Here is a 59,639-nt window from a genome sequence, read left to right as displayed (position 1 = left end):
AGGGCTGATTTCCTTCAGAATGGAGAGGTTTGATCTTCTTGCAGTCCATGGGACTCTCAAGAGTCTCCTCCAGCACCATAATTCAAAAGCATCAATTCTTCGGCGCTCAGCTTTCTTTATGGTCCAGCTCTCACTTCCATACATCAGTACTGGGAAGCAGCTACTACAGCCTAGCCAAAGTTCCAGCATGCAAACCCTCTGCAGTACCAATGGGTCACAGCCTGACCCAAAGTGGGTCACAACAGGAGCACTACCTTCATGCAATTATATGGTAACATTTAAGAAATGGGTTCCCAAATGCATGTTTGGGTTAAGCATGAGACTCTCCATCTCAAGGTCATGGGTTCGAGCCCCACTTTGGGCAGAAAGATTCCTGCATTGCAGAGGGTTGGGCTAGATGACCCTTGTGGTCCCTTCAAACTCTCAAATTCTATGGCTCTAAATGTGGTTCCTGGGACTGAAAAGGCTGAAGATCCCTGCTCTACACCACCCTGCGGCAGCTCACTTTTCTATAACGGTTAGATGATCCCAACACCTTGGGCATTATCCTATATACTGTTGGCAGTGATGTGTGTAAAATATGTAACGTGTTTCTGAATTCTCCTGGACGGTGGCTGTCATGATGTGGTCCTATATGTCAAAATTACCATTACACTTAGGTTCTGGATTCAGGTAGGTAACAGTGTTGGTCTGATGCAGTCGAAATATATATATAAATAAAAAAATTGTCCAGTAGCACCTAGGAGACCAACTAAGTTTGTTCTTGGTATAAGCTTTCATGTGCATGCACACTTCTTCAGATACCTGAAGAAGTGTGCATGCACACGAAAGCTTATACCAAAAACATTACACTTTGGGTTATTCACAGTGATAGTATATTAATGACAGTATATTAATGATAAACCCTGCAAAATACCAATGCATAGGCATGTAAGTGCACACAAATTGCTTGGGCTGCAATGATTACAGTCAAATTGACTTAACAAATGTCTTTAGCCTGAATCAATCAGGTGCTGATATCTATCTATATCAGATTTAAAAATTCAAGAACTGTTGTTCACAGGTACTGTCTTGAGAGGTGCATCATCTAAAAATTAGTGAGGTGTTTTCTTCAAAAGCATCTTTATTCATACACAGATGGCATGCAGATTTAAATCAATTAAAAACCCATGTGATTCAATTGTACAATAGTGAAATCTCATGCAAGTGTGCTCAGTGGTCAAGTCCCACTGGGTTCAATGGGGCTTACACCCAGGAAATTGTGTTGAGGATTGCAGAATAGAATTTCCTAACTGTATGACAGCCCTAACATTCACAGTTCTCACAAGTTTCCATCTCCCTATATTCCATGTATTTGTGCACTGAGCAACTGGGGGTAGGAGGAAGTTGCCCAGGTAAGAAGAGAGGTAGTATATTCAAGTTTATGGCACTGGGAAGGGAGAAGAGAAAGAAGGAAACAATGTAATAGAAAGTGATCTTTAATATATAATTTATATATACACACACAAAAAGAAAAAAAGTACCAAATAAGTGCCATATTGCCCACTCTGCTCATACACCTTGTCCAAGGAACACAACTGAGCCATTTTCGCAGTAGCCCTAGAGGGAGTGGGGAGATCTGGGTTAGTTTTGTCTTTTTTTAAAGCTCACTCACTCCTACTACATAGTCTTCCCCATGGTGAGCATCAATAACTCATAGGCTATGCACAATGACAGTTGTCCATTAAAAATAATCTTTTCTTTTTTAAAAAATTAAGGAATATTAGAGCTTTTTAAACCATAAAGTAAACTAAAAAAGAATAATCTTCAACTTCTTTCCCTCCTTCTTTAAAAGACTCATTTTTTTCAATTAAAAATAGTTGTTTTCTGCTTTATCTAACCTCTTCAATGGAATAGAGATTTCACAAAGCTCCCTTGCTTCCCCATGGCTTAGATGTTCCCCAATTTAGGTGTCACTTGTGACAAAGAGTTGAGCAAAATAAACCTTGTTTCCAAGGAATCTGGTTCAGTACTGGAATCCTATGTAACAAAAGGTGGAAAGGGGGGCTGTAACTTGCCAACCTCAGATTTGAGAGGGACAAGACCCAAACTATGGTAGTGGGTGGGACATACCCATACACATGCTTGCAACCAATTCAGTCCACAGCTGCAGATTAAAGACTCCTTGGAACAGGGTCAAGTGAAATAGGCCAAAGGTGGTTCCTCCAAAGGGGGAATTGCACCCACTGCATAAAATGGGAAAATTATAGAGGAAACAGGTAGAATGTAAGCAGGCTGCATGCCTGCACTATCCAAGGTGCCCCTACAGGGGCTAGAGAAGTAGATGGAGCATTTCAAAATGGCAGCCACAACCCCATCGATCTGGGAAATAGCAAGTGCTCAATATCTGTGCCATTGGCCAGCCGCGCCAGCTACTGACCACATGGACCTGCCCTTCTACACCAAACAGACACACACTTCTTTTCAGCACACTTTCACCACTCAGCAGTGAGCTCTCTTTCAAATCTTTTTTTACACATTACAGGAAAAAAAAGGCGGACATTCAGCCCTTGCATATCAATGGGGAACGGGTGGAGAGGGTGGCGGAATTCAGGTTTTTGGGAGTAACTATCGATCAGGGCATGACTTGGAGCGCAAATACCACTGCTCTGGTGAAGAAGGCCCAGCAGAGAATTTATTTCCTCAGACTTTTAAAGAAGAACAATCTGAGTGAGAGACTGCTGGTGTCCTTCTACCGAGGCTCCATAGAGAGCATTCTTACATACTGTATTTGTGCTTGGTTCTCCAGTTGTACAGCTAGGGAGAGGAAGGTGCTCCAGAAGGTCATAACCACAGCACAAAGGATTATTGGTCAACCTCTCCCATCTTTGGAAGAATTGTACGGTTCCCGTTGTCTTAGGAAAGCAAACAACATCCTGCAGGATTCATCTCACCCGGGATACAGTCTGTTTGCACTACTGCCTTCTGGCAGGAGATATAGAAACATCAAGTCAAGGACAAATAGACTGAAAAACAGTTTTTACCCGAGAGCTGTGGCCCTTTTGAATGCTGTAACTCGATAGTGTGACCTGGGAGATTGATGGGTGTGGGTGTGGCTGGAATGTGGTTTGTTGGTTGTTGTTGTTGTTTTGCTTTTGTTGTTTTTAAGGGATGGCATCCAATTTCGTTGCACTTGTGCAATGTTGCACGTGTGTAATGACAATAAAGAATCTATCTATCTATCTATCTATCTATCTATCTATCACATGGTTTCTGAAGTTCCTATGACCAGTTAGTACTTTGGTGCAAATAGATCCCCCTTCCCACCCACCTAGGCTAATAAAAATAAAAGGAGCCAAGGGTCTTCTCCTCTTCCACCTCAGTGCCATGTTCTCGCCAACTTAAATCTGGCAATTAACACAGAGCTCTCACTTAGCTGATTTTGTCATCTACCGTGTTTCCTGCCAGTCAGGAGGGTCAGAGCAAACATTCACTAGGGCAGCCAGACCCCAAATTTGTGGAAGTCCACTTTGCTTAGGATAAGCACACCCACCCTCAAGCCTTCCAACATCTGAAATAAAGAGCAGAAGGGGGGCGGGAACGTTATTATTTTTTCTGGAGCTACATATATAATATGTATGAGAAAGACGGGGAAATACCCTCACAACCCCCAGAATCAAGGTCAGTAGAACCAACTTGACCAAACCTAAAAGATGGATAAAACAGGGGGCGGGGTGAGTGGAGAAGAGGCATGGCACTTAATAGCAAAAGATCCATGAGAGTGGGCTAGAAGGAAGGAGCTTGCTCTGTCTGCCAATTCCAGCTCCTGTTAAATAATTTCTACTTCTTTATTTTGGGGTCCCAAGTGAGTAGGGAAGAAGCTCCCGTCTGCAGAAAGGTGGAAGAGGAGGGCTGCCGACAAAGCAATCCGTCCCCTTTACTTCAGGCACCTAAGGCAGGTTTGCATCTCCACAGGGCAGCAAAACCTCGTTCTCTGGCTATTACAGGAGATGGAGTGGCGGGGGAGGCAGGGGAAAGAAGGCCTGTTTCCTTCCCATCTCTTTGGCATCAAAACCACAACCCCCAGCCACCGTCCCATTTCCCCCCTCTCAAAGCACCCCAAGTGCTTGTCATCACTCCCCTTCATTCCAACCAGACATAGCAATTTGGCAACTGAGAACTGTACCCCAAATGACAATCCCTCAGAGAGACAGACAGACAGAGAGAGAGAGAGAGAGAGAGAGAGAGAGAGAGAGATTCCCAAACATCACAGTGAGTTTGTGAGAGCGTGTTATGTGTGTGAGAGAAAGGCACACACACACACACAGGAACAAAAAGACAGAGTGGGTGTTTGCTGAGAGATGTGACCAACAAAACACACTGGGGGAAAGTCACCTCCCCCAAGAGAAAAGTGCCGTCGCTGCGCTTCTGGAAAGTCTCAGCAAAATGGCGCCATGAGAAAAATGGAGCCCCGCTCAAAAAACATCCGAGCAATGCTTCAGGTTGGAGGCGGGGCAGAAAGAAAAGGGTATAGCCTCCCTTCAACAATAAAATCAAAATGTCAGCTTTCTGGATCCACAGATAGACAAGGGTGGGGTCTTCTAACCCCTACTGCAACCTCCCTTCACCAGGTCCTTTGGTCGATCCCAAGAGCGGCAGAAGGTTCACAACAAACTTTACCCCAAAATAGCACCCACACGGGCCCAAAAGGAGGCACTCCAAGTTAGGCTTTGCTCCAAATAAATAAAAAATAAGTCTTGTATGGGGTAAAGCGACCCCCCTGACATCTCTTCTGTTTCCAAGACTATCAAGGATCCCATTTCAGAAGCTATAGGGGTTTTTCCCTTTTTAGGAGGGTGTGTTCCAAAATCCAGAGCAAAGAGAGAAAGACAGAGAGCCAATCAACCCCATGGTGCCTGACTGAGCCCAGCTTAATAGGTCCCTTTGTTAAGCAAAGGCTCTTTTCTTGCTAACTGGTGGGGCCTCCATTCAGGAAATAGGTGGTCATCTCGCCTTTGCCCTTGACCTTGATGACCCCACGGCACTCCAGCTGATAACCTTTGGCTGCCAATACCTGATATAGGTCAGTTGTCACCTAGAGAAGGGGAACAACAAGTGTTAGGAGGAAAGGGAACACGCAGTTCTGGGCAGGTGGAATTATGAGTTTAAAATTTTGTCCCTCTGCTCACAGAAAGCCTGTTGCTCTAGAAGAGATTCTGTACATGGGAGTGGGAGGCACTTTCCACAAATTCTCCCCTTTATCTTGCGGTCATATCTCCCTGTCCCCCAGCACTGTTCCAAAGGGTCACCAAATTTGGATGGTAAAAGGAGCCTGCAGAGGGAAGTTGCGATCAGCAAAATTGCCTTCTTGCCCTGCCTTGGTGAGAGGGGGAAAGCCAGACTGCTGAATAAAGCCAAACAGGTGATGTGAATCCTGCTGTTTTTGACAGCAAGCAGTTTGTGACTGAGGACAGCAAGGAAGCCAATGCAGCCCCCACCCTGCCAAAGCCTGGCATAATTAGAGCACATTTAAGCAATGCAATGATCCAGCAAATACACTGGAACTGACACAGAGATAATATAGAAACAAATCTTTTGCCACATCATCCAGGGTTTAAATCACCCAGAAAAACCATAGCAGCCCATCTGAAATACCTGTCGTGGAATACCTCAGGTTGGGCTAATAAGTCATGTAGGGTTGCCATACATCAAGAATTCCCTGGACATTGCTGGGATTCGGCCATCGGAAAATGGCCTGAAAAGAGCAACAACTTTTGTGTCCGGATGTTCACTTTTTGAAATATGGCAACCCTAAGTCATGGGATTTGGGTTTTTTTTGAGCATTTGTCTCCATTTCAGTTATTTGGCTTACAAGAAACCTAGTCCCAAAGTATTGAGGTTCAGGGCTTTAGTAGGCTTTCTGTGTCCCCGGGGAAGGACCATAAGAAAGGAAAATGGTCTTGCTTTTGGTGTAGCCACTAGGTCTACAAGCAAGGGCTCAGCCAATTGATACTAACTCACCCTGTCTTCAGACTATTTCCCTTGGTGAATACAACCCCATGAATTCATTATCTCAAGATTCTGTGACGGCCACCCACTTGGATGGCTGTAAAAATAGACTAGGTAGCTTCATGGAGGATGGATCTACCCGTGACTATTAGTGGCAACAAGCGGAACATCCTGAGGCAATATACACCCAGATGCCACAAGGGGGTGCTGCTGCTTTTAGGTGCTGCACATGGAATCTCTGAAAGCGTCTCGTAGACCATGCTGCAAACGGGATGCTGGCCTAGGCGGGACTTTTGGCTTGGTCTGGCAAATGAGTTCTTACTCTCATATAGTAACCAGAACTATTCAGAAGTGGTCAGCAGAGGGAGCCTTACTGACACAATGCTCCCGTAATATTATTTAATAGAAATGTGGATATTCCGCCCCTCCCACTTCCATGGTCTCTGAGGCAGCTCACAGCAAAGCCTGAATTGCTCCTCTTCTCACTGAAGTCTCCTCTGGACAGGATTTCTAGCTTTCCCCACCAGCCCCAATAGTGCCACCCCCCCAAAAAAAAAATTTGCCAGGAAAAACTGGCAGCAAGTAACAATTTTAAAGTGGTGGATGGAAAGCTTTTCCTCCACCAGAAATGACTCCCAACAATTGGCAAAAAAATAAAAATAAATAAATGGTGATGGTGGCCCAGGAATGAGTCAGCAACAATTCTCACTCCAATCCAGGTGTTCCAGCTGCTGGGTCTTAAAAATATCCCACCATCTCCTTGTGGGCTGTGTTACAGCTGCCCCCACCTTGAGAAAATGCTAGCTATCAACAGCAGGGCTGCCATGCCTGACGAAAAATAACTCCTTTTTTTTCTTAAATTGCTACCAATCTTTTTAGTGGGGCTTTTAGATACAGAAACGATGGGTGCTAGTGTGGAGTGAATCTTGCTGTTCAATGTTGCTGCTTGTTTTGTAAGGTTTGCTGTTTTGTTGATTTTTAACTGTTTTAACTTTGCATGGGATATATACTTTTTTTGTTAGAACTCCTGTGACTAAGGCGCTCAGCATAGATTATATTATTACAGACCTATTGAACCTCTCCTAAGGAAGTAGACTTCCAAGGTTAAATCCTGGCAACCATGAGGTCTTGTTCTTCGCATGACAGTGTAAGTCAGGCAGCCCCCCTGGTGGGGTCCCCGGCCGGCTTATCGCTCCAAGGCTGGGGGCAAGCGTACCAGGCTGCACCCTCGACCTCTGCATGGGCCTGCCAGCAACCTTAACCACAGTCAAAACAGGTCACGCCATCGACGCTCTCACCTGAATACGGTCAGGGACACCAGTGCTGTCCATACGGCTAGAGACATTCACCGTGTTGCCCCAAATGTCATACTGCGGCTTTCGGGCGCCAATCACCCCAGCCACTACTGGCCCAATATTTAGCCCTGTGGAAGAAATGGGAAGGGAAGAAAGGATGCAAAAAGGAAAATCAGTCAAAACTGAGCAGCCAACCCACTTGCCTTAAGGACACCCAATCTCTCCCCCCAATGTGGAACACCCACCCACCCTTCCCAGGCTCCACTGACCAATTTTCATTTGGAAGTTATTGAATGAGTGTTCGTTGATATATTTCATCTGCTCCATGAGCCGCATCGCGTAGTCTGCCAGCGCTGTAATATGGGAGCGCCCCTCGCGGTCATACGTGCTGTCATTCAGCCCTGAAGCCGCCATGTAGGTACTGCCAATCGTCTTTATCTTCTCCAGCTGCCTGAATGGCTCATCACTGATAATCTACAGAAAGAAGCAATGGAAGGTAATTTCTACGAATGCTGAGAGAGTCTCCTTTCATCAAAATCGCACATCTGTTTTAAAACACATACAGCTCCCAAGTTAAAACAGTTCAACGCATCGTCAGAGAGTTACGACCTCTCCTAGACAACGACAGTTCTCTTTCCCAACCTCTGGGAGGAAGACTTTTCATTGCCTACAAACAGCCGCCCAATCTTAAACAACTCCTCACCCACAATAATACAGCAAGCAGACTTAACATGGACACTGGTACCAGAGCCTGCAATAAACCCAGATGCCAACTTTGCTGCCACATACACCCAGACAATACCATCACTGGACCCAACAACATCAAACATACCATCTCAGGACTATTTAATTGCTCATCTTCTAACATTGTGTATGCTATCAAATGCCAACAGTGCCCTTCAGCTCTCTATATTGGACAAACAGGCCAAACCCTACGCCAAAGGATAAATGGACATAAATCTGACATCAGGAATCACAAGACAGAGAAACCAGTAGGAGAACACTTCAATCTCCCAGGACATTCTATACAAGATCTCAAAGTAGCTGTCATATTACAAAAGAATTTAAGAAATAGACTGGAAAGAGAAGTTGGTGAATTACAACTTATTACCAAACTTAAAACCATGGAGAGACCTGGTCTGAATAGAGACATTGGATTCTTATCTCATTATACATGATAAAGCTATTTTTGGCCATCTCATCCCTTGCTTTTTCCTGCAAGACCAATTGCAGTCGTTAGCAGTCGTCAACAGGTTTACCACACCTATCAGCCAATCACCCATTCCCACCACCCTTCTGAGTAATACCCCTCCCCACCCTCTCACTGTATATAAAGGTCTGGTGACTTCTCTTTCAGTGTCACAGCTGTCAACGTTTTCCTTTTTTTAAGGGAAATTCCCTTATTCCGAATAGGATTCCTCGCAGGAAAAGGGCAAAGTTGACAGCTATGTTCAGTGTATCTGAAGAAGTGTGCATTCACATGAAAGCTCATACCAAGAACAAACTTAGTTGGTCTCTAAGGTGTTACTGGACAATTTTTAAAATTTTTAAAATATATTTCTACTGTTTTAAAACCTTCCATGGCCACTGCCGCACTTCTCCTGAACGGCAGAGATTTTGCCTTGGTTCTCAAAAGTTTCTCCTATTTCTGCTCTGTACTCGTGCAAATGCCTGGCACTAGGTGAGAGCCTTTCTCAGAAGAATGCCACGCAGAGAGCACCAACCTCACCCTGGCACAGGGCCCCCTAGTGGGCACAGACCCAGATGCGGATTAAGACCCCTAGAGACCCTATGCACAGACAAGATTATGGTGATGCCCCCTGTGTAATTCACAATAAAAACAATACTAAACCACAAAACAGTAAGGAAGACTAACAAATATCAAATATTCATTCATGTGGCACTTTCAAAACTGAAGTCAAAAACAATAAACATGTCCTCCTTCAGCATCTATTTTTGGGGGGAGGGGGACCCTACTCATCTTTCAACCTCTTCGGTACCTCCCTTTTCCCAACCCAATGCAGACAAAAGACACGCAGTTACCTCATCGAAGTCGGCAATTATCTCATTAAGCAGCCGCAGACATTCAACCCCTTCATTGTTGGCTTCCAGCTCCACGTAGAACTCTGAGAAGTTACTGATCGAGGCAAACATGACCGCGACACATTCACACGACTGGTGGTACAACTCGTCGTTGAGGCGCTCGCGGGCCAGGAAGTGAGCGGCCACATCTTTGGGCAAGATGTTGTGCAACAGCCGACGGTTGTAGGCCTGGAGCTCCTCCATCTCCTCTTTCTCACCTGTAGCCTGGGAGAGTCGCAAAGGGAGGAAAGGAGGAGGATACCAGTTATCCAAGACGTGCGATTTCATTAAGCCTTTTGAACTTCCGCTGTTGAAGGTACCGGCCCTCCAGATGTTCTTGGGATTCCAACTCCCAGCAGCCTCAGCAAACAAGGCCGGTGGTCAGGGATGGCAGGAGTTGGGAGTCCCAACATCTGGAGAGCCACAGTTTTGCCCAGCCTGCACCACACACACCAGACACAAATTCTGCAACCTGAAGAAGTTCTGTACATCCAGCAGGACTGCACATATCCACATAATTTATTCTTTCCTGCTAGTCACAGAGAGGGGGAAAGAGCAATGTTTGGGACTAAAACTCACCACTACTAACAAAAGATCTTGCTCAATCCACTCTTCAGCTTCAGGTTTCATCACTTGTTGCCCTGTCAGTAGCCATAATCTTAAAACACAGAAGCTTACACCCCTAGTCAAGAGACGCCGTACCAGTCACTCTCCTTCCTACCATTTATTTATTAAACTTGTATATGCTTTATGTTTCGATGAATCTCAGAGACATTTACATCATCATTCAACACAAAAATGCAACAAAGTACACAACTAAATGCAACATAATGTGTGTGTGTGTGCGCGCACGTGCATTTTTATATAATCACATTAATATTACATAAAAGGATCCTCACACGAAATAATACAATTCAGGAATTCAAGAACCATGCTGTCATTACACTCTCCTTCTACCCATCACATCACTCCATCCTCTCAGTTCTCACTCCAGTGAAACCCTCAAAAACCCATAATCACGTATGAATCCAACAGGTGAAAGCCAACCCTCCCCCAATCATTTCATCTCCATCTCTCACCTTTGGGGCTATACAAACACCTTCTCCCTCTATCTCCCCTGGGGAGATCAAGCTTTTCCTCTCACTCTGGGGCAGAAGGGTCTCTGGACACAGCCACCCATAGGCTTGACTCTCACACCCTCAGAGGGAGCATCCCAGTCAATCAAACAAAAATAAAGCAAATGTCCCTTAAAATAACTTTGAATTTATAAAAGCACCAAACTAAGTAGTTCAGAGCCAATTAAAGAAGGCATGCCAAAGAGCTGAGTAAACAGCAAGAACTAACAGCATCCTTTGGAATTCCCTGGCACCAGGAGATCTCCAGAGTCATCCCAGCCTTGGCAGAAACATCACACCCTCAACTACCTGTTGTTTCCAGAGAAAGTCCAGCCGGGCCGTAGACTCCACCTGCTGGGCATGCAGGTAGAGTGCCAAAGCAAAGAGCAGCAAGATGACAGGTGTCATGTACTGTAGGGCCACTTTCCCCTCGGCAGAACTAGGAGAAAAGAGAGTAAAGGCAAGCTGTTATCTTTCTGCGCTCCTGTGCCCAATACAGCCTTGACACAACCCCTGTGCTCTGCCTGCTCCCCCAGCCTAGGGATGCCCCCTGCTCTTTAAAAACCAACCTCAGCCCATTCTCCCCCTCTGTCCCTTATGCTTGGAGTACCTTCCTGCCATGACACCAAGGGAACTACCCGAATGCACTGTCATTACATGGTTGTTATCTGGCTTGGGTGCTACATGCAGAAGGTGGAATATAAATCGAAATGGGGAAAAATTCAAACACCGTTGTTACTCCATAAAGTCCATCACTTCCACAAAGCATTTGGCATTTCTCTTTAGCTGCCATCCCAAGCTGAAATAAAAGCTGTTATTTGTGATTCCAGTTTTTTATTTTTTTTTATTTGTGGTATGCAGTTACATGTTTTTATTTAGCTTTCCTTAGGAAGCTTTGGGTTGTAGCCAAGTTATTCCTACTCAGAGCAGACTTGACTACCTTGGGTCCATTACTTTCAACAGGTCTACTCCAAGTAAAACCATTCATTGAATAATGCATGTTTATTCAAATCACTCAGAGATTGTTATATTAAGTGGTACACAAATTCCATATATAATTTGCTTAAATTTCATTTCATCTCAACGATTTATGTGTATATATACCACTTAAGCCTAACTACATATACAGTGGTACCTCGGGTTACATACGCTTCAGGTTACAGACTCCCCTAACCCAGAAATAGTACCTCGGGTTAAGAACTTTGCTTCAGGATGAGAACAGAAACCGCACGGCAGCAGCGCAGTGGCAGTGGGAGGCCCCATTAGCTAAAGTGGTGCTTCAGGTTAAGAACAGTTTCAGGTTAAGAACGAACCTCCGGAATGAATTAAGTACATAACCAGAGGTACCACTGTAACTGCATTTGCTTACCGGTATATTTGTCCCTTGCTATCATTGCTTCACCATTGCTAGGTTCTCTCCCCTCCCCTCACGTCTAAACCTGGACAGTAAGTTCCTCAGGGCAGGCACCTATATAGTGCTTCTGTCACATTGTTACTGATATAGCATCACAATATATAAACGAAACAGCACAATCTGATGCTTGCAAATCCAAAAGACTTCTACCACTCTCCCAAACCCTAAAAAACAGCCTTGGGACAGTTCCTCCCAAACTAGTACCCTCCTGATATTGTTGGACTGCAACTCCCATCAGTATGGCTTATTGTCAGGAAAGGTGGGAGTTGTAGTCCAACAACATCTGGAGATGATGTCACCTGTGCCCCCTTGCTGTACACTTAACTTTCCCAAAGCTTTGGTAACACCTTCACCAAACCTCTAGGTAGCCTTTATAACCACAACCATTCCCCACAACCACACCAAAATTGGCTCCCTTTCTGGTTCCAACTCACCAATCTTGACTACTGTGGGTCTCATTGAAGGCTGGCCTGTTGTGAGAAGGGGCAGAGAAGAATTTTTATAGAGAGAGGCCCAAGTCACCCAAGACCAACACCCCAAGCCACCTCCCACAATGAAAGGCAAATGAGATTGAAGGCGAGTTAGAAGTGGGGAAATGGGCTGGGGGACAATGAAGATTCTGGTAGTAGATGATGCACTTGAATTCTGCCCCAAGTATCTTGCAATGGGAAGAGACTGAGTAGCCTCCTCCTTAGTTTAACACCCATGTCCAGATAGAATGGATCAAAATTAGAGGTTTCTGCAGCTTTATAGAACACCCCAAGCTCAGCACAGTTTCCTTTTTCTCTGCTCCCCAAATTTAGTTGCCTACAAATCATGTTTGCCTATGCCTGGTTTATTTTTTGTAAACCACTTCAAAGTTTTATTTCAATCCAGAGGTATATAAATTTTGTTTAATAAAAATATGCAACATTAAGCTACAGTTGTTTCCTTTCTTTCACTTCTTAGCTAATAGAGCTGCTTCCGTATATAATTTGAAGCAAATTATTTTCTCAGAGGAAGGGATGTTCTTACTCCTTTCACTCAGAAATAGATTTTTCTGCTTTAAAACTCCCCCCTCCTGAGGAAGCTGCTCTCTCCTCTCCCTGGGTGGGGAAAAAGATTTGGGCACTCAAGGTGGGCACAGAAAATACAGAAGCAGTTTGCCCAGTGATGGCTTAATTTTCCACACATGGTATAAATATGAACAAGTCAAGAAATATTCAGGAAGAATGGGTTCAAGTTCATTCCGAAAGAATTTTTGGATACAAAGTCCCACTGCATCCGGTCATATTCTTGCTGGATTATTCAGAAGGGTCAGTGAAGGAAGAACACAAGGATATGATTTATTACTTGCTAGCAGCTGCTACGATCTTACATGCAGCTAAAAGGAGAATGGTTACAGCTCCCGACGATTAAAGAACTGCATAATAAGATACGGGATTATGCAGTAGCGGCAAAATGAACTTATTATATAACATCTTTAATTGTAGATGACATATGTTAAAATGGAGTAAGTCTGTCAATTATTGTAGGGCATATTGTTTTATCTTCTAGTGCCAATTATGGATTTTCTATGTTGTGAGCTGGCTGGGTTTTTGTTTTTAAGTGGGAAAAGTGCCAAAGGAATAAGAATTATCTCATGAGATAATGCATGAATGAGAACCTTTGGGAATCCACGATTCAGCTGATATCTGAAGGGCCACAAAACCACCACCACGGTGCTATATTATATTTGTTTCTGATGTTATTTGCTATTGCGGTGGTTTGTAGCTGGGCCCATTTTCTCTCGGTTACTCATGGCTGTTTGGAAAAGTTATATTTGAGGGCAACATGGAAGAAAACAAGTGCAGGGTGAAAGCTGGAAGACCCTCCCCACTTTAAATCACCCAGACAACTTCAGGGCCCAGGGTTGAAGGTTTGAGATTTTTCCAGTCCCAGAGGGGAGGGGGTATTCTTACAGGGCATTAGCAGCCACCAGCAGGTCGTAGTTGTTGAACAACACCCCCTGGGGGCCCTCGGCCACAGCCAGGTACACCACCTCCATCCCTATCAGCAACGCCAGCTTCCCAAGGCTATTGATGTGCAGGAAAACAGAGGAAGCCAGTAGACTCAGCAACACCGAGTAAGTGAAGTACTGCAGGGAGGAAAGGATAGAGATGTCAGAACGCCCCTTACAACAGCTAGATGTGCTCCCCAAAGCCCACACTCATTCCCTTGAGACAAGCGTCACCTCTCCTTCTCCCCCCTCTTAAATTTAGACAGTGTTTGCTGCCACAATATTTTTTAAAAGGAGAGATTAGATAAGTTCAAGGAGGATGGTTCTACCAACAGCCACTATCCACTGAGAAGCAACCGGGGTAGATCATCGTCCTCGTGCCTTGCTTGTGGAGTTCCCACAGGCACCTGGGTTGTGTGAAACAGGATACTCAGTTGACCTTTGGTCTGATCCAGCAGGATCCTTTTGTGTTACATTCTCCTCCTGTCTTCACAGATATGCCACCCGCCTCAGATTTCACACCTGAGCAACCTTCAAGGCCCAGTCAGGGCCACAAACCCACAAGATATCAAGGCACTCTGTGGGAGCAAGGATGTAAAGGAAGGGAGGAGAGACCATCCTTGGACTTAGAGCTAAATGCTGACCCCAGGCCCAGTCACTGAACCCTCAAGTCCCACCCACAACTCTTCACACCTCATGCAACCCCCCCCCCGATCTTTCTGAAATACACGTACCTCAGGGAAGCTGCAGCTAGAAGCACCATTTCCCTGGCAGGGCAGAGTGTCTGATGCCAACGAGTAGTTGAGGGCATGTAGGTGGCAGGGCCCCACGGCAGCTGGAGTAATGTTGAGAAACCCGGCAGCGCAGTCTTGGAGGCGGAGCCGGCTGCAAGCAAACTGGGTTGAGGGGGGAAAAATGGCCGACTATGTAGGGCTGACAGGGAACTCAATGCTGCTCTGTTTGCTCTGCCCGATCCCACCCAATGCCAGAGACTTATGGCAACCAGGATAATGGAGAGCCAATGCCTGGGCTCTGGGGCCGGAGACAGACAAAGGGTTCTTCGGAGAGTTGAAGGTTCGGAGAGGGTTGGAAGTGGGAATGCTGCTCATAATGTATACTTTCTTCCCACTTTTGCCCACTGGTAAATAGAAATTTGTACTGTTCCAAACACCTGCTTGATCTGGGGAAACAGCAGGACAAGAGAAGTGTGTGCATAACTCCCTCAAACCACTTTAGAGTCCCTCTCTCTCTCTCTCTCTCTCGTGTTTATCTCCAGCCTAGAGCAACCTTTGTGCTCTTTCCTGACTCCCATATTGCCTTGGTTCTCAATTGTCCCCACACCAGTCAAGGCCTCACTGCAAGACCTGCCCACCTCTCCCAACCCTCATACCATGTTGACAAAAGCAGAGATGAAGACCAGCAGGATGGCAGCAACACCAGTAATCGTGCTGTTCATTCGGGACTGGATAATCTTGCGGGAGACACGCTGCAAGGCGGCTGGAAAAGGCTGTGGGGAGTCACGAGAGGTCGTATGAGATGGGGGGGCCACCACCACACACCCCGTTATGCCCAAGAGGCTAGAACAAGCCTTGACTGCCCCTTCATCCACACCAGCCTGGCTACACCAGAATCAGGTGTTAGAATTCAAACCCACAGCAGGTTCTGAACCCAGGCGAAAACAGGTGGGGATTTAGCTTGCGCACTTAGGGGCAGAGCTCCTGCTTGGTATGTAGAAGGTCCCAGGCCTACTCCCTGGCAAGACCAGTTGAACAGACCAGGTTTGAGAGACCCTAGAGAGCAGTTGCCAGCCAGGGCAGCACCAGGAGAACAAATAGTCTGGCTTGGTACATAAGTTAGCTTCCTGTGTTCTGACTGGTCTGAGGAGGAAACTGCAGGGAGATTAGCCAGAAAGCCTCTTAGCTACAGTAGGCCAGAGGTGGTCAGAAGATACTCTCAGATCCATGTAAAACCTTCCAGACCCAACCTGTTCATTGGCCTGAACAATTAAGGGACCCTCCTCCTCCTGGCTGCTGACTTGCTTTGCCTTTCCTCACCCTTAAATGGACAGGAGCCTGACACCAGGGCAGCAGGCCTGTCTGCTCAGCCCAGCACATCAGGGGGGTGACGCTGTGGCAAAAACCCAGGAGCTGCACAGACTGAACCCACACACCTCACGCTCAAAAGGCATAAGGGGTGTTCCCAGGTGGAGTCCAAGGGCTGGCAGAGGGAAGGTCAGGAAGTCTTTGGGATAGTCATGAGTCACAAAGACATGGGATCCCAATGAAGAGAAAATCACTCACGCCAAGGCAGGAGTAGATGGCACAGACAAAAAGGATGGTGGCCAGGATGACAAAGATGCTGATATAGGCGCCAAGCATCAGAGGGGAGCTGCGGGGAGACAAGGCAGAATCAGCCCCACCAGTCAGGAGAACACCATAACGCGTGTAGCTTTCCACCACTCATCAAATGTTGGTGGACTCCAACTCCCACCAGTCCCTGTCAGTGTGGCCAATGGTCAGGGATGGCAGAATTGTGGTCCCAACAAGATCCAGGCCCCAGGTGCGGGGAAGGCAGAAGTACTACGTAAGTTAACAATATTGTGCATATTGTTGGAAGACAGAATGTTAAATTTAAAAAATTTAAAATAGTGTATTGTGTGGGTTTTCCACTAGTGGTGATCCCTGACTCCCAAGACCAGTTTGGCTGTGTTGGTAAGTCACTTCTCCTCCTCTTTTTGCTTAAGAATCAGCCTGAAAGCAAAAACCTCCACAACAACAGCCTGTGCTCTCCCCACTTCCCCATTTACCCCTCCTTCGCTCAGTGATATCCCCAAATTAGCCATTTAATCAGTCTAGCATATCGCCTTTTCTCACAATGTTGTCACATGGCATCTGCCAACCGCTTCTGCATCAGGTGTGTAACACGGGCGAGAGGGGGAACTTGGGTGTCGTGGTTCAAAGTGTAAATATACTCACAGGTAGACAGCACATCTATGCTCCCTAATAACTGCAACTGAAATCCTTCCCTCCTCTTCCCCTAAAACATTTGTGGCAGCAAATAATTTTACTGACTGGAATCCTGGCAGAGTTGGCTAAATATATGAGGGATATCTTGGGTTATCCAATTGAAAACTGAAACCCATTGGTTCAAGCAGCCTTCCTCCACACTTGTGGACAAGGAGATGGAGTTGAGAGGACTGTGGTTCAGTGGTACGACACCTGCTTTGCATGCAGGATGTCCCGGACTCAATCCCTGGTGTCTCCAGGCAGGGATCGGAAAGACTCCCGTCTGAAATCTTGGAGAGCTTCCACCAGCTGGAGCTGAGAATAATGACCAAGAAGGGGCCAATAGTTGGAATTGGGAGAAAGCAGCTTCCTATGACTTTGAGGTTCCCCCGGCCCAATTTCTTCCACAGTGTCAGGGTGTGCCTTGATGGGGAATCAGTGGCTTGAGGGTCCTGTGCATCTGTTGGTGGCACATGATGGCAAGTAGTGCATAATAAGCCTTTATGAGAACTAGGTGTGCTTAGGACCAGTACGTTTCTGAGCACAATTCAAAGTGTTGGTGTTGACCTTTAAAGCCCTAAATGGCCTCGGCCCAGTATACCTGAAGGAGCGTCTCCACCCCCATCGTTCTGCCCAGATGCTGAGGTCCAGCGCCGAGGGCCTTCTGGCGGTTCCCTCATTGCGAGAAGCAAAGCTACAGGGAACCAGGCAGAGGGCCTTCTCAGTAGTGGCACCCGCCCTGGGGATCGCCCTCCCATCAGATGTCAAAGAGACAAACAACTACCTGACATTCAGAAGACATCTTAAGGCAGCCTTGCTCAGGGAAGTTTTTAATGTGTGACATCTTAGTCTTATTTTTGGTCTTTGTGGAAGCTGCCCAGAGTGGCTGGGGAAACCCAGCCAGATGGGTGGGGTACAAATAATAAATTATTATTATTATGCATCTGTACATGCCACCTTACCTCGCCTATGGCTACCATATGCAGCAATGGAGAAGTGTGGGATGCAGACCCACTGCACATACTGGGATCCTGTGAAGCATGTGCCTTCACTGTGTGTGCACATGAACGCACACACATGGGCATGAATGCATATGTACCACGTTTGCAGAAAGAGTACATGACGAACGTACTCTTGCATATGTGTCACTCACTGCGGGAAGATGACAATCTGGATGCAGCAAATGAAGCAGAAGACGAGCACGGTGCAAGCCACGTAGCCACCAAAGCGGGTATCCACCTTTTTCGAATACTGCAGGGTGGAAGGAGAAGAGAAAGGGAAGTTACCAGCGGGGAAAAGGGGTGGTTCTGCCTGAACTGGAACAAAGAGGTGTGGGATTTCCATGCCCAGATTGAAAACTGAAGACTCCAGAAGCAAATGGGAAGGTACCTTCTTCTCCAACTCTGGCTTCTGGAAAGTGAGCAGGAAGCGTTTGACATGGTCCTTGCGCAGCTGGTCAATGCTTCGAGCATCAATGGCTCTGCCCAGAAACTCATCAACTTCATCTTCAGGGTTCAGGGCCTCCTGCGTGCTTCGGCTGCAAGAGGCAGATGTCCCAGTTTTATGACTAGTCGTGGGGGTATCAAGTGGCAGTAAAGCAAGCCTTGCCAGTGAAGTCCCTCCCCCCACATTCATCTCGCCACTCATTTCAGAATCAGCTCCCAGACTGTCCCAACACAGGCAAGGGGCTCTAACTGGCACAACCTCCCTGCCCGCTGCTAGGGTCCCAAGAGCGAGGCAAGATACTCACTTGTCTTTGCTGGAATCATCAATACCCTGAGAAAGGAGAGGGAGACAGAGAGAGGAAACAGATATTTATATTTATTCATAAAAGTATTTTTGTACCACCTTATCTTAAAATACTAGGGTGGTTTGCAACAACAAAATATTAAGAGCCATTAAAAACAATTCAAAAAATCATCCAAGTATCTGGCTAATTAAACAGCTGCAAAAGCCTGTTGGCCTAAAAACAGTATTCAAGAGACACCAGAAAGTCAAAAGCATGGAGGCCCATCAGATCTTTGCTAGAAGACTTCTCCACAGTGTGGATATCATTCAAGTGTTCAAGTGTTCACAGCGGATTTTAAGAAAATTGTATACACATGCACAATGTAGAACTTGTGATATTTTTAGAATATTAATATATAACCATGCAATCTTTACTGTGAATGTCTAAAGTGCAGAAATGGCTAACAACTGTGAGGGAATGCTATGAGTCTTAAAATACAGTGGTACCTCGGGTTAAGTACTTAATTCGTTCCGGAGGTCCGTTCTTAACCTGAAACTGTTCTTAAGCTGAAGCACCACTTTAGCTAATGGGGCCTCCTGCTGCCACCGCGCCACTGGAGCACAATTTCTATTCTCATCCTGAAGCAAAGTTCTTAACCCGAGGTACTATCTCTGGGTTAGCGGAGTCTGTAACCTGAAGGGCATGTAACCTGAAGCGTATGTAACCTGAGGTACCACTGTACCTGCAATATTTATTTATTTATTTATTTATTTATTTATTTATTTATTTATTTATGAGAGCGGTGGGGAATCTCCAGTGCATTGGTCCATTAGGGGGTCCAATTAGGGCTCTGGGGTCATATCCCCCAAATCACACACCTGCCAATCAGCTGGTGGGTTGGGAGGAGAATTGTTTAAAATCCTGCTATGTATTGCTTCACCAAAATACTGCTAATGTGGTATAGGGGTTAGAGTGCCTGGGAGACCAAATCCCCACTCAGCCATGAAACCCACCTCCCAACCTAAACTGGGATAAAATGGGGAGGGGGAGAACCATCAATACCAACTTGAGTTCCTTGGAGAAAAGGTGGATAAAAAATAAAATATGAATAATAGTAATAATAATAATAGAGAAATATCTACGTAAAATATTAAAACAGCAGAGCATAGCATACAGTTATTAAAACCACATAAGATCAGGACACAAGAGTAGCAAAAAGACCTGGGGGGAGGGAATGGTATTCACCTGGTGCTGAGAAGATAAACCAAGTCAGTGCAAGGCAAATCTCTCTTGGGGAACACATTTCAAAGGCAGGGTGCAAACAGAAAGAAAGTTCCATCTTGGCTCCCTTCCCACCTCTCCTTAGATGGAGGGAGCACTTGAAAATGGGCTTCCAAAGTCACCCAAGTCATTTAGAGATCTGAAGGTCAAAACCAGAACTTTGACTCATGCCTACAAGCAGATAGGAAGCCAGCACAGTTGTTTTCAAAACTGGTGAGAGACAATCAAAACCCCAAATTCCCAGCCGCAATCTTCAGTATTTTAAACCACCTGAAGCTTCTAAGGGGGCTCCTCATATAGCACACTAAATACAATAATCAAAATGGGATGTTATCAGTGCATACTAAACTGCAGTTTGGAATCTCGGCCAAGGGGAAATCACATCTGGTGTACCACCCAAGGTGGTAAAAAGGATCTAGAAGCTGAGAAGGCCACTGGGTTCTCCACCAAAAGATAACGTCAGTCCAAATAGCATACCAAGACTACAGATCTAATCCTTAACCGCAGCCAGAACAGGCTGAACCACACTTTCTTGGTCAGATAAGCCATGCATAGTAGCTCCATCCTGTCTGGACTGAGTTTCAGTTCAAGAACCTTGCCCCAAAATGGAATGTTTGTAATGTCGGGGGGCGGAGGAGGGAATCTTTGAGTGCCCTTTATCAAGAATGGTCATAGAATTGTAAAGTTGGAAGGAACCCAAGGGTTATCTATTCCAACCCTCTGAAATGCAGGAAAATGGTTATACCTTGATTTTCTTTAAAAGGTAGTCTTATCTCAGAAAGAGACATTTTTAGCCCCTAGACCCAGCAGATGAAACTACCCCAGGCAGATGTAATGAGCCAGGAAGGGCAAGGATGGAGCACCCAGCCAGCAGGTTGCCCCCATCCCTCAGAGCAGCCTGTCGATGGCTTCAGGCCTCAGTGACAAAATGTGACTCAGTGGTGTTCTGAACATGATCACAGAGACGGCAGTAAAGGAGGCATTCCAGTCCGTGCAGATATGAGCAATTCTGCCTTTGAAATGATTAGCAAATAAGTCGCAGCTGGCCTCTGGGGAGTCTTTAACACCTGGATATGGGCTCAGATGGAGAAAGTCACATACCCTCCAGTGGATGGTATTGTGAGGTTACAACGGTGAGGGGGAAGTGTTGTTCCTTCACTGAATCTACTGGGTCAATAATGGCAGTCATGAACAGTTACCTGCGTTTGGTTGGATTCGCTACTGCCAACACCATGCTAGCCAGTGCAGCAAACCAAGGAGCAAACCGACTCTTTCTAGCGGGAGTGATGATTTCACCTGTCTGAGTCACCTCCATGTTCCACAGAGCAAAGCATTGACAGAAACACTAGCCCCAAACTGCCCAAGGCCTTTCAGGAATCCAACAGCCTCTGAAAGCAGGCCATCTTAACAGGTTCCTCTTCAACAGGATAGCCGTAAATCTAAAGTCCTGTTCAGGCACTTGAGTCAAACTCATAAGGGCCCAGACTGTGTATGGGTGGAAGAAACTGTTAAGTTGTGGGTGAACATATCAGACGACACAGCGATTCTTCAAACAGCTCTTGTTTATTCACAGGCCAGGACAGAACTGAACTGAAGGGTTCAGTCAGCCTGCTTATATAGAGTTCCACTACAACGTTACTGTAACAACTTTCTAAAACTATCCAATCACTGAACGTCACTTTCGATCCCTTATTTGCATAACTATCTACAGTATCCCCCTGCTGGCCCAGGGTGAGAACTTCAGTACATAACAGAAACATTGGCCCCACCTTGTGACACCCCCAACATGCAGAGTTCCTGGTCATCATCCAGCTGAATACACTTTTTTAATCTCTTTCCAGACCTGAATGTGAGACCTGGGAGCAGATATGTGGGGCATTGGGGGAAAGGGTCTTGCTGGTGCCCACAACACAGTTTTTTGCCCTCATGCCTTTGGCCAAGTAGGGCTTAATCTGAGCAGGAAGTGATCCAACCATAATTAGAGGAAAAGGTAAGTAACTCAGAAATTCATGTAGGGCTGAAGTGACCCCAAAATGCTTCACTCCTAGGCCCCAAGCAAGCACAAGTCAAAGCCTGAGCCCAGAGACTTTCCTGAGGCACCAGAACCACCACCAAACCATTCCACTGTATTGAATTAGCTAAACCACAACAACAGGTGCTGGGAGCAAAGGGCACTGCCAGATCATGCAACAGCCACCAGTATCGTGGCAACCAATCAGCCACTACCAAACCATGTCAGACAATGGGCTGCCACCACTGGCAGAGTTGCTCCTCCTACCATGCTAATGAAGCTCCTCCTAAGATGCAAAGAATGCCATGGCAACAGATGCCACACCACAAAACCCCCTGAGCAACCAGTGCCATAGCAACAACCTGCAATCGACCAATCAACAAAGTAACAGCAACCCTTCACAGTGAATGACACAAGACTACGGGTCGTCCCTTAGCAACCAGCAAACAGTGACTATATGATGAAGAAGAGCACATTAAGTGGTAGTGGTGGTTTTTTTTAAACTCTGGAATTATGCAAATTGGTGTAAAATCTTGCTCAATTCACACTTTACACTGTTGAAATCAGGGTAGCGGCTACAAGGTTCTGTATACAAGTTTTCTATTGCCAGAAATTGAGATAGAGTCTCTATGACCTATCATTTCTTAGACTAAGAAGTCTGGAGAGATATTGCATTAAAAAACCAACTTCCATGCGGAGCTGACAACCTAGACAACCATGTTTTATTTATGCAGGGCAAATGGGATTTTTCCAACACAGAAAAACTTAGGTGCAGTGAGAACAAACAACTGTTGCAATGCACAAAGTCTCACTTTAAAAACCCCCAACACTCTTTGGGTTTGAAACCAGGGAAAGGCCGCTTCAGTATCAGGGGATCTGCCATCTATTCTCAAGAAACGTGTCTGTGGGCTGGGAGTATATTTTGTGGCACAATCGGATCCCTTCAGATGCGGTCAGGCTCTGTGATAAAGTTATCAACATCTAACAATAAGGGCCCTCATAGCCGTGGAACAAGTGTGTAGAGGCACAGCCAAGGTCATTCTGCAGAAACTCAGAATTAAAATGTCACACAGTTTGCTTAAGCATTGGTGATCCGCTAAAAGGGTCTTGTGGGTCACACCCTGGCCATGAGAGCTGAAAACTTAGCCATCTGTATTTTCTCATTCACACATCAGCTGTGGGGGCTACAAACTTGCTTTCGTTTTGTTTAAAATAAAAGCCAAGGCTCTCAGGATTCTGCAGAAGCTGGTAGATTTCATGCTAAGGCCTCACTCAGTTCATAGACTCATAGAACTGTAGAGTTGGAAGGGACAACAAGGGTCATCTAGTCTAACCCCCTGCAAAGCAGAAATATTTTGCCCAACATGACTTGAACCCACAACCCTGAGATTAAGTCTCTTATGCTCTACCGACTGAGGTATCCCAGCTATTTAAATAGGTTGTCACCTTGGCTTTTTGTGAGAATCTCACAAAGCAAACAACATGTAGTAACTTATTTTTTTATATATTAAAAAATGCTTCCAAAGTCTTAAAGCTAGCCAGCACATCAAGATAATGGTCATAGCCATGTTAGTTTCGAAATCTCCCCCTCCTTGTCACACACAAATTGGGAACAACAGCTGCCCCAATGTGCAACAACTGTTGCTATAACAATGCTCCATGCAATTTATGAAGCAAAATAGGGCTGGGAGGAGGGAGACTTAGAAAAGCAGGGCATTGTGCCGAGGTCACAGGAAGGAAGCAGGAAAGACTCAGGGGAAGCAAGATTCCAGTTCTCCTAGAAAGACCAAGGGTGAGGCGTGCCGGCGGGTGGGAAGAAAAGGGTGAGAGAGAGATAGCTGGTGGCTGTGGCGGCTGATAGCAGGAGAAGGAAACTGGGTCCAGAAGGGGACCTTCCTCCAAGACTCTCTTTGAGATGTGCTCAACACCTGCAGCAGAACGGAGGCAGCAGAGCAGACCGACTCTAAGCAAGAGGGGAAGGAACGTTTTTGAAAGCTTTCCACAGAAGAGCACTCCATGCACAGAGAAAGTAGGGGAGAAGCTGGTCTTAAAATGGATCTCTTCTCAGCTATGCTTCTTTTATTACATGGGCAGCATACAGAAGTGACCTTGCGTAGTCAAAATAGCACCATTCACACATAAACATACAGAAGAACCCCAGAGTTTGCCAGTATAATTTTATTTTTTTTGGAGAAAAAAACCTCACAGCAGCCCAAATATGTTCAGCGGGCAGAGAATGCTGGCCAGTTGCATGTGAAGTGGGAACAGAAGAGGTCAAAAGTGGTTGAGATCCTGAACAGGAACACTCAATCCTACTACAGCCGTACCTCGGGTTACATACACTTCAGGTTACAGACCCCGCTAACCCAGAAATAGTGCTTCAGGTTAAGAACTTTGCTTCAGGATGAGAACAGAAATCGGGCTCCGGTGGCGCGGCAGCAGCAGGAGGCCCCATTAGCTAAAGTGGTGCTTCAGGTTAAGAACAGTTTCAGGTTAAGAATGGACCTCCGGAACGAATTAAGTACTTAACCTGAGGTGCCACTGTATATTTTGTTGCAAGCCTCACATGTACCAGGTCTCAAGACCTCATTCTGCTCCATAGGCAGACCCAGCCTAAACTTCATATACTGGGAGGTGGGGTGGTGGGGGGAATGTGGATGATTAACAGGGAGGGGAAGAATTTCTCCTTCCAATGCTAGATCAGTAAATCCTAAACTGTGTGCCATGAAATAAATTTAACAATTTATGTAATTTGAGCCGCACCGTACTTGGCAACGAAGGAAATGCATCCACTGCAACTCTGCACAATTTCACTGGGTGGTATTCAACACTTGTCCGACTCAAAGTAGGAGACCCACTGAAGTTAACAGCCATGACTAACAAAGGTTGGTTAATTTCAGTTGGTCTACACTGAGTAGGACCTAGCTGAATAAAACTCATAGACCTTGCCTTGCCCCTTTGCAGCAGCCTCTAGTAGGAGCAATTAATTCTGCTATATCACTCCGCTGGGTGCAACTGGAGCATGTAAATACACTCCATGTATAGATAGACATGGCAGAATTACTCGCCCACTAGGAGGCCAACAGTTACATCTCTGTCTGAGTAGCAAAACCAGGTTTGCACACTGGCGCTGGGGTCTTGCACAGAAATCTAGGGGGCGACCTCCTTTGAGAAGTAAGAGACCTCCTCTTACTTTTGCACATTTTCTCAACATAAAATCTGTTCAGATGAAATGGAGGCAGGAAAAGGTGTGCCCTACTTATCAGAAGATAACTTGGGGAAACACCGGATTAAGGGCAGAAAGGGCTCGGGCTTTTGCTGCATGAATGCCCAGAAAACCTTGGGAGGTTCCCCTACCCACCGAATAAGCACACAAGCAACTCTCATTCTTGCCACCCAAGCAAGATAGTCCAGAGTAATTCAGGCACGAAATTCTTCCTAGTTAGCCACTCACCTCACCTCTCGCTCGGGTGAGTGCCTGATTGGAAACAACCTGCACTGAAACTGCCCCAGGCAAAATCCACCAGCTCAGAATGGCTGCTAGCAACACACCCACCCAACCAACAAGCCATAAAAAGAGAATCTGGACATTCTCCCGCTCCCCACAGAAGCTACCACTTCAAAAACCCTTTACACACAGAAGACTTTCCTCTAATGTGGAGAAGAACTGTTCTACTTGTTTTCACATGAAGGAACAACTCCCCACAACTCTGCTCCTGCCTTCTGTGGTAAAACGATCCAGAGGGCTGTAATAAATGCTCTTTCACATGTGAATGTGTCCCTCAGCCCTAATGCTTCAAGATAATCCTCCTAGTTCCTGAAGCAAGCACCTTCTGTCCTGATAGCTGTTGTATTTCTTAATCAGCCTAAGAAACCCAAATGCTTCGGATTTATCTGGCAAAGCTCAGAAGGCCATGTACTCCCAACGCCTTCAAAACCGTATTGTAACTAGACATTTCTTCACCAGGGGCCAGACTTTTAAGAATCCACACTCTGCCCCCACCCATTCAGTTTTCAGATAAAACGGTCAATTGTGATTCTCCAGTTGTAGAACGCTTCACTTTTTAGCTCTGCCCCACATCTGGGTCTCCAGACATTTTGAAAATCGTCCTGTTTCAGCCAACATGGAGCCAGGGTGGGTGGGTTGGGGTGACATGGGCATGGTACCCAATTCCTGCTTACACAGTCCATCGGAAGCATGAAAGAGTTTCCTTCCCTCAGCCCCTTGCTGTGCCTCCCCCGAGAGAGCTGGGCCCCAGGTATTCAGGAGCCGAGAAAGCCAATTTACTTCCTGGCATTTCTATCCATCCTGTGCTCTGAGGAGCTCTCGGTTGTGTGCAGAGTTCTCCCCCTATCCCACTGTATCCTCACAACAACCATGTGAGGTAGGTTAGGCTGAGAGAAGGTGACTGAGCCAAGGTCACCCCATGAACTTCCTGGCCGAGTGGGGATTTGAACCCTGGTCTCTCAGTCCCTAGTCCGACACTCTTAACTGCTACTCCATACTTGCTCTTTAGTCCCTTTATACACCTAGCCTGGCACTATCAACTCTAGTCTCTTTCCAAGGTCTCGGGCAAATAGAAGAAGGAGGAGGAGGAGGAGGAGGAGTTTGGGTTTGATATCCCGCTTTATCACTACCCTAAGGAGTCTCAAAGCGGCTAACAATCTCCTTTCCCTTCCTCTCCTACGACAAACACTCTGTGAGGTGAGTGGGGCTGAGAGACTTCAGAGAAGTGTGACTAGCCCAAGGTCACCCAGCAGCTGCATGTGGAGGAGCGGAGACGCGAACCCAGTTCCCCAGATTACGAGACTACCGCTCTTAACCACTACACCACATTGGTGTAGAGGTTTTTCTACTTGATCTGTTTAACTGGAGACACCAGGGACTGGTGCCAGGAACCATCTGCATGCAGCATATGTGCTCTACCAATGCTGTCCTACTTTAACCCCAATTCCTTCTATAACTTTTTTTTCCAAAAAAAAGAAGGCACAAAAGTAATTTTGTTCTCTTGTTTGTAGGATATTTGACACCTCCTTTGTCCAATTAGCTGGTCTCTCAGGATGATTATCTCAAGGGAAAATATGATGTGCTGACATAACACATCAGATCTTCCCTATCTGCATGGTATCAATAGATTTCCTTTTAACATTGGTCAGCTAGCCTCCAAAAGGTTGACAGGATAAATAGCTGGATTTGTGCTGGTGGTGTAGTCTACTTATCTGCCCTTCTGCTGTCCTCACGGAGGGTACTCCTAGACAGAAAGACAGCAGGCTTCATTCCACACACATATTCAAAAACACACATTGAGGAGATTCCCTATGCTTCTTCGCGTCTGCTGCAACACCCAAGCAGACTCTTGGACATCTGGTGTGCTGACATCTCATTTCAAAAGCCAGTTCCTCTCCAAAGTTAAAAAGCGGTGCTACTCAATATCTCCATATGGATCTAGGCTTTTATTTATTAGAAAATTTCTATCCTGCCTTTTTGAGCCAAAGCATCTACACAATGGTTAACAATAAGAACCCAAATAAATATAATTTGAGGGGAGACAATGTTTTTTTTTAAAAAAAATAATAATCAAGAACTAATCGATCAATCAAGTTAGCAGCAATAAACAATGACCAAAAGCTAGCAGAAGGTGGGAGATTCTCTTTCAACTTTGAGGGCAGCCTGAGATGGCACAGCCTAGATCAATAACAGCAGCAAAAATTAACAGAGATCAGGGAAAGTGTGAATATCCCTTGGGAGGGAGGGACTTCCAGAGTCTGGATTCCACCACCAAGGAGGTCGTACCCCAAGTAACTCTGCCCTCAATTTACTTCAAATGGCAAAAGGGTTCAGGAAGAACAGAGTCTCCAAGGAAGTTCTTGTAACGTGGGTAGATTCCAGCTGAGCTGGGAGGGAGGTAGAGGAGGACCTTCCACATTATATATATATATATATATATATATATATATATATATATATATATATGCCATCCTCGTGATCTTAGAAAAATTACATGAGCAGATTCAGCCCAAAGCCTCCAACTGGCCCATGCCACAAGGAAAAGAGAAAAACAGCCTGCTTGTTGAGCATCAAATATATTATCTGCACATCACATAAAGGGTGGGGACATTATTTGCTTTCTCAGCTGCTAGGATCAGTAACAGCCTGGTTCTCATGGATGCAATTTGCTGCAAGTGGGGTAAAACTGTAACTCTGGCATGTGACACGTTCGGTTTTATGGCTGGTAATCCAACTGCACTGGAAGCAACTTTATGGTTATGGCCTATGGCCTTAAACAGCTACTCCCACCCTATCCCCATCCCCCCTCATTCTGGGCCAACTCCTTTGGCACAGGGCTCACTATTGTCTCCTTGGCACAAGTCAAGGTGCTGCTCTGACCTATAAACAGCCTTAATGCACAGAAGCCTCAGAGAAATCCTCTCCCTTAATTCCACAGGCTTTCTCCTTTGCTCCACCGCAAGTCGCAGAATCAAGCAAGACAGATTTCTTCACTGCGCCACCCATGCCACCAAAGAGGGAAGTTACCGTATTTTTCGCTCTATAGGACGCACTTTTTCCCCTTCAAAAATGGAGCAAAGAAGCCATAGCCCCGCGACCCTCTCCCAGCTGGAGAGGTGACGCGCGACTATGGCAGCAGCCTCTCCGCTGCCCGCCTTTCCGCTGCTCCCCGACCTGCTCTTTGGGGCTGGTGGTGGGCTTCCCCCCGCCAGCCCCAAAGAGCAGGTCGAAAGGAACTTGAAGCCTGGAGAGCGAGAGGGGTCCGTGCACACCGACTCCTCTCACTCTCCAGGCTTCCAAGGTAGCCGCCTGAAGGCGACTGAACGCACCTTAAACGGCACCTTGTTTTAGAGGGGGAAAACAAGAGGGGGGAAATTCTACCCCTCTCTGCGCAGCGCCTCCTGCCGCTTCACTGAAGGGGCGCTGGGCAGAGAGGGGGAGAATTTTTTTTCCTTGTTCTCCCGTCTTTAAAACAAGGTGCGTCCTATTGTCCGGTGCGTCCTATAGAGCGAAAAATACGGTATTGGTGGCTCCCTTCTCAAGCACTCTGAGGATGTTTTAAGGCTTTTCCCATTTGGGCTGGCATTCAAGAGCCTGTGTGAAGCAACCCAAATGGCAGTGGAGACAGGCTCTGGATGCGTAGATTTCACCAAGCTCATTCCCCAGCCGCTCCTGTAAAAGGAGCTCACATAAGCAGCCCTTGGAAAGATCCCCACCCAAAGTCCTTTTGCCAATCAATCTGGGCAAAGTAGATTAATACTGGACTCAATAAGAGAAATCAGCTTCATCTGCGCCAATAATAAGAAGCAAAGAGACCAGATCCTGCACATGCTGCCATGTGACCAGCTTGCCACACAGTCAGAAAAGCCAACACAGGCAAGGCTTTTGCCATGGGCACTATGGGTTGTAGCCAATGCTAGCCTGGCTCAGAGCAGACTCATTGAAATTAAGACATGGCTTAACTTAGGTCCATAAAGAGTAACGGGTCTACTCTTAAGCTGGCTACGACCCTCTGTGCTCAAACATTCGTGAGAGCAGGCCCTTGTGGGGGCTTCCATCTCTTTCTCTAAGGATAATAAATAGTGTAAAATGTACACAACAGACCATTACCCACCCGGGACCTGCAAGCAGGTGTGTAACGTGATCAAAGCCCGGTTGCCTTTTTGCTCCCACCCTCTTGGCTGGATGTGCGCCCAAAGCAAGCCCTCTCTCTGTCCCTCGCTGGCACTCACCATCTGTCGGAACGCCTTCGAGTCCTTCGTCCGGGGGAAGGAGCGCTCAGGCACCCAGCGAGGCACCAGTCCTTCGGTAGAATTGGCCTGGGCCCTCTGCAGCTTGGCTAAGATGGCCTTCTCCTCTTTCTGTCGGAGAGAAAAACAGGCCATGGAGGTGCAAACATAGAAGCTGGGGGGGGGGCCATGGGGAGAGGGGGGAGGCCCTTTCCAATACCCTCCCCTGGAATAAGGCTGCTCCTCTTGGCCGGCCAGAGTTGCAGCTTCCACTGCTCCACCTTTGGATAGCAGAATGCTCACCTTCCCCGTGAACCAGACCTACAGGGCATAAGCAGTGCCCTGCTGGCTGGCAGGTAGGTAGGTTTTCTAACTCCCCACTCCCTAGAGAAGGGGGGGAGGCAACTTTTTTGGCCCACGGGACACATATCAAATTTTGAGAGTGTGGTGGGAGTGCCAGTCACAAAATTGCTACCACTGGGGTGGCACTGCATAACACACAATGACTGCCGTGGGGAAAGTGGCATAACACAAATTTAGAGATTACCACCCCCGACAACCTCAGACTTACTAATGGAAGGGAGGTATGTCCTGCTGTGATTCTGAGGGATCACACAGTATTGGTTCTACTTACACACACAAACATTTGCAGTCTAAAAGCAATAGGGAACCTATCTCAGTACCAGGAAATATATACCTCAGAAGGTATATTCACATTTTGCTCCATACCTTTTTTTCTAGGAGGGCTAGAGGCTTCCCTTTAAAAAGACAGAGAAAATGGGGGTACCTGCCCAAGGTGGGAAAGCGTTTTGTGACCCCCGCACAAGAGCAAATTACTGTGATATTCTTCCCCAGCCCCTCCAGGACTCACTCGTTTCTGGCTGCAGCCCACGATGAAGAAGGTGTCGATGTTGTGCTCCTTAAGGTAGGCATTGCGCTCGCCCCCGTGCCCTGGCTCCACTTCGTAGTCCTCATTCAGGTACTGCAGCGTAGCTCGCGTAATGTGGATCCGCCTAGCACAGAACTTTTGTCCCTCAGCCAAGTCATCTGGTGGAGCCCCCCCTCCCACTCCCTCTGAGCCACATCTACAACTGCCATTAATATGCACAAGAGGAAGAAGAAGATACCGTTCAACATGTAAGTGGTTTGGTCTCTGCCCACGAAGCTGGAGAGCAAGAGGCTAGAATCATTGAACCATAGAACTGCTGAGTTGGAAGGGACCCCAAGGGTCATCTAGTCCAACCCCTTGCAATGCAGGAATCTCAACTAGATCATACATGATAGATGGCCATCCAACCTCTGCTTTAAAACCTCCAATGAAGGAGAATCTCCCACCTCCCAGACTTCCGGGTTGGCGCCATTGTTTAATGGCGGATTCCCTCCGAGCTCCGGAGGGAATCGGCTCCGTAGCGTCTGGGTCTGGTCGCTGCGGCGAAGCGGGGACCCTTAAAATCACAGGCGCAGATGCCTGTGAACACAGAGACTCGGCGGGCACCATTTGCGCCCCCCCAATCCGCGACGGAGCCTTTTTAAAGGCTTCGGAACGGAGGCAGGGTGAGGCGTGGTGCTGAGAGTACTCCCTCGCCTACGGAGTGAAGCCGCAAGCCATTGACAGAGAGCGCCAACTTCTTCCAAGACCGATTGGACTCCAAAATATAAACCCGTGAGTAATACGGAGATTGGAACTTTAAAAATTTTTAATTTTGGATTTGGAACGAGCGGGAAGGGGCTAAAAAGGAAGTTCACCCCCCCCCTTTGTAAACAATCTAAAGCAAAGGACTGTGCAGCTAAGGTCGAGAGAATCTGTTTTTTGTTTTTTAATGAAAGATCCTGACTTCACGGTTTTGATACTATAAGAAGACTTACTGGAGGATAAAAAGAATTTTGGGAGCTGAAATTTCACCCCCCCCCCGAGACCCGGGAACGTCCTATGAGAAAGCCTGTTGCATTGAAGATTTTGACAGCTGTCAAGTGAGCTGCTAGTCAGCTAGTTGTCAGCTGGAAAAAGAGAACATTGTTTCTGCTGTTTTTGCTGGTTTACTTGGTATAACTTGTTGAAAACAAGGAGGGCTGATACAAAATAACTGGACTTTTGGTTTTGAGCTGAAAGGAACAACAAGGAACTAAAATCCCCCTAGAGGGGTAATAGGGACATTACATTACAAAAATGGCTGGAGTATGTAAAATCCAAGCAGAATTGGACAGAGCACTCGTTCTCTTGGGAAACTTGCAAGATGAGTACAATGCTTTGTCTACAAAGGTATCACTACTACACTGGACAGTAAACAACAGTTTTGAGCCTGATAAGGACTTGAAACAGGAAGCCCATTCAACTGAACAAATAAATGAAACTGAAAGTGTAGATACGATGGAGCAATATGTTGTTTTTGAAGAAAATGAAGGAGGAGCAGGAGATTTGCAGGAGTCAAAGGAGAGTTACAATATGAGGCCTGACATGATGACAAAAAAGGATAATAAAAAGTGGATGTGGAAAGCCTGGTCTGAATGGGAGTCTGGAAAATGGAGAGATCCCTTTTGGAGGAGATCTGAAGACCTGAGGATTACAAATTTGTTGGTGAAAGCTGGAGCTTTGGGGACATCTGGATTTGAAAGAAATTTGAAACAAGAGTTGGAGCACCCCATAGGCTTCGCCTTTAAGTATGGAGGACCGGCTGGAAGCGACAGGGATTCTGTTGGGCCGGAGCCCCTCCGAGACTTGGGGTTTAACATCAAGGACTATCAAAGAGACCGGCAGAAAGGAACTGAGAGAGATATAAGGGCCTCGGATGTGAGATCTCCAGGCTAAATAAATAATATAAAGACTGATGGATATTGGTTGGGGACTGGAACCGGGAAAAGGGTGGGTGGAGGTTGGGAGTCCAAAGGGTACATAAGGATAATTTGCTTTTTATATTTTTTGTTAGTGGTAAGGAAATTGGGTAAATCGTGGAAGGGAAATTTTGGTCGACTTTAGGGAAAAGGTTTAAGAATAATCAATGAGGTATAAGTATTGACGTGTAATTTTAATAAGGTAAAATTGGTTTTTTTTCTTTTTAAATTAATTGAAAATAAGGCTGTTAAAAATAAATTGAAGAAATGGAAAAAAAGAAGTAAAGTAAAGCAATAGTATGTTAGAATAAATGTTTAAGCTAAGGTAAAGAAATAAGTTAAGGACTTGCTGAACTGACAATTTAAATTGGAATACAAGAAGGGGAGGTGTGAGGAAGTCTGAGAAATAAGGTTAAGAATAATAAGTATTAGAAATTTTATGTGTTTTTTCTATTTTTTTTGTTTAGTTTTGAATGTTATGTATTTTTGTGTTTTTTGTATTGTTTATTTTTTGTTTTTGTTTGTTGTGTGTTATTTGAAAATGCTAATAAATATTTAATAAAAAAAAAAGAGAATCTCCCACCTCTCATGGGAGGTTCGATGGGCAATTGAACAGAAAGGGCAAGTAGGTGGGTAGTAAAATTAGAAGAGGTAGCAATAGGATTGCAGGGAAGACAAAAGTGGACTAAGCTGAATACAGGAGAAAGCCTCAAAGGTGTGTCTTCAGGAACTAAGGTGGGAACAGGGAACAGCATGGCTGAAAGCCACAGAGACAGGACTGGGGGAGGCAATGACAGATGGCTTTTCGTGGGTGCAAGAAGGGGAGATGAGAAGGGAGATAGTTGGGGTCAAGAGTGTTGAATGAAGGGACTAGAAGTGTGAAGAGGCTGCAGGTGGCAACTGGGAAAAGCCATTGGAGAAGTTTCAAGGGAAGAGATGGAAGTCTTCCCAGTCTTTGGTCACCTTCACCACACCTGGCCCATGCAGTAGTGGAGAAACTCCAGCCCACATGCCTTCATTTGTGGCCTGCAAGGCCACTTCAAGCAGTGGAGACAGGGCTTTGCAAGAGTGCCAGGGATAAGCTGATGGCAGTGACTTTGCCTGCAAGGATTGACTCCAAACCATGAGGGCTGAATTGGTCCACTTGCTATCAGGGGCTTGTCAGGGTGGTCCACCATACCCACCTGTCAAGCTTGGCCTGCAAGCTTAGATCCAGTTCCCCACCATTGGGTCAAGACCACGACCACCAAAACTAGAGAGCCTGGTTTTGCTCTTGCTACCAGCAAGCTGAAGTCCTGGCCAAACCAAGCTGCTTGTTTATGCAAAACTATGGGGGCTCTCCTGGCACAGAGGTGGGCAGAGCCATGTGGAGGTGGCTGAGGTGGTCAGACAACGTTGCCCCAGCAAAAATGCATCTTTGTGGCAGCGGGACAATGGCTGCTGTTTAAAAATAAACCCTTGCCCCATTTTTTGGATAACAGCAACCCCCACTTCCAAGGATAGGGCAGGGCCTTAGGGACAGGGAAGGTGGCGCCTATTGGACAGTGCTTGTGACATCCGCCAAAGGGGAGCTCACAAATTCTCCTCCTGCCTACCCACAAATACATGTACAAGCTGTTCACCTCCACATGATCTGTCTCAGGCAACAGACACAACCCTACAGTTCCAGCTATCAACTCATTCCTCTTTATGGAGCTACCTCTTAGTAATTCCACCAACCCAACTTTCCCCTCCTTTTACTCCAAAGACAGGGACTTTGTGGCTCTCCAGCCACAAGTTCCAGGACTCCCTACTGCTATCATGCCTGACCACTGGCCACTACTGCTCCTGCCTTTATTCAGGCCTATGGGGACTGGACTTACCCAGCTTTGCCACCAGCCTCCATGTGGTTGGCCAGGGTGACATCATTGGACCAGACGTCAAACTGCCACTTGCGTAGCCCCAGCACTCCGCAATGTACACGCCCACTGTGGATCCCGACACGCATGTTCACATTCACCCCCGTCACCTCACGCACCAGCCTGAAAAGCAGGAGGAAAGGAATTGTCAAAGCACCCCTCCCCCTCTTCATACACCCATGAATTCACTTGTGTGAAGTAAGAAACATAGTCTGTGTCTTGCGTACAGGGGAAGACTGATTATAATACCATCAACAAAGTGTCATATTCATGCAGGGTACAAGAAAACAGGTCGCTGCCCTTAAGGGTGATGGCTGATGTTAAAATGGGCAATGAAACTTCCTGCAAGTTGCCAGGGTGGGGATGGAGGTACGAGAACAAAATAATCTAAGACCAATAGACAAGCTTTGGCTATGCAATATTATTGTTGTTGTTGTTGTTTATTTATTTGTTCCCCAGCCACTCTGGGCGGCTTCCAACAAAGATTAAAAATACATTAAAATGTCACACATTAAAAACTTCCCTAAACAGGGCTGCCTTCAGATGTCTTCTAAATGTCAGGTAGTTGTTTTTCTCTTTGACATCTGGTGGGAGGGTGTTCCACAGGGCAGGTGCCACTACCGAGAAGGCCCTCTGCCTGGTTCCCTGTAACTTGGCATCTCGCAGCGAGGGAACCGCCAGAAGACCCTCGGAGCTGGACCTCAAGTGTCTGGGCTGAACGATGGGGGTGGAGACGCTCCTTCAGGTATACTGGGCTGAGGCCGTTTAGGGCTTTAAAGGTCAGCACCAACACTTTGAATTGTGCTTGGAAACGTATGGAATAGATGGAATATGGAGCCTCAAACACCTGTAGATTAATTTGTCACCATATCCACACCCAAAGCACATCTTTAGGCCCTTTTATCAGTGGTTTTGTGTTGGTCAAGTTAAGATTTACCTGTGAAAAAAGACTTCGTAGGCTTCTTTTTATTTTCTGTGTTTTTGTTCAGATTAGGTTTTTTTTTTGGGGGGGGGAGGTAATGTGTCTACACATACCGTATTTTTCGCCCCATAGGACGCATTTTCCCCCCTCCAAAAATGAAGGGGAAATGTGTGTGCGTCCTATGGGGCGAATGCAGGCTTTCGCTGAAGCCTGGAGAGCGAGAGGCTTCGGTGCGCACCGACCCCTCTCGCTCTCCAGGCTTCAGGAAGCTATCCGCAAGCCTTGCAAGCCCGGTGGGAGTTCCCGCGGGCTCACAAGGCTTGCGGGCAGCAGCCTGCAGCCCCGGTGAGTGTCCACAAGCCTCGCGCGCCCGGCGGGAGGTCCCGCCAGGCGCGCGAGGCTTGGGGCGGCAGCTGCGGCTGGGGGGAGAAATAATTTTTTTTTATTCATTCCCCCCCCCCAAAAACCGAGGTGCGTCCTATGGGCCGGTGCACCCTATAGGACGAAAAATACGGTACATATAGCAACTACTTGGGACTGGAGTGAGCCCTCACAGAAGTGGGACACCATGATAAACCACTGGGTTGTATTCAATGATGCCATTCTGCTTGTGCAACAGACTTCCTGCTCCAGAGGGTTGAGGGACCAAAAGGCATCTTGCTGCTTTGACACCAGCTGCTGATTTTGGATGGTGCAGTGTGGGGCACAGAATACAGCCACCCGTGACTTCAGGTGCAAGGACAAAGCTGGTGGCATTGGTGGCTTTTATCACGCACCTCTTCACCTCACAGATGCTTCTGTCTTACAAAAAACGGGTCTATAGATAAAGCATTTCGATTCTCTGGAAGGGGCTCCAGTTTCACAGCTGTCCATCGATAACCCCATGGGGTTCTCCGTTCCCATTTCCTTCAGTGACACGGCACAAGCGCACAGGGCTTGGCACAGATAACTGACACCCTGAGAGGACTTTGGCTTTTATGGGGGGTGGGGGTGTTGCAAAAAGAAAGTTTCTAGACCATATGGCTGTAAAGATAATCCTGACATTACATAGGCAATGCCTGGTGAAGTATGAAGATTCTGAGGACGAGGAGGAGGGGTGCTGAGGAATGGCCAGGAAGCAAAGGCAGGGCAAGGCACCTCCCTCCCTACTGCCAGCCAAAGCAACACTAAGAACATTATGGCAGAATAACAGAAGTTTCCTCAACATGTATGATTTATTCAGTTCCACAATTTTGCATTTCAAGGAACTGAGATTAGATAGTTCTGCTTCATAGCCCTGGTGATGCTATCTCATATAAGCTATTATCAAGCCAGGTTCCAACTGAATGCTGCAAGTGTGAAAGAGATACTAAGTTTTTTAAACCATTCAGTGATCTGTATAAATGGAGAAGTAACGAATCTGGCTTTCTGTATTGTGACCTGCGATAAAGAAGGATGTTGCCACCTGTATGTTGTGCGTCAAGCATATGCGCAAACTGCCACAGTCATGGCTGGTGTATCTCACACATTGTAAGCTGATTCAGATATCCTGATAAAACACGGTTTATCATGAAGGGAACAGGCTGCACCTGTGAGGGTCACACAATCTCCATTCCTCCTCCAGAGTGGCCATGGGGGGGGGTGACTGGAAAATTTGGCAAGCTTGTTATTAACAAGCTTGACATTCCATCCAAACTTGACAATTCATTTTAACCAGAGTTTATCTGAAATAAGCTGTGGGTTAAACCACAGAGCCTAGGGCTTGCCGATCAGAAGGTCGGCGGTTCGAATCCCCGCGACGGGGTGAACTCCTATTGCTTGGTCCCAGCTCCTGCCAACCTAGCAGTTCAAAAGCACATCAAAGTGCAAGTAGATAAATAGGTACCACTCCGGCGGGAAGGTAAACGGCGTTTCCATGCACTGCTCTGGTTCGCCAGAAGCGGCTTAGTCATGCTGGCCACATGACCCAGAAGCTGTACACCGGCTCCCTCGGCCAATAAAGCGAGATGAACGCCACAACCCCAGAGTCGGTCAAGACTGGACCTAATGGTCAGGGGTCCCTTTAACTTTTTTAAACCATGGGTTATGAAGTGGGCTTACTTCAGACAAACCACTGTTCAGATTAACCAGAGTTTATGAAATGGATATACTGATAAATTGTCATTAATCTGAATATTCAAGTCCCTTCATCCAGTCCACGCTAGAGGTGGGCAGAGCACAAACACTAGCTGGTGCTTGTTCCCAGCACGACAAACCACGGTTTACCGTACATCCAAACTAGCCCATTCATTGTGCAATACGAAAGAGCAAACACACACACAATTTTGTGGTATCCTAGCCAATGAAAGCTTATGCCATAGAAAATGTATTAGTCTTTAAAAAGTGCCCCAAAGATCGCTGTGACAGGCTACAAAGGTTACCTTTCTGGAAACTGTCACAAGGAACATGTTACATGAATATGGCAAGGCACTGACTAACCCAAGAAACACATGCAGCCCTCGCAAACCAAACTGCTTCCCCCTCTCACACTCACGAAATGGCCTCGATCATGTCAACGCCCATCTCCACGCAGCAATGGGCATGATCCGCCCGCGGTTCTGGAAGTCCAGAGACACAGTAGTAGCAGTCCCCCAGGATCTTGATGCGGAGGCAATGATTCTCCTGCCAAAGGGAGGAGGAGGAAGTCAGAAATACCACCACCCCAAACTCCAACGTGCCCCTTCCAAGCACATCTCACCTCAGTTCATTCTGAATTTGAATTTTCATTGGAATTTTATTTACAACAAAACACAAACCCCCAATACACAAATCCACCCTCATTAAACGTGAACATAACATACAGTGAGCATAACACTGTGGATATTTAAATTATAATTAGAAAAATCTTATAAGAAGTAAATAAGGATAAAGGAAGTCTTTTATTTGGTTGTTTGCATTGTTGTATGTTATTATCTCACCTCAGTTCAATACCTCTGGCCCCTGCTCCACAATAAGACCCTCCAGCAGCCAAAATCTGTACTTCTATAGGGGAAGTAAACTTATAAGAATAAACAGAGTGCTGTGGGATGTGCCTTAAAGGGTCTTGCTTTGTCCACAAACATAGGGAAGGAGGTGGTACCAGAGCTGAACATTTATGGGGATTTCTTAACACGGCAACTGTGTTTGCTACAAGCACACCTGTAATAAGCACAAAGCTCAAGGGAGGTGTGCATGCTTAAAACTTGCAGACATTTGCAAGAACCCCGACTGGGCCATAATCCTCCAATGAGCACAGGCAGATCATCATTCCCACACAGGTCAGCTCCTCCACTGGCCGATCCTGCGAGACACACTTACCGCAGCCAGCTTGTCAAAACGGGCAAAAAGCTCGTTCAGTGTCATGACCAGTTCCTGTGCTGTGCACTGGGACGCCAGGCTAGTGAAACCCTCAATGTCAGCAAACAGAATGCTGTTGGGGTGAGAAGAGACAGGAAATGAGCATAGGAACTTGCAAGGAGCTAACAGCCTGGGGGGTCTCTGTCTTATCTGGCTTAATAAACCCACCCAAAACCCAGCCAACATTTTCTCTCCTCGAGCACCCAGCGACCCACCCGCTCACGTCTTGTTGAAAAGCAAGTGCCCTGCAGTTTAAGTTTTCCATGTTTACAGTAGAACGGCCTTTGCTTCACTGACGTCCTTGCCACTCCTAGGCCTCGGTCACTCCCAGGGTGCACACATGCAAACACACACCCCATATCCCAATAGCTTGGTACCTGACATTGTCATGTTTCTGGATGTAGATCTTATGGAACATCATGTCCTCCTTCTTTGTGTTGATGTCCTCCTTCATCTCCATGGCAACATGCTGGGGCAGCACTGATAGCAAGAGCCGCTCCTGCCCACCACCCCAGAGAGAAAGCCACATAAATACTCCCCTCAGAGCAAGAATGTTGACACAACACACCGAAGTTAAAGGCACCAGTTTCAGCCTTGTCACAGATAATCCTCCCTTCACCCTTCTCTTCCAACCTTAACATTCCTTCTGTCCCAATTCACAATCCCCCCAACACTGCCAGACTCTCAAAATTCTGGCATCTTCTCGACCCCAAGCAGCCTAATGCCAGCCACACGAGATCAGGAACTGAATGGCCAAGCTGGCAGCCCTGCCCACCACAACTCACGTTCAAGGCTGCAGCCCAACCCTGGCCCCCCACAATGACTCCTCACCTGCTGGCGGTTTTCACGTTGCAGGTGTAGCCGTGCCTGAATGTAGCCCCGGGTCTCTTGGAAGGCCTGGCGCTGCGACACCTCAGCCGGGTAGTGGGTGCAGATGCCAATGACGTTGGTACACAGGAATATCAAAATGTTGGCTGCAAGCTGCAAGCAAGAGAGGGACCCAAGTGAAACGCATACTGGAGCAGGGAAAGAAGTTACCTGCTTCAAGCAGTTTTCTTTCCCAGCAAGCTTTCAGCAGGAAACCTAGACCTACTAAAAAACCCATTCATCTTCAACTCCAGTTCCTGACGTTTGTGAGGTGGACCACCTTCCCTCCACCTGAGGTGCCATTACCCTCTGCTCCCTTCCCTAAAGAATGAATTGGGAGCTTTTTGCAAGCCAAGGAGACCCTCTTGGCCCATAATGGAGTCTCATCCGCCATTGCTGCCAGGATACAAAAGGGGTCCCAATATTGTGCCTTCGGGAGACAGAGGGTGGGAAGAAAAACAAGCAAAACACAGTTCCCTAAGGTTTAAGGCAGGGCTAGGGAACCGAATCTGACCACTGGGCCAAACTCTTACACCCCTCACAGTCAGTGCTTGTGCAGCACTTTGAAATGAGCTTTTGGATATTAGACCATTGGCTGACTGTCTGTTCCTAGAAGCCCATTTTAGAGCACCATTTTGTCCAGCGCTTTGCAGGCACTGTTGATCAGCTGACCAGCAATACCTGCTAATCCCCTTTTGGCGGAGCCAGGTGTTCACCTGCCTCACACCTGAAGGTGGCTGCTGCTGGGGGAGGTAATAGGCAGCAGCAACAGCCCCTTGGCCTTTCCACTCTGTTGCAGGAGCGCTGTGGGTGCCGCATAGCCTGGCCTGCCTAAGCTGAGCCTGCTCTTCTGTTGCCATAATTGAAGGAAGATTAATCTAGCAGCCTGCTTGGTTTCTGTTATGTGCAACAGGGAGGCACGGTCCTGTTTTTTGCCTCAGGCAATGACACATCTTGGGCCTGCCCTGCCTCCAGGACTCACCTGCCGCTGAGCTAAGGTGCTGCAGAGAACTGGGATGGTGCCGTGGATAAAAGGGTGAGCTGCAGGCCAGGAAGTTGCCAGCTGAAATCTCACTTCAGCTCTTTAACTTGATATCATTTAATTAATTAATGTTTTCTAGGTACTGCACAAATATTAAGAAAAAACCCTAGCCTCTCCCCACCAGCTTACAGTCCAGCTGACATGATGGAGAAAGGGATTGGGAGGGAATGGGCAAACAAGCTGACAGAGGCACAGATTTATTCAGAAAAGTTGAGGGCATGGTCCATGGGCACAAGATGCAGCCGCCATGTTGAAGCCAAGCAGGCCTGGACAGGACCTGGTTGGGAGTGTGTTTTATCATGTATTTTATGTTTTGCTAGAAACTTCCCAGAGTGGCTAGATCAGCCCAGTCAGATGGGTGGATGATGATGATGATGATGATTAGCTCCACAGGCCATCCCCAGCTCCTCCAGTTAACAGATCTCTAGTTGGAATGGGGAAGGCCTAAGATTAGGTGACAGGGCTGGGAAAGACCTCAGCTTGAAATCTTTGTGCAATACCATACCAAGTAGGTATGAAAAAGAAATTGTCAGACTTGGTCTATGGCTGACGTCTATTCTCAGGGCAACAATCTCAATTAGAGACATTTCAACTGATTCATCAGCTGAAACTCTTATTTGATTAACCTATTAATTAAGTTTGTGTGATCAATTATGTCTGCACGCACATTTGCAAACAGTGGCATTAAGGGGAAAACAATGTTTCTGAAGCAAGATGCATTTTATTGGCAGATAACAAAGCAAGCGCTATTTTAGAAGAGGCATTTCCTGGAGTGTGCGCACATGGTTATGTGGACGGGAGAGACGACGACTCTTCTTTTACAAACATAAGAAACACAGAAAGCTGCCTTATAATAACAGAAAGACTATTTATCAATTGAGTCCAATAATGCCTACTCAGAGTCACAGCATTTTTCCATGAAAAATGGAGATGTCAAAGATTAAACCTGGAACCGTCTGCCTGCAAAGCCTGTGACTGACCACTCCTACCATCTATTGCACTTCTCACCTGCATTTTTTGGTAAGAAGCTGCATTAATATACAATATGAAATACAACTTTAAAATCTGTGGCCTTGTTAATCAGTGGCACTTTTGCACGCGCGCACACACACACACACACACACACACACGTAGCTGCACCTGCTGTCCCTTGGTCACTCTGGACTTTCTTAGTAGCTCCTGCTCTCTCTCCTCGCAACATTTGTCACAGTGACAGGTACTCAGTATCCTTGTAAGCTTCCTGGGCAGCTTGGGTGAATTCGTTCTTACTCTAATGCAGTCAATAGGTGACGCCAATCTGTAACCTGCCCTAAGCCATTGAGATAGCATGGGGGGGGGAGGCTAAATAATATATATGTAAATAATGCACAAGCTAAGGCTTCTTCCCTGGTCACCTAATAGTGCCATGATAACTGGAAACAGGATCTTAACACATCTGCTTGGGGGTCAGCTGTGGGAGGAGGCAGGTGAAACCTCCACTCTATAAATGCTGGAATGCTCACAGGTAAAGGTGTGCTTATTACTGCAGGGCACTGATGGTAGGTTCTAGGGATGCTGTCAGCACGATGAGTCTTGGAGCACAAATGTCAACAGCGGGCTCTTTCCCACAATGCCACTACGGTCTGATGGCTCTGACCTCATCTCATCAAGGTCAACCAATCCTCAAGGACCGCCTCTCCCTATGTGAAGTGACCCGGACCCTGCGATCATCATCTGTGCCTCCTCCGTGAGAGGTCTGGAGGCCAGCAACACGAGAACAGGCCTTTTCTGTTGTGGCTCCTCGCCTGTAAAATGCTCTCCCCAGGGAGGCTTGCCTTGCACCTTGGCTGCGTTGTTGTTGTTTTTCCCCTGTATTTTTGTTGGAAGTCACCCAGAGTGGTTGGGGCAACCCAGTCAGATGTGAGGGGTACAATAAATGTATTAGTATTAGTATTAGTATTAATCTTTAGGCACCGGCAAAGCATTCCTCCCAGGCTTTGGGCTAATAAACAATCTATGGGCTTTTAAACTGTGGGGGGAGCATTGTATTTTTGTGTTTTTATATTGTAAACTTTGGTTTCTGATCTTTGTATGAAGGGTGGTATGGACATGTAATAAATAATAATAATAATAAATCCTGACCAGAGTTTTGAAAGGTAGCAAAAATGAATGCCCACTATTATGTCACCAACTTACGGCAGACGGTGACTGGGCCACTTATAGACACCTCCAGACTCCAAGCTAACTTCCCAATTGCTGCTGCCAGCAATGGATAGTTGAGGGTTAACACTAATTTAGTTTACAAGTTGAAGATACAGCAATAATTCCAAGCATCATAGGGGAGCTATTTGTGTGTGTGTGTGTGTGTGTGTGTGTGTGTGTGTGTAAAAAACCAGAAATCCATAGCAACCCAAAGCTTGAAAGTAGCTCTTTCCTCCTGAACAGAAAAGGCTGATGTGAGCAGCTGTATCCTTGATCCTTTTTTGGAAAGGAGCACTGGAAGGCTGAACCGAGGAGGAAGGGGAACCAAATGGAGCTGTGGATGAAACCCAAGCAGGCCGTGAGGTTACACTAACAGCAGAAGCAGCTGCAAACTGACCACCACATTTGCCTCTCCGTCGCCAGTGGCAGCGCTCATCAATCTGATAACTTTGCAGACGCAGATCCTTCTAATTATTCCCAGAAGAGAAACGCTGAAAGTTGGGCTAACCAAAGCTAACAGACAGTGCAAGAACAGGAGAGATCTGGGGAGCAGTGGGGGAGAAACAACCAGTGAACTTGCGGATTTGAGTGATTTAAAGACCCATTTCTAAAACCATGTCAATAAAGGGGCACAGATAGAAATCACTGAGGGAGTCTGCAAGCTGCCAGATCATTATTCTATGTAGGCCATCCTCTTCTGGCCTCTTTCCTTTCCTCCCATTTTCTCCTCTCCACACGCAAACATTACACATTTTAGAATTATGCCTCATTGCCACTGTAGTGTTCAATGCCACAATTTTAATGACCCGTGTTTAAGAGGCATGTTATGTAGTAGTTCAAAAACCTAATTGCAATGCAATTATGTAAGTTTTAGACACATTGAATTTGACGGATTTCAAAAGGATAAAAATACAAAAGAAATGGGCAAATTATACTGCTCCATCCTAGGGCCAAAGAAATGGAAACAGAAAAAGAGGTGATGGAACTGACTATTAACATTATGGTTAGCTGAACTTCTGCATTTACCAGCTGAATAAATGTGGACATTTAAATTACACCTTTGCCTTCATCTTTGCAGAAAACAGAGCATCAGGGAAGTAAATTCAAGGCTTGGAATGTAAGCATATAAAAACAGCTTTATCCAGCCTAATGTCCACCAGATGTTTTAAAACTACAGCTCCCACAACCCCCAGCCAGCATGAACAATAGCAAGGGATGGTGGTAGTCTACAACATTTGGAAGGTGCCAAGTTGGGGAAGGCTGATAAAAAGGTCACCATAAATCTGGATGCTACACAGCACTGACTCTGTAGCACTAATGATACAGTGATGACAGCAGGTAGAGACGCTTAGGAGTAATGTGTAGATATGGTTCTCTGTGGAGTGCAGACCATAATTAGCACATCACTCTATAAGGTACAAAATAGGTAAGACTTTGTCTTTCATGGCACTGATTTATAATATGCAACTGCTGGACAGCAGAGAACTCTTCATCATACAAATTGTTCTAATTCACTTTCAAATGCCTGATTTCCTAATTCATTCAGAGAAAAGGGGCAACCAAAATTATCAAGAGCTGAAGCAACTCCTGTATGAGAAAAACGAACAGCACACCAGACTTGTTAGCTTAAAAGGTAAAGGGACCCCTGACCATTAGGTCCAGTCGCGGACGACTCTGGGGTTGCGGCGCTCATCTCGCTTTTATTGGCCGAGGGAGCCGGCGTACAGCTTCCGGGTCATGTGGGCAGCATGACTAAGCCGCTTCTGGCGAACCAGAGCAGCACACGGAAACACCGTTTACCTTCCCGCCGGAGCGGTACCTATTTATCTACTTGCACTTGACATGCTTTTGAACTGCAGGGGATTAAAAAAAGGCATGTAAGGCCAGGGAAGGGCAAGGAGAGACCAGCAGACAGGTATATAAAATTATGCAGGTGGGGAGAAAGAGGGCAGCAGTTTCTCTCTCATTGTCCTCGAGCCACGAGGTCATCCAATGGATGCTGGGAGATTCAGGCAGAAACCTTCTTCACCCAGTGATATTTAAGCTATGGAAATGGCTGTCCCAGCTGTGGCCACCAACTTGGATAGCTTTAAAAGGGGGTTAGATAAACTCATGATGGAAAAAGGGGCTACTAGTCATGCAGCAACAAGAGGCAGGAGACTGAGGAGTCCAAGTGGGCAGCTTAAAACTGCCCCAAAATATCCAACCATCGCACCACAAAGAACATTCCTGTGTTAAGTAGAGGATCCTGTGGACGTGCCATCGGATTCTGTGCTGGGAAACGATGTTCAGTGCTAGTTCTGGCCAAAGAGGATTCCCAGGCGTTCCTCTGTCACCACCAAGCAATGAAAAGCGGGCAAGAAACAAACAGATACGGGGCAGAAGCAAAACGAAGTTTTCACACACAAGGCTTTAGCGCCAACAGCCAAGCTTAGCGTGTTATTTGGGGAACTCAGGAAATGAAAGATCCCAATCACCCACTTCCAGAAACTGGGCTGATCCCACAGCCTGGGGAGGAGCCACAGGCAGGCTCCTCCCATACTACCCAAAGCTGCTCCTACCAGCTTAGGAAGGGGCCACAGATTCATGTTCCCAGGCAGCTCAACAGGAGAAGTAGGTCGCAGGCCACTTGACTGCTCCCCCAACAAAAGCCTGAAGCAATTACCATACGAGTCCCCGACTTGGCAGCCTTTTTGTTTCACACCCAAGGCCTTTGCCCAATTAGTGTACGGTTTCAAGTGTGCCTTTCCTCAGCTTCCAAGGTGTTTCTTTGTCCTCAAGGGACTCATTAATCCCAGGCCTCCTCCGCCCTCACTCCTTCCCCCTTACCTGCTTCCAAAGGAAGGAGTCCGCCCTGTTCTGGTGCCAGGAGATTACCAGGTGCAGCACAGACAGCAAGGCTCCAGCCAGGACCGCCACCCGCATGCGGACGGGCAGGAGGGTGTAGATGATGTAGATGAAGAAGACACTCCACCAGACGCCCTCGGAGGCACTGCGTGGAGAGACCAGGAGAGTGCCCAGAGCCTGCACCCCGCACAACGCCCCAATGACCAGGTAGCTCACGGCCCACATGCAGTCCTGGTGGAAGCCAGTCCGGTTGCAGAGGACCATGAGCGAGAGGAACAGGGCGGCCGCCACGGCCAGGGCGGCGGCATAGGGCACGCGGGGGGTGCCAGGCACGCAGTGGAACAGCAGCATGATGCCGCAAGCCAGCACCAAGACTCCCATGAGCACCGTCAACGAACTCTGGTTCATCTGGAAGAAGTAGCGCTGGTAGAGCCGCTCCAGCTTGGCCGAACGGAAGCGCTTGGAGCGGAACACTTGCAGCAGGCGCCGGCCGCAGTCGCTGGCCGAGAGCCCCTTGGCCTCTCCGCCCCCGTCCTCAAAGCCCAGGTCCACGGCTTTGAGTCCCAGGTCCCCAGTGCCAGGCGGGGGTGGCGGCGGCGCCTTCTTGCCATAGTGGTCCTCCTGCCACGAACAGTTCAGGCCCAGTCCCCCGCTGCCTCCGCGCTCCAGCTCCGGGTCCTGCAGGCAACTCATGTAGCGAGGGCCACAGAGTGCTGGGCGGTGGCGCTTGGGCCCATTGCGCTCCCCCCAAGCAGTCTTCCGCTCGTCCACTTTGGGCACCAGGATGCCGCTAAACCAGGACATACTGTGGGGGAAGGGGAAAGGGCATTAGAAATAAAAACAGGCAGAGCAAGGGAGAAAGTCAGATGGGCTTGCCTCTCTGAGAGGACCAACCCCACATTGTTCCCCACACAGCCCAGTAAGGGGAGCAGTTCCTGCCATGGGCCCCTACAACCTAGAAGGAGGTGCTTTCTTTCCTTGCCGGACACAAAGCAAGGACAAGGGAAGAATGAAATCCTGATCATTAGCAGACTACTGGCAAGGAGGACTCCACCAGTTCCTGGGCAAAGCTATTCCCCTCTCTATGGGAGGCTGGGCCACAGAGGCAAAGCACACAGGGCACTGGGATGTCTCCAGTTGAGGTATGAAGGATGGCGGCCACCAAATAGGATGCTCTTCAAGCAGGGCAGCTGGATCAGTGCCAGGGGACGAGGCAAGGCTTGTGTGGCAAGATACACAAACCAGAGGTGCTTAATGTGGAGAGGTGGGACAGGGGAAGCAGAGCATCCACATTCTGGAAAAGAGCATCTTGAAAGCCTGCAGAGGGAGGGTTCAGATTTATTAGGGGTCGGTGCTTCAAATATAATGAGAGGCTGCCCTCTCTGCCTTGGGGAGATTCAATACCTGGAAGGCCGCTGGGAACTGGACACGAGGAGGCGACATGGATCCCCGCAGGGAAGGCAAAGCAGCAGCAGTGAGGGGCGTCTCTTATTTCCTCTTCAACATTGAGTGGCAACCTATTCAAAGAAAAGAAAGCAGTCATGCTTGTTGTTCATCCTCGATGCTCTTCCAAGGCTGAATCTCCCATTGCATCCCGTTCTCCTGCTCTCTGGAACTGGAGACTGGATATTTCTCTACTTGCCAATCTGTGGTTACCTTCACACATTCTCTTTTGACCTCAAGTTCTATTACAGACACTTCCCCAGAGATGCAACTAGATTCCCACCAGGGGATGACACCCCCTCCCCCCGTGCATACTTTATGCTGAGTGACGCAAAGAGGATATCTATCCTTTATTCCCCTTCCAACAAGGATGACAGTATGAGCGCGATGCTCTAACTAACAGCACACAAACACAAGTAAATACATTAACTGCTTTGAGTTGAAAGGACAGCTCAAACAAGTCGCTTTGTAACCTCAGGTTGCGTGGCGCTGACAGAGGGAGACTTGCAGGTACTTTGGTCACTGAACCAACTGCTGCTGATACTGGGAATCAGAAATATGTGCATGTCCCACCCCCACCCCCGACCTGCACAAAAAGCAGCGAACAGAGTCTCTGGGGTGGCTTCCTTCAATTTAGCATCCCTGGTGCAGCAAAGTGGAGGACAGGCAGCAACAGTTGTCCTACCAAGGTCAGCTCCAACAAAAGAACAGTGATCAATATGCTAATCTCTCTTTCCTTCTTTAAAAAAGACAGCTCCTAACATTCCAACCCACTGAGAAGGACTAAGGGGGGGGGGACCAGAAAGGATGGTGTTATGCGGATGAGGAGGGGTTTGTTGCAGAAGGGAAAACCTGCTTGATTCTTAATCCCCAAGATCAAGGAAGGGAGCAGGGAATGGGATTAGCCCCACCCCAACAGTGGACTTGCACACTTTCCCTACTTCCCACAGGAGAGAGGACGGCTGCCAGTAATTCCTCCAGAGAGAAAGTGAAAGTGCTGCACCTGGAGAACTAGTGGCTGCCTGAAGCAAAATCTCCCTGTGCATTGCTCTCACCAACATAGATCCCATGGGGAGGGGGTGCTGTACACAGGTCCCCTCTCTGTACACATCCTGCCCATTGCAAGAATAAGGGGACAGAGGGGGTTGTTGGCATTGATCAAGGCCCTACAGAATATTGTTGGAGGGAGTCGGGTGGAGCAAAGGCCAGCCTCCCTCTTTAACTGGCAGGTTGAGAAGGCATGTGGCATGTTGGTGGCAAGGCGACTGTGCCCTGCCCCCCCCCTTCCCTGAAGTGGGAAGAGTCTTTAGCGAGTGTCAGCCTGGCAGCAAAATCTGGTTCCTAACATTTCATCACACTCTTAAGAGTGCCCAAGAAACAGAAGCAAAGGTGGAGTTATGCAGATGAAGGGACTGAATTTTTCAAAGACATCTCAAGGCAACACCACACTCCTTGGCTGTCACTAGAGGCAAAGGGAGAGGACAGAGAGAGCGTTCACACGCACAGCAACCCACCAATCTCCGCTAAAGCCCTTGCAAAACACAAATCCTTTTCCCACACTGCCCATCAAAATGGTATCTCTGCACAGCGAATACACACACAAAAGCATATGCATACAAAAGTTTAAAATGTACAGTGAACACAGCCTACGATACGCAGCCTTCCTTACGCAGTCCAGAAAACTCCAGAAGTTCAGATCAGACCCCACTGGTCTCCGACACTTGCTGGCTCACCTGATCCACGCATCAAAGATCCAGAACACAAGGTGAAAGGAACTATATGGGCACAGCTCAGTCCAAACTCAGTCCACTAATTCCAGCTCGCCATTCTGCTGCTCTCTCTGCAATGTGCCCTTCCTCTTCTCCAAACGGTGTGGCGTTTTGCCCAGGGCGCAACAGGAGAGATTTCAGAGGCCAGGGAAAGTTTGGGGCAGGAGGAGCAGCGGTGCTAGTTTCTGGCAGCTTGGTCCCTCCTCTGGCTTAGCTCGCCCATTCACTGCAAAACCAAAGTGGAATAGTTTTCCCCTTTCAAACTCTATTTGTCTTGAGTGCCAGCCAAACCAGGGCTTGTTTTAGCTCCAACCCCTTCAGAGAGCAATTCCAGTGCCCTCCCACACTGTTCTTATCTGCATCCATCCAGGGAGATGGCGTCAACGTCATGACATCATTGCCCTTTACTGTAGGAACACACAGGCAGGCTTCAGAAGCTGGACCCCCCTTCCCCTCCCCTCCAATCCCCATACAACACACACACACACACCAGGAATGGCTTCACACACACCAGCAGCACTCTGACGCAGCCTCCTGGGCTGTGGGAAGCAACAGCCAGCAGCACATGAGGACAGCTTTGTGGCAAGCGGAGGAGGTCAAGGGGTGCAGGACGTAACCCATCCAGGGAGAAGCCGGGCTGAAATAAAACTCAGGCATGCGGGGAGGGGGAAGGTCTTTGGCTTAATAGCAAGGTTTATTACAGCTCAGCTCCCCCAGCATGGACTTCCCCCCTCCCTGCAAAAAACCCCCACATTCGTAAGTGATGCAATAACGAAGCATAACAAAGTGATACAACAGCGACAGCACCTTCCTCCTTGGTTCAGCTTTGCATCCTTGGAAGAACACATGCCCCCTCGCATAGTCACTTTTACCCTACTCCCTGCAGCCCAACACCCCTCACTCAAGAGCCTGTTCCCTATAGCACAGCACCCTCTGCCTCGCACCAGGTTACAGGTCAACTTCCTTTCCCTTTCCACCCCCTTCCCCAGGTCCCACCAAGGGGCTTGGGAGAGGTGGTTCCAAAGTTCAATGGGAAAAGAGCCTAGGGCCCCACAGAGACTCTCTGCCCAGAGACCCCCTTCCCTCTGCCTGCTTTAAAGGGGAGACACGGCAAAGGAATAAATAAGTCCACAGCTCACAAGACAGAGGCTTTAGGGGAAGCCCACCTGCTCCTCCTCCAGGTATGTAACCTGACCAGGCTGAGAAGCTAAGCTGCCCAGGCCAGCCCACATTCGGGAGCCAACCAATCCCTGCAGAGGGATCCCAGAAAACCAATCCTCGGGGAAGCAGAAATGGGGAGAAAGTCCTACCGCGTTCAGCCCTTACGAACACAAGGAAGGTGAAATCTTTCAACTCTGGGAGTTGCATTACCATTAGGCTTTTCTCCTGCGCTCTCCGGGCACCCTATTCTCTCCCCACCTAATTCAATAACCAGTGTTCCAGTCGGGGGGCAGCCATGGAACTTTCCCGGCTCTGGGCAGGTGCGCCCCCCAAGGGCCCCGCATTGGCACCTGTCCCCACGCCCCTTCCCCCCCGCGCCCGCTTGCATTCCCCGCAGTCGCCGCGGATCTCTGGGCCCAAAGAGCGCCCCCAGCCGGCGCGCGTTGTCCCCTCTCCTCCCGTGCGCCAAGTCGCCGTGGGGACGGCCTAACTGCTCCCACCCCTTTCTGCTCGTTGCGCTGCCATCCCTCTCGGGACCACCTCCCCAGCTAGCTTCTCCCCAGCAGGCCCGGCCCTTCTGGACGCGGCGGTTCCCAGAGCCAGCCTCCCAGCGTCCCGCCGCCGCCGCCGCCCGGCTCCATGCGTCCTCCGGGGCGCAAAGCGTATTTCCCCCTCGGAGAGATCTTGCGTGCTCCCTGCGCTCTCCGGCTTGCGCCCGTTCACCACCACCACCCCCTCCGCCACTACCACTCACCTCCGGGTGCTGGGCCGCCTCTGGGCACGACAGGGCCCTCCTCTCCGGCGGGTGGGGCGGCGGGGGGGTGTAGCAAGCAGCGATCTCTGGCAAGCAGATCCTTCTGCAGCCCCTCGCTATCTGTTTACACCGTGCGCCCCCCTCTCCGCTTTCGCCTCCTCTCCATTCCTGCTTGCCCGCCCGCCCGCTCTGGGCCCGTCCCCTCCTCCCCGCGTTGTCCAGAGTAAACGCCCTCTAGCCCGGATCCACAAGGCTCGCCCCGCTCCGTGCGCTCCTGACCGGGATCGCCAAGCAGGAGGCCTTAAAGGCACAAGGTCCCTTTTGTCGCCTTCCCTTCGCCTGTTGCGCGGGGATGCGGGGGCCGTTTGCGCGGGGTGCGGGGGCAGCGGAGATGCCGAGGGAGAGAGGAGCTGTGATTCCAGGCAGCGAGGGCGCTTGGCAACGAGAGGCGGCGGAGGCTGCCCAAAGCAGGGGCACCTGCTGCAAGCAGGCAGAGCGGCCGCTGGGCCCAGTGGTGCAACCCGTCTCTCCCCACGCTGCGGTAGATGGATTCGCTCGGCTCACACGCGTGCCCGCCGGGAGATACACGCAACACCTACCGCCCGTGGGTGGCGACAGTCCTCGGTGTCCTAAAGCACAACTCTTGGCTACAAGGGTCTCTGAGGCTCTCTCCTCTTCGTACGCACATTCCCCCCACCCCAGCATAAAAAAATCCCCCAATCCCAGGACACTAGTGGATCCCAAACTGTTGTCGCCTAGAGGGGGAATCTCTTAATGCCGTTTGGGTTTTGCTCAGGAACCACCTGTTGTTGCCATCTCTTAAACCAGGACACTCCCTCTCCCCTCTGTTTTTTGCTTATCCCCAACGCACAAAAGAAATATCAGGCTGAAAGTCTGTGCGGACTTACCTGAGAGCCAACCCCGCTGAAAACAACGGCACTTACTTCTGAGTAGGCATGCCTCTGCCAGCCGTATAAGCGGCCACCCGTTTGGATGCCCACGGCTTCAGTCATCAGATACACTCCATCCATCAACAAGTGGCTTGCCAGCCTGTTTGCCCAACTTGGAGGCCGCTCTGCTCCGCTCCAGATCCCGATCCCAGGCAATCTCTCAGGGCTGGTTTGAGTCCCCCCCCCCCCCCCGCAAGCTTGCTAGCAGCATACAAGCAGAGGAAGGGAAATGGTTAGTGAGCAGCTTGCCCTTGGCATGGGGACAGTGCCAGGCAGAGGACAAGCCCTAAATCCTTCTGTTCGTGCCACTCCCTTAGTTTGTGCCAGCGAGGGAGAAAGGGGAAGGCAGGCCTCCCCGTGGCACAATCCTCCGAAGAGGTAAGCTTAATTGTTAATTAACCGTGAGTCCCACGGGGCCAGGGAAGTGCCCGCAGTGGCAAGGATGGCATTTTGTTACGGGCACACTTGAGCGGTTCTTCCAGGGCACCTGCCCCTGTGCCGCTGGGTGTGTAGAAAACCTCCACTCCCTCCCTGCTTTGCAGATTGGCTTGGCTATGAAATAATGCCACCAAATCTCCTTAACAGAGTGACTTATTAAAGCGCTGTTTGGGGAGTGATTATCCCCTGCACAAGAAGGTCTGGGCTTCCCCTGGGCCTTCTTGCTTGGCTTCTCCCCAGGCAAGGAAGAGGGGAAGGGGGTGTGAAAGGCATTAATTGATTCCGAAGCCTTGCTCCTGAATGTTCCATTGCATCATAGTTGATGGCAGGGGGATTAGGACTGGGTGTCATGTGATGGCCTTAACCCTTCCCAGACTGTAACTGGACACAGAAAAACAAGAGCCAGAAAATGTGTCAGAAACTCGTCACATTAACATATCTTTGGTGCCTCTTTTCTTTTCTTTGACTGCGTACACATCGTGCATTTAAAGCACATTGTTTCCGCTATGTCTCCTGGGAACTGTATCTTAACCCTCACAGAGCTACAGTTCAGAGCACCCTTAGCAAAACTACAGTTCCCATGATTCTTTGTGTGAAGTCATGCACTCTAAACTTGTCTTATGTACACAGCCATTGTCGTCTTCGTCATCTCCATTCTTCCTGGTGGAGCTCTAACATGGCTACTCTAAATATATGGATGCATTTTAACTCCTTTTCTAATAACCGAATATGGAAGAAAATCCACTGGATTGTGAATTTGACATGGTGTTTTCTTTGCAAGTTCCCTTTTCACCTGGCTGGTGGCAGTTATTTGGAGTCAAGCTTTCTAACTCCTGCTCCATGAGTGTCATAGGAGAGTGTTTTCAAGCAGGGTTTTATGAAACCCTTAAGATTCATGAGCATCTGCTTACACAGGTTCTGCAAACATTATCATTGTCCCACTTCAAGGGCATCACCTCCCTATTCTAAAAGTGGAGTTATCCCCGAGTAACACATGTCCCAGTATAATCTCATGATGCATCTTTTTTGCTTAATTGTTCAAAAACAGTCTTTATTTGAATTTTGAAAACATTAAACACTACGTGCTTCCAGACAGGTTTTTGTTTTCTTTTGTTTCTTTTGTCACGAACAGGTAATTCAGATCTGATTTTTGTGTGTACGTGATTGGCATGCAACCATCAACACACTTCATTTTTAGTTATATATTTTTCATAGCTATTCAGCTGTTTCCCATCTTGATGGATTGCTATATTTTTTGGTTTCTCCCCTCAACTGCCCACCCCACCCCAATGCCACCTTATCCTGTTCTGGGCCGCAGACAGCTTAAAAAAAATCACATGTAGAGGACAAGAGCAAACTTTACTTCTCGTTATCATGCTTCACTATGGGCAAAATGACGGCTTGTGCTGTGCAGACAGATCTGGTTCCATTTTTTTTTTAATGTTCATTTAAGAGTTGTGAAAAGCTTGTATTTAGCTATACAGAAATTCTGATGCATAGGTCTTGTGCAAGACCTTGTATTATTATTTTAAAAGACCTGATGTATGTGTTGTGATTGCAATCCTCAAGGGACTCCCTCACATGCACTGAGATCTTGGGAAAACAGCTCCTCCAAACTGGGCTGTTGAAAATTTTGACGTTCCTTCAGCATGTGGTCATTGGCAGAAGTAGGTGGAGAAACTGAACTTGAAAATGTAAAATAAAATAAAATAGGGTCATGGGAAACAAAATCGCCAAGTTGTGCTCAGGTGAGGAGCAGATAGAAGCAGGAGTGTGGCAATGGGGACAACCTACTAAAACATTTACCACGCATGTGACAAACAGCCCCCCCTGCCCCCTATCTGCTGGCAAGCTTCTGGTCCAGTAGTCACTGCAGGTATATAATGGGTTATTTGTACTGAACAGCTTTTCTACAGGCGATATGGATGAAATGTGAAAAAAAAGAAAGAGAGACTTTGTGCCGCCATTTTGGTGGCAAGAACGGTCATATGGACGGTGCAAAAACCTTGCATGTGTGAACAGCAACAATTCCACAATAAACTTTCACCTGGAAGCACTGTAAGGCTGCTACGCTATATCCATTTACTAGAAAGTAGACTCCCAATGAACTCAGTGGGGCTTACATCTGAGTAGATGTAACCAATTGAGCTGTAAATTTCTTATTAACAGTTGCGCTATCACTTGGATTGGTCTCTTGGTGCCTGAGTTTTCCTTTCCAGTGGAAAGTGGGGAAAATAATGGTCCTGGAATAATCCAAGCCTGCTGCAAATGATTTTTCAAATCCTGACATGAGATGATTGTATGTTGCATCAAACCTAAAATGCTTTTTGAGCATTATGCCCCACTGGTCTTGGGCTGGGTGGCAAAGATACATGCACTCAGAAGGAGAGAAGAAAGTCAGACCTGAGGGCCAAATGCAGCCTCTCTAGCTGGCCCTCGGAGCTCTCCTTAGGCTGCCATGCCCTGCTTTGTACACTGCTGGAAAACATCCTTGAATCTGGATGTCTCTTGCTTGCCAGAGTGGAGGACAGCAACATCTTTGTCTAAGTAGAAACTAGCCTACTGTACAAGGGGGAAATTGACATTTGCTGCTCCACCTACTTTTGTCTCTGGCTCCACCCCCCGACATGTGGCCCTCAGAAGGTTGCCCAGGGGAATGTGGCCCTTGGTTCCCTGCCCTCTGTAGATGAAGCCAATGGCGAAGCTACATGCTCCGGCACGGGGGCGGGGGGGGCGGAGAGCAGGTGGGGTGGTGGCATGCATCCCGGGGGTGTGACACGTGTCCCAAGGGCGTGGGGCCCGGCACAGTGGGGGGGGGTGCGGCGCATGTCCGGGGGTGTGGCTGTGTTGGTACCCCCCTCCCCGATGGTGCCGGGGGAGGGGTGCGCGCTCCCCCACCCCCATTCCTCCGCCAGTGGATGAAGCAAATGGGGAATTTAAGAGCCAATACAGAATGCAGTGCACCAGAATCACATACCGTAGGTAAGGCTGCAAGCCTTTGCTCAGTCACCAGGGAATTAGTTTCACTGAACTGACTGGAACTTAATTCCATCCAATAATAATAATAATAATAATAATAATAATAATAATAAAAATAAAAAAATACCTTTATTGTCAATGTACAACCTGTGTACAATGAAATTTACCGAGCCTCCCTCCCCCCCCCACTCAATCTCATTGCACTCATTGCACCCTAAACATGCAGAGATCAGGCCTACCACCAAGATTTCTCCCATTGAACTTAGTGGAACTTTTTCTTAGTAAAAATATTTGAGACTGGGATGTCAGGATGCAGACAACAAACATAAATACTGCTCCTTTTTCAGTCGATTCTATGGTGCTATACTGCGGGTTTAGAGATCTTGCAAAGTGTGGGATTGGAGGATTCTAGGCCAGTGTTTCCTAAACTTCGGATAGCTGAGGCACAAAATCTATTTGAATTGAAAAGGGAAACACAACACGCTTAGATTTGCAAAGACTAAAAAGAAACATACCCCAAAAAGTAACTCATGCAGAGATGCAGCAGGCAACCTCCTATGAGGGCTGGTAATTCTGGTGCATTTGTTCATCAGATATGATTGAATTGTTTGCATATTTCAGGGGAGGGACCTGGCACTAATAGTATGTTCAGAAGCTGAGCCCTGGCTCAAATCAAGCTTTTCACAGAGCTTACTTTGAGCTAAAATATGGCATCTGTCAACGAGATCATGGAGGGGAGAAGGGCACCCGATACGTGGAGAGAGGCCTACATTACACTTATACCAAAGACAGAGACTGAAAAGACCCAACTTAAGAACTACCGACCCATCTCCTTACTAAATGTGGATTACAAAATCTTTGCTGATGTTTTAGCAAAGAGACTGAAAAGAGTTTTGATGGAGGAGATTCATGGGGACCAGGCGGGCTTTCTCCCGAAAAGGCATTTGTCGGACAATGTAAGGAATATAATTGACATTTTGGAGAAGTTGGAAGTGAATATAAACACTAAGGCTGTTCTGATATTTGTGGACGCCGAGAAAGCCTTTGACAATATTTCTTGGAGCTTCATGTTGAAGAACCTCCGGGGGATGGGGGTAGGCCAAGGGTTTGAAAATGGTATAGGTGCAATATATTCTGAACAGAAAGCAAAATTAATTGTAAATAATGTGGTAACAGAAGAGTTCAAGATTGAAAAAGGGACACGTCAGGGGTGCCCTATCTCCCCATTACTTTTTATTTCGGTCCTGGAGGTTTTGCTTAATATGATTAGGAAGGACCAGTCGGTGAAAGGGGTTCAGGTCGGAGTTAAACAATATAAACTGAGAGCATTTGCAGATGATCTAGTACTTACTTTACAGGAGCCAGAAGCTAGCACGAAAAGAGTTTTAGAGATAATTCAAGAGTTTGGCCAATTGGCAGGATTTAAACTGAATAAGTCAAAGACTAAGGTATTGGAGAAAAATTTAACACAGATTGAAAAAGAAAGGTTTCAGAATGAGACGGGGTTGACTGTGGTTAAAAAAGTGAAATATCTGGGTGTGAATATGACAGCTAAGAATGTGAACCTATTCAAAGACAATTATGAAAAAACTTGGACAGAAGTGAAAAAAGATCTGGAGATCTGGTCAAATCTGAAGCTTTCCTTGTTAGGTCGAATTGCAGTTATAAAAATGAATGTATTGCCAAGAATGTTGTTTCTGTTTCAAGCATTACAAATAATGGACAAAATGGATTGTTTCAAGAAGTGGCAGAAAGATATATCTAAATTTGTCTGGCAGGGCAAGAAGCCCAGAATAAAATTTAAGATATTAACGGATTCAAAGGAAAGAGGGGGGTTTGCCCTGCCAGACTTTAAATTGTACTATGAAGCGGCAGCTTTCTGCTGGCTAAAAGAATGGCTGCTTCTTGAAAACACAGACATTTTGGATTTGGAAGGATTTAACAATATTTTTGGGTGGCATGCATATTTGTGGTATGACAAGGTTAAAGCGCATAAAAGTTTCAAAAATCATATTGTCAGGAAAGCACTATTAAATGTCTGGGTTAGATATAAGGACTTGCTGGAAAATAAGACTCCAAGATGGCTATCACCAATGGAAGCTAAGGCAGTTAAAAAGCTAAATATGGAGTCGAAATGGCCAAGATATTGGGAAATTTTGGAAAAGGAAGGGGACAAATTGAGATTGCAGAGTTTTGAAAAACTAAAAGGGAAGGTGAGAGATTGGTTACATTATCATCAAATAAATGAAGTGTTTAAATTAGACAGCAAAATAGGCTTCCAGGTGGAAAAATCAAAATTAGAGACTGAACTGTTAGAATCCAGTACTAAGAATTTGTCAAAAATGTATGATCTGCTGCTGAAATGGAATACACAAGATGAAATGGTAAAATCAAGTATGATTAAATGGGCTCAGGACATTGGTCATAACATCATGTTTGCTGATTGGGAAAAGTTGTGGACCACCGGGTTGAAGTTTACGGCGTGTAACGCCTTAAGAGAAAATATAATGAAAATGACTTATAGGTGGTACATAACCCCAGTCAAGCTTGCAAAGATCTACCACTTGCCTGATAATAAATGTTGGAAATGTAAAGAAAAGGAAGGTACATTCTTTCACCTCTGGTGGACGTGCCCAAAGATTAAGGCATTCTGGGAAATGATTTACAATGAACTGAAAAAGGTATTTAAATATACTTTCCCCAAGAAACCAGAGGCCTTTCTCTTGGGTATTGTCGGCCAGGGGGTGTTAAAGACAGATACAACTTTTTTTATGTATGCTACAACAGCAGCTAGAATACTTATTGCAAAGTACTGGAAGACACAGGATTTACCCACACTGGAAGAATGGCAGATGAAGGTGATGGACTACATGGGTTTGGCAGAAATGACGAGCAGAATCCGAAACCAGGGAAGAGAAGCGGCGGAAGAGGAATGGAAGAAGTTTAAGGACTATTTAAAGAAATACTATAAAATTAATGACAGCTAGAATGATGTTGGGTTTAAAATAAATGGTTACTATTAGTAATGGTTAAGACAAAGAGAATAAGGATGATTAACATAAATTTATAGTAAAATAAGGGAAGATTCGCTGAATAATTATAAGAACTTGGAATACAGAAACGGGAAGCAAGAGGAAGTCGAGGAAGTAAGGTTTAAGAAATTAGGACATGAAATGGTACTTGTTTTTTGTTCTGTTATTGTTTGTTGCTTGTTTATGTATGTTTTGTTTGTGTTAATATAAAAATTGTTTAATAAAAAATATTATAAAAAAATAAAATAAAATATGGCATCTGTTTTCACCATTTCAGCTAATAGCTGCTCTTGTGGGGTGGGAGAGTTTGCATCAGGGAACGGATGTGGGGGAAAGGGGAGAAAGGGTTAAACCTCTCCACTTTGCTTCCTTGATCCAAAGCTCTCTCTTCTCTCATGTGTACACACACAAAGAGCAGCTGTTTTTCAAAAGAGAAAGTGATTTTGGAAATGCACTCCTGGCTCTCGACCATCATGTATAGTTTGGGTATGTTTCCCTGGTGCAGGGAAAAGAGTGCTGGGGTCAGTCGCCAGCAGTTGCACTATGCCTCCGTATAATAGTAGCTAGTAATCACAAGTGTGGCGGGCGCGGGGGGCGCTGTGGGTTAAACCACAGAGCCTAGGACTTGCTGATCAGAAGGTCGGCGGTTCAAATCCCCACGACGGGGTGAGCTCCCATTGTTCAGTCCCAGTTCCTGCCAACCTACCACTTTGAAAGCATGTCAACGTGCAAGTAGATAAATAGGTACCGCTCCGGCGGGAAGGTAATCGGCGTTTCTGTGCACTGCTCTGGTTCGCCAGAAGCGGCTTAATAATGCTGACCACATGACCCGGAAGCTGTATGCCGGCTCCCTCGGCCAATAAAGCGAGATGAGCGCCGCAACCTCAGAGTCACTCACGACTGGACCTAATGGTCAGGGGTACCTTTACCTTTACCTTAATCACAAGTGTGCTGTTGCACTCATGTGCTCCTTGTGGGTTTCCCCACAGGCACAGGGGTCCTGAAACTAAGGCCCGCAGGCCGGATAAGGCCCAAGGGACTTGTTTATCCAGTGAACGGTAACCCCTGCCGCCCGCTCTTACCAGCGCTGCGCTGCGTCGCGGCTGCCCACTTCCGGGTCAGAGGAGCACTGGAGATAGCTTGTGCACATGCGCAAGCGTTATTTGTGCATGTGCAAGTGTTATTTCCGGTGCACATCTGGGTTGGAGGAGGCCCGTGCACATGCACACAAGCTGTTTCCAGTGCTCCTCCAACCCGGACATTCGCACGCGTATGGGCACACGCATCCCCGCCCTCTGGCCCGCCGCGAGATTGGCGCTGGAGGCACCGGCCCGAGGCGCAGTAAGTTTGCTGACCCCTGCCTAGCACAAGCAATCAGGATCTGCCACCGAAGGGACCGTCTTTCTTTGGAATCTTTCCTTGCCATGCATAGCGACACAGGCTCGCTCCCCATCTTCCGTCGCCTCCTATTCCAAACAGTGGCGTAGCTCTGTTGCATTATGCAGCTACTGCATCTCTCCCCTCCTCTATAGAGAGGC

The 59,639-nt window shown here is 47.4% G+C and overlaps 1 protein-coding gene across 7 annotated transcripts; it reads right to left on the bottom strand.

Moving 5' to 3' along the window:
* Positions 1–3,242: 3,242 nt before the first annotated feature.
* ADCY6 (adenylate cyclase 6) lies at positions 3,243–51,804 on the bottom strand. Of its 7 annotated transcripts, none has more exons than XM_053371430.1 (24): positions 50,703–51,083; positions 48,653–49,013; positions 46,980–47,092; positions 45,558–46,380; positions 39,470–39,619; positions 39,016–39,137; positions 38,600–38,711; positions 37,797–37,924; positions 34,327–34,485; positions 30,507–30,648; positions 29,639–29,767; positions 18,628–18,653; positions 18,267–18,414; positions 18,031–18,128; positions 16,173–16,260; positions 15,263–15,379; positions 14,607–14,768; positions 13,835–14,010; positions 12,329–12,364; positions 10,790–10,919; positions 9,327–9,590; positions 7,553–7,757; positions 7,287–7,411; positions 3,243–5,074 (listed from the first exon to the last, which is right to left on the bottom strand). In XM_053371430.1, exons 4-24 carry the CDS (start codon positions 46,377–46,379, stop codon positions 4,949–4,951), a joined length of 3,465 nt encoding a protein of 1,154 aa, XP_053227405.1. In that variant the 5' UTR covers position 46,380; positions 46,980–47,092; positions 48,653–49,013; positions 50,703–51,083; the 3' UTR covers positions 3,243–4,948. The 7 variants fall into 7 exon arrangements, with proteins under 7 accessions (XP_053227405.1, XP_053227425.1, XP_053227443.1 ...); XM_053371450.1 differs by having other exon boundaries at positions 48,752–49,013; XM_053371468.1 differs by lacking the exon at positions 50,703–51,083 and adding an exon at positions 50,098–50,251.
* Positions 51,805–59,639: the final 7,835 nt, after the last annotated feature.

The sequence above is a fragment of the Podarcis raffonei genome, chromosome 2 (genome assembly GCF_027172205.1).
Source record: "Podarcis raffonei isolate rPodRaf1 chromosome 2, rPodRaf1.pri, whole genome shotgun sequence".
NCBI lineage: Eukaryota > Metazoa > Chordata > Lepidosauria > Squamata > Lacertidae > Podarcis > Podarcis raffonei.
Note: the sequence above shows the minus strand (reverse complement) of the source record. Positions and strands in the feature narration are given on the sequence as shown.

What these genes read in the sequence shown, in the direction of transcription:
- ADCY6 (XM_053371484.1), bottom strand. Translation starts at nt 46,379, where the DNA reads ATGTCCTGGTTTAGCGGCATCCTGGTGCCCAAAGTGGACGAGCGGAAG. An exon ending in ACCCACAGTAGTCAAGATTG is followed by an intron (nt 10,920 to 12,328) that starts GTGAGTTGGAAC and finishes CTTTTCTCCTAG; the next exon opens with TTCTGCCGAGGGGAAAGTGG. An exon ending in ACTTTCTCTGGAAACAACAG is followed by an intron (nt 9,591 to 10,789) that starts GTAGTTGAGGGT and finishes CGACTCTCCCAG; the next exon opens with GCTACAGGTGAGAAAGAGGA.